General features: G+C 26.3%; 3 protein-coding genes across 6 annotated transcripts; 1 reads left to right on the plus strand and 2 right to left on the minus strand.

The window, feature by feature from the left end:
* Window positions 1-17,437: 17,437 nt before the first annotated feature.
* LOC145835573 (uncharacterized) lies at window positions 17,438-35,371 on the plus strand. Of its 4 annotated transcripts, none has more exons than XM_082943230.1 (16): window positions 17,438-17,555; window positions 17,776-17,925; window positions 19,921-20,085; window positions 22,189-22,248; window positions 22,827-22,857; window positions 23,047-23,107; window positions 25,044-25,127; window positions 25,795-25,899; window positions 26,030-26,202; window positions 26,398-26,425; window positions 28,268-28,739; window positions 29,190-29,226; window positions 30,341-30,486; window positions 30,708-30,782; window positions 31,126-31,187; window positions 32,920-35,371. In XM_082943230.1, the coding sequence occupies exons 1-16, from the start codon at window positions 17,463-17,465 to the stop codon at window positions 33,275-33,277; spliced, it is 2,100 nt and encodes a 699-aa protein (XP_082799356.1). In that variant the 5' UTR covers window positions 17,438-17,462; the 3' UTR covers window positions 33,278-35,371. The 4 variants fall into 4 exon arrangements, with proteins under 4 accessions (XP_082799356.1, XP_082799359.1, XP_082799357.1 ...); XM_082943233.1 differs by having other exon boundaries at window positions 35,061-35,371; XM_082943231.1 differs by having other exon boundaries at window positions 30,708-30,779.
* Window positions 35,372-53,702: 18,331 nt separating this feature from the next.
* LOC145835559 (peptidyl-prolyl cis-trans isomerase NIMA-interacting 4-like) lies at window positions 53,703-54,387 on the minus strand. The gene has a single exon (XM_082943210.1). The coding sequence runs from the start codon at window positions 54,372-54,374 to the stop codon at window positions 53,976-53,978; it is 399 nt and encodes a 132-aa protein (XP_082799336.1). The 5' UTR covers window positions 54,375-54,387; the 3' UTR covers window positions 53,703-53,975.
* Window positions 54,388-55,348: 961 nt separating this feature from the next.
* On the minus strand, window positions 55,349-57,374 carry LOC145835902 (mediator of RNA polymerase II transcription subunit 6-like). Its single transcript, XM_082943655.1, has 2 exons — window positions 56,954-57,374; window positions 55,349-55,727 (listed from the first exon to the last, which is right to left on the minus strand). The coding sequence occupies exons 1-2, from the start codon at window positions 57,361-57,363 to the stop codon at window positions 55,445-55,447; spliced, it is 693 nt and encodes a 230-aa protein (XP_082799781.1). The 5' UTR covers window positions 57,364-57,374; the 3' UTR covers window positions 55,349-55,444.
* Window positions 57,375-72,089: the final 14,715 nt, after the last annotated feature.

Here is a 72,089-nt window from a genome sequence, read left to right on the forward strand (position 1 = left end):
TTTGTCAAACTTGTTATATACTCATACTTTACTTTTCTGTACATTTGTGCGTACTAATCACAAATTTAAAAGCATGGTCTGAAAAAACATCAGACTGTATAAACTTTAATAAAAATTTAATAGCTAAAAAACAAATTTGAAATTTAGATTTACTCTTCTATTGACTATGTAACAATGTACTAAAAGATCATTTTAACTTAAAAGCAGTTTAAATAGCCGTTTCTCATATCTTTTTTTGCTATTTAGATTGTTAAAGTAGTTTTTAAAGTATTTTAAATTTAGTTTTAAATAATGGTAGAAAAGTTAATGTTTTTACTAATCTTTTGTTTTAATTTCAAAAGGATTAATTAAGTTAAAATTTTTAAACGGTTTTATTATAATTATCTTCAAAATAGGCTTAATTTTGTAAAAAATATACTAAAAGCTTGTTTTGTGGGATTTAAATTAAATTAGAATAGTTTTGATTAAAAAATGGTCTTTAAAAGTAGGATAAACGGTCGTCTAAAATAAAAAACAAAACTTAAGCCATCAGTTATCTAATTACTAAAACTAGTTTGAAACATTATTATTACATACATGTATCTTAAGTAATGTTTTATAGCTGTAGCAAATAATTAGTCTTAACGAAACCAAAAATTTTGGTTATACTTATTGTTAATCTATTTTAAGCAGTACGATTGTAAACTAAACTTAAATGTTAAATATAATGTTATATAAAAGCATTGTATTGCGGAAATGACTTAATTAAATCTTATGAATAGTACGTTTCTTGCAATGAACTTGTAGAAATAATTGTTAAAAATACAAACATAAGTTTGACTGAAGTTTATAATTAAAACCTATAACAAATATTTTTCTCTTAAAACTTTTTCAATAAATTCTATCAGGCTTTAGAATTTAAAAAATTTACATTAATTTGAACAGTACTTTTAACTTTCAAGTATTATACATACTCTATTTTAACCATGACAAAATCTTGTAGTAAAAGTAAACTTTTTTCATTACGACAATACCGTTTTACTTTATCAATGTATCAAAGTATAACGACTTATTATACTTATATTTTTTTAAGTCATTTATACAGACTTTTTTTCGCTCTTAAAAATAAATAAATAAAACAGTCAACTTAGAAGTTATTGGGCTTCGATTGTTAGATTTTAATTAACATAAATATTTAAGCTTTTTTTCACTATTAATTCTCTTATTTTTACAATTTTATAAGTATCCCTTAGTTTTTTAGTTACTTTTAAAATTAGGATACAACTGTATATAAATATTATCGTTAAATTTTTGCTGTGACATTCGAAATAAATAAAAAAAAGCTGATAGATAAAAGTTTATTTGGTACTTAATAAATTTTACTGAAAACAAACATTAAGAGTTTAAAAATAAGCTAGTAATTTATTTTAGTTTTTATCGAAATTTAAGTAGTTATTTTGTTTCTTAAACTGTATAATATATTGATATTAATACTTATAAAATTTTATCACAAATCTTTGTTTTTATTTGTAAACTGTTTACAACTCACTAAGAAATATTTAACTAACTATATATAAGTTATTCTAAGCATAAATTTTATCCATATTTAAATCGATACAAATAAGGCCCTGATTCAGCGCATCTTGTAAAACAGGGAGATTTTTAGCCGGAAACCTTTGAGAGGCGCGTTGTTATCGCTAACACCCTGAAGTACAAGCTTGTTTCATTAGACAGATTTGAGAGTGTGAAGGCAGTATGTTAGTAACTTTTGTGATATTTTATTTAAGTAAAGTAAACTTTTCACTTAAAATATTAAATCTAAGTATTGTTATGTGAGCAGTACAGTGTTTAATAAAAAAAAAAAGATCAACTGAGTGTTAAGTAAGATACTAAGCTAAACTTGGCTACAAGTTATTTTTTAAATAAATACAGCAATAATATTTAAAATTGTTTTTGTTAACCTTAAGGTAGACACTTGAAAATTTTATGTTTTCAAACATTAAAGAATAGTTTACTTGATATAATTTATACAAACAAAACAAACAAGCAACTAAGAGTCTAGTAATAATAAATAGAAAAAATTTGTAAATATTGTCAAACACAATTTAATTTTTATAACTAAAACTATTTTAGTGATTGGTTATCATTCATACTAAATAAATATTTATAAGTAGTCAAAAAATATAATTACACAAACAAAACAAAACTATTATGATCTGTTTCTTTTATCCTATAAAAAAAACTTTTATATAAAAGGTTTAATTTTGAAAAAAATTTAATTGTAAACCTACATCTGGAGACCTAAGATATACAACTAAGATAATATCTAGTTAATATGATAGGATCATTGTAGTAATTATGTTAACATTTTATAAAAGAAGCTCTATATATGGTAACAAAGAAAGTTAGGACTAATTTTAATTTACTTACTGGTCAAAAATTGAATTAATGGATATATCATTTAACTTAGGGAGGATAAATGTTTTAGTTTAATTTAGTGTTTTTGTTTGTTACTAAACTTCCTTGAAAGAAAATTTATCTGTTAAATTAAACTGTTTGTTCAGATAGAACTCGGATCATTAGCTTTTTATAAATAAAGGGCCAATGGTCTAATAGAAACTTGCTCGCGAAGAGAATTTTATAAAATCATGTCTTCCGCAGGTAGCAGTTACTTAAAACACTTTAAGTAGTCAATAAAATAAATACTGTTCCAAACCAAAAATACGGTAGAATAAGCAATAACAAAGCATTAAAATACCTGTTAAATTAATAGCCTAGTTATAAATTTTTATCACATAAACTTTATTGCTTTCAATGTATGTTTTTTAAAAACTATGTTTTTTAGCTGAAATGTACATCACAGGCCGCAAGTTTTTGCTTTTAGGGGTTCGCTGACCCCTGAGGTATAAAGACTTAAAAAAACTCTATCCAATAAGATTTTAATATTATAAATAAGTGTTCTTACAAGAAAACAAATAAATAACCAGTGAAATCAGATAAAAGTTTGAAGTTTTCAGCATTAGTTTAACTAAATAAGAATGAAATTTTTGTAAAAAAGCGTATCAGTATTGTAATCTACGAACATTACAAAGTACAAATACATTTTTTATTTTACTTAAACGAATTTTAACACTTTGTTACGGAAATAAATTATAAAAGCCGGTTTTGTTATATAATTTTTTATTTGATATATAATATACAAATACTTTGTTTTGAATGATCAAAAGTGCATTTTTTTATACTTTGAAAACCACTGGTCTAAATGCAGCTTATAAATACAAACCGCCGACATATTGGTTGAAGTAAAACATAAATAATTATATTTTAAAGTGTTTTAAGCCGTTTAAACTTAATATCACTAAGAAGAAGCTTATCTTAAAGGAATTACTTACCGTCACAGACTTAAGTTTTTACTAAATATATACTTAAAGAAACTTATAATTTAAAAAGTCAATAAAACTTTTTAATGTTACTGTTGGAGTAACTTAACTGTAAGTTAGTTAAAAATGTTCAATGTTGATACTGAAACGGTCACGGGTCACAAATGCACGAGCGTCGTTTTCGCAGAAGCGTCATTTTAGAATAAGAATAATTTCAAATTATAAATGTTTTGATTAACAATTTTTATTTTTTTTTTATGTAAAATTATATTTTCCAACAAAAAAAAAATCAATTTTTAAATTAAACTTTTTTGATTAAACTAGAATGCAAAAGTGTCGGTTCATAAAAAATTCCCGCACATTAGTTTCTGACACCTACCAAATGAGACTGCTGGTCGCTTTTAAGTTTATAATTTCGCTGAATTATATTTTATATTTAGTTACTGTAAAGAGCCATTAACTTTAAAAATATTGTACCTGTAATTGCGATTTTTAACGATTATAAATATATAATTTTTTATTTATTGAGTTCTTAGATGCTAACCAATCCAACCATTAAAACTGATAAATTAAAAATGTTCTAAAGTGAATACGTGTCTAAACTAAAGTATATTTTTAATAAATTATTCTTAGTGGGATAACTCCACAAGTAAACTACGTAGATATTTTGATATTTTTAAGTTTCTCCAAAACATATTTATCATATAAGTTTTGTTTAGATTGGTCGCCAGTACAGTAATACCTTAACAAATTCAAAAACATTGAAATTAATTTTAATATTACAATACCATCATAAACTTTTTATCTCGAACTTATCAAAAACTGGTTGTATCTTTTCTGATGGGTCAAAAAAAATCAATTATAAAACTTTTTATAGTTTACGTTAAGTTAAACATAAGACCATCAAACAATTTGTCAGACTGTAAAATTGTTCTTGTAATCATTTAATTGATTTCAAATGATACTTAATGTAAATAAAATTTAATTTTTTTTAGTTTTAGATAAGAATATATTAATTAGTTACTAGGTGTTTAAACTTTTCATATTATGCTTTGATCCAATTAAAAAAGACTTATATTTGTTTATTAGTAAAAATGCGATCGACTTTTACACCGCTAACTTTTAATGATAACAACATTAGTATTTACTACACTGTGCATCATAATTTTATCTGTTAGTTTTTCTATATTGTTAATCAATCCTAGCATTTATTTAAAATTTACTCTAGTAATGTTAAAACTGTAAAAGCCGCTGTTATTTTAATCAACTATTTAGATACTGTTGGCCTTAAAAAAACTTAACATTTATATAAAATTTTATTTGTTAATGATGAATAAACAAGTAAATGCTTTAAGTTTTAGATTCGTGTTTATTCTGATGTGTGCAAACTAAAAAAGAGTTTTTGGTGAAACAGTTAACAAAGTTCTCTCTTTCAACAACAACATACAAATAGAAGGCTAATAGTTTAACTTTTCGCCTGTCGTTGTAAATTCAATTTTTTCGTATCTGATGTCAAAATTATTTACTATTTTGTAATCTTGGCATTTTGGCAGGCGCCTGTAATCTACCTACCAGGAGGCATGGAATGGTGAACGTTTGCTGCCCTTATGCTTGTCGATCGGGTGCCCTAGGCAGTAAATACTGTTACTGATTACTTATCGGTGCCCTTTCCGACCAACAACATTTATGTAGCGAGGACAAAACTCGAAAAAATGCTGCAACTACTACCACACGTAATAAATTTCGTTTTTAAAATTATAAACTAAAAAATATTAAATTAAGGTATTTGAGTTATTTGTGTTTAGAAATGTTTAATCATCCTTTTTAATTTTAAAAGACTTGACTAAAAGGTTGTTGAAGCAAAAACACAGCTCTAAATAAACTTGTACTTTTATTGTAGTAAATAATCTTTTTTTAAATACCTTAATTTAGTAGTCTTACGTAAAACTTACATCTAGTTGAATCAGGAATCAGCAGCTTTTTATAAGTTGTAGATCAAATTTAATAAAAAATGTTCTTCGTGCGCAACACTTTATTGCAGTCGGCAGTAACTTAAAAATTGTAGTTATTAGCGAAAATATATTCTTTCAGGACAAAAGTATGAAATAGTACTCAATTACAGTATTGCCAAAAATCTATAGTCCTGAATAAAAAACTAGAATTTTACAAATAAGGCAAAAAAAAACCTGGAAGAAACTGTAGTTTTAGAAGTTTTGAAAAAGTATTAAAAGATCTGTAATTTTGAACAAAAATCTAAAAACCCTTGAAAAACGTAAATTTTAAACAACCTATGCATGCTAAATGTTAATATATTGTTAGGTAAAAAAACATGTCATGTACAATAATTTTTTTGTATAATTTAGAATTTTATTATTTATAAAACACATTTTAAGTAACATTTACAGTATCTTTCTAATTTACTTTTACTTTTTACTAAAAATTTTTGCCATAAAGTTAATTTTATACTAAAAACAAACCAAAAATTTTTGTGTTTTCAAAAACCTTTGCCAACCCTGCAAACATAATGCACTTCTAATTTCTAATTGATAAACACAGTCTAGTCGTAAGTTTTTACATCAAAGACGTTTTTTATGTTGTCAAAAAGTATGTTTTTAGCTAATAAGTAGAATGCAGGCCGAAGATTAAGTTTTGAGGGACACCCCGTAGACAGTATCCCTGAGTTAAAATTACCTTTTATTACGTAACGGGTTACAAATGGAGGGAATGCAACTTTTTCACTAGCTTTAAGTATATTCTAATAAAGAACTTTTATTCTTTAAAACTTATCCATTTAAAAAGCTCTTTCCAATAAATAGTTTCCTAATTCATTTTAAAACTTTAAATTTTTTGATTAAACTTTGATCAGTTCGTTCAAAAGTGACGCTACGTGCATTTCTGACGACTATTTATTTAATCAGCTATACCTTTAATTAATTACTACAATCACTTTTAATATTAAAAGAATAAAATTGTTGTACTAATATAACTGTTTACACAAAAGGTTTTTTCGTGCACCAGGTCTTAGAACTAAATATTTTGAGCAACGTTCAATAAGCAATATATACTAAAAAACTACTGATAACAAGCTTTCCAACTATGAAAAAATATTGAGAATTATTAATAAGTTCACTCAAGTTTATTATCAAATATTCAAATTGATTAAGAGATTATTTGCTACCATGATAGAGCGACACCACTACAAGATTTTTCTAACTTTTTATCCCAACTAAAATTTTAACTTTTAATTTGAAAACAATGTCTGAAATAATTCAATACTTATAATATAATATGGAATTTTTTTTAAATAAACATGCAAGAAGACATTAGGCTAAACTTGAAATGAAACTGGCTTTATGTGTAAAAAAAATAAAATAATACTTATAATATTAATTTACTAATTTAACACAACTATTATATTAACAGCTGAATTCATACCAAGGTTACAAAAATAAAAGCGATGTACTTAACAATTTTATAAATCAAAACAAATATAATACTTACATTTGTTAGTAAATTTAAATTATAAATTTTATTAAAACATTGCTTTGACAATAAGTTTAAAAATTTAAGTAGATTATTCTCTTTGCTATTAAGTCGAGAACTTTTATAGTGATCTCTAAAGTAAAAAGTATACAACTTTTTATACTTATGAATTTAAGAATAAAAACCATCAGACTAACATCTTTTTGTTAGTGCTTTCAATAAATTTGTTTGAGTATGGTTTTTGTTTGCTTTAAGCCATAGACATATTTATAATTTGTGATTGAAAAAAATTAAAAATGTTATAAAAAATTATGATATATGAATTTTTAAAATCAAATTAATTTCATTCAGTTTTTGAATTGTATTGATTTTTAGGAATGTAGCTATCAGCTATTTTCTAAAATTCTTACAACATATAATGGAAAACATCCTTTACTTAAAGAATAAATGAACAAATGTAACCTATCATTTGATTTTATGATAATAGTATTTTCCTTACAAACACTTATCGAGAAAAAGTATAAGTTTATTTTATAGCAGTATTTGAACTAAAGGTGGGCAACATATGACCCACTAGGTGAAATTTCTGACTCGCAATGTTCTTTTTAACTTGTAATTTGTCGTGGAAAGGACGTTAACAGGTATCCGCGACTAGATAACTGAAAGTTTCTTTGTGCACCAAGTCCCTAGATCAAACATTTTGAGTACTTTTTGTCATTCAACAACCTTTATTGTAAACAACTTCCACAAAATAAAAACAAGTTCAACCATTAAATAGTAAACAATATAACTATGTTGTTAACTTGATTTCAATACTTATTATTGCTCGGACAATTCAAATTCTTAAAAAAAAATTGAAAGGGTCACAACTAAAAAAGTAATGTATATTTGTCAAAAATAAAAAATCATATGTAGGTTCTATTAATATTTAAAAGCAGTTTTTTTCATTGTTCAAAATATTGAATATTTTTTGAGATATGGCTTAAATAAGTTAAAAAACATAGTTACTTTTAGTAATTTTAAAATAACTTAAAAAATATTTAAGATTTTGCAAAAAATAAAAAGTGGCTTGTAGATTTAAAAAAGATCTACATATGTATTTTTTATTTTTTTTAAACTTATAATACTTTTTGAGATATAGTGTATTGAATATCTTTTTAAGAATTTGATTTGTCGGAATTTTAATTGTCCAAGGATGAATTGTCATGTAACCTGCTTAATAAATTATTTATTTATTGCAAAATTAACTCAAAACATTTTTATTTAGTTTTTTTAAAGCAATTTAAAGAACAAGTTTATATAATAAAGCTGAATCGGATTTTTTTTTGGAAATTTGGCCATTCCACTAGAAAATTTTTCCATCCCTAGTTTTAACTGTACTTTATTGTTCTTTTAAAAACTTTAATTGGTCACTTTTATTTTAAGTCTAGTGAAAATGAGTATTCTTAATATTTGTTCTCTTTAATATTTCGATTTTTTTAAATAAAGAAATAAAACTTTAATAATTCTTTTGTTCTTTGTAAGAAAATAAAGTATCTCCGTTAAGTTTTTTATTAATTAAATATAACTTTTTAAAACACTTAGTGCACAGTTTGCGTGCTTTTTTAGCTTTGAAAATGGTTATTAGACTTGTTTATTTTTAAAAGGTACGCTAATAAACTTGTTATATATTTTAAAGGTTATATAACAGTTTAATTTATAATATAAAACAGTTAATGAAGACAAGAACTGAAGCAGGCTGAATACAACCTCAGGTCAAACTGTTTTTACCTACAAAGTTAACACGAAGACAATATCAAGCTAACTAAGGAAGTGCATATTAAACATGTAAGTAAGTTCTTGAAACATTTATAGTAATTAAATAAAATTTAAATAGACTTAACTATTAATTACCTAGTTGCTAATTAACAAATAACAAATTGATTAAAAAAAATGACTTTGCCTCGGAAACTAGATTTTTTCGATTTTGTCATTTTTAGTTTTTTGTTAAACTACATATTACTTAATATGTAGTTATTAAGTAACGTATAGTTGTATTTTTTCAGCAATTAGTTTATTTATTAGATAATTAGATTTTTTATATCTAGCTATTATCAAGAAAATTTTGTGTTCTACAACCGCAAGCAATATCTTCGTTTCATTAACAAAAACTGAGTTACATTTTAAAATTAGAGTATGTAAGTCTAGTTTTTTTTTAATTAATATAACTTTAAAAGTAGCTTAATTATCAGTTTTTTATACCTAAATATATCACAAAAAAAGTATTAAACAAAGCCATCTTGAAATAAACAAAAATGTTTAAAAACCTTTTAAACTTAAAACAAAATATAAATTAAATTAGGAGATGTATGTAAATCTGTATAAACAATATTTTTATTTTTTACAAATAAATTTATATATTTTAATATTTCAAAATTTTGAATTAAATTGATTTTAGTTAGTTAATAACGTTTTAATTGCGTAACAACTTTTCGTTTAGTGTTTTAAGTATAATTAGCTAATTGGTGTTGTATTAAGTAATACAAGTTAATTATGTTAAATGAGATTTCCTGTTTTAAGTTATTTTTGATAGAAAAGTATACCAAAAAAGAGAATCAAAGTAAAAAAAAGACAAGCTTTTTGTTTACCAATAGTTATTTTTGAGATTAAATATAAAACTAAGGTCGACAAAGGACTTATTTCTTTTTTGTTGTTGTATTTTTTCAAAGTTTTTGTTGTTTAAGTTCCTTGTATATTGAATAGGTTTTTTTGTGTATGTTTCTAATTAAGTAATTTGCTTTAAAATAATCTTATTTTTTATTGTTCATTTTAAAATTTCTTTATTGAGACAAGTATAGTATTCCTTAGATTAAAACGTTGTTGTAATGTTTTTTTAAGGTTAATTTTAGAATAGTGAAGTCAACATTTTTTTATTAAACTTTTTAGTTTACTTTAAAATGTCTTGAAAAAATTTTTGTAAAAAAACTTTAAGGTTTTATTTTAAAAACTAAATTAAACAAAATTAAAGCTATGAATTAGAATAAGTTATTAGGTATAACATTTTAGTTTGTTTATTTACGGTTTTACTTAAGTTTTGTTACAATTTTTACTTTTATGTTTCTTTATTTCACCTGATTATAAAAAAGAAAATATACTTGTTTGTCTTAAGTAAAAAACATTGCTCAATAAACTGTAAAGTTAAGAGCTTATTTAAGTACAACAACAAGTTAGCAAATTAACTTAATATCTATTACTCGTTTTTTTTTACATAAACAAAAATTGCTTAATGCAGTTTAATAATTTGTTATATTTTACATAGTAGAAATTTTTTCCCTATAAAACGAGTATTAAATAGTTTAGTTAGTTTGCAAATACATAATTATTTTAAAAATAATAATTCAAAATTAACTTAATAAAATACATTTGTGATAAAAATACTTTATTTCTAATTTTACCTCCTAATTTTTTTAAAGAAATCAGTGATAAAGTTATTTTAAACTTTAGACCAATAAATTTGTAGATATATATTTTTTAAACTAAAAGCTTCTTAAATTAAGTTTTAAAAGTATTTCTTGAAATAGTTTTCCTGATGAAAGGTAAACCATGTTTATAATTTGTTTTTAGATTAAAAACGATTTAAACTCAAAGATGTGTTATTTAAAAAAAAGTTTTTATGTTTAATTGTATACAAAAATAGTTTACTAAATACTAACATGTCCAAAAACTAATTTTATAAACGAATGCTAAGAACATCGAGCTTCTGTAAAAATTGGTAGTAATAAAATATAAAATTTACAATGAATATATATTTCCAATTCACCTAGCTTGAAATTAGCACTGAAATTGGGTATCAGTATTTCTGTAAATTTATGTGTAAGAATTAAAAAAAAATTTAGCTAACATAACTTTGGTCATGTTTTATATTTTTTCACCAAACTTTTTTTGTTATAACTGTTTAAATTAATATTAGGGTAAAAGTCAAAAAAACTCTCTCAGTTCTTTAAAAAATCTCTACTATACTACTTATTAAAGTATATACAGTTTATTGAACGACAAAAACAGACTCAAAATATTTGGTCATAGGATCTGATGCACAAAAAACATTTTGGTTATTAAGTAGAATAGAAATTGTTTAGTAGAATCTGTTTTTAATTACAAATATTTTATTAGAAGAAATATATCTTTTTATTTATTAAAACATATTTTTTCAAATTTTTTTTTAACCAATTTATTTTATATATTATTACAATTTTTTATATTTATAAATTATTTATGGTCAAAAAATACCAGTCTCAAACTCTACCCCTTGCATTGATAAATATTTTCTGGGGACAAGTGAATGTGTTACATCATATGTAATTTTACCTGCTCCATTAATAGTATTGTTTATTGAACAAAAAAAAAAAAAACAACAAAAAATACTCTCAAAAGTTTGGTTCGGTCCTGGTGTTCAAAAAAACCTTTTAGTTTTCAAGTTGTACACCAAAATAGTTTAATGTCATGTCCAGGACAGAGTATATAAAAGTCTATATAAAAAGTCTATATATCATCTAATTTAACGTTTATTTAACGTCAATAAAAATTAATTTGTCCTAACACCTGGTGCACAAAAAACCTTTTGGTTACCGTGCACATCTATATAAAATATTTAATTTTAACTATCTAAAAATAAAATAAACAAAACTATATAGTAAACAAACAAACTTTAAATCACAAAGTGTTGGATAATCATGAAGCTCAAATCCCAAAAAAATCACACCAACAATCCAACCATGTGATCACTGCCACCAGATGAAACTCACAATGAGTTTTTGAAAAACTACGTTAAACTAGTATTATAATGAATACATTACCATTAAATAACTATTTTAGAACCTATTAAGTAAATATTTTACTGAAATTTAACTCTGAAAAAAAAAAGATTATAGTTAAATTAATAATTATTAAGAAAAAATGTAGTTTCTGAAACATGTATTGGTAGAATTAATTTTAGTCTAATAGAAGTAAATAAAAAAACTATAGTTATGCAATAGTAACTGATATATTGCTAACAAATAAATATAACAAAACTGGAAAACAACAAATGAACAATCATGCACACCCATATAAATATCTTTCCCCATCAACAGACCAAAACCAGCTAACGATAATCAAAATAAACACACACTAAACTGACCATACATATAATAAGACAAACAGATAACAAGTACCAACTAAAGCAATACCTACATGTAACACAATTTGCTAAACCTAAGCACTCTAAACCTACTCAGTATACTAGCTCAACAAAAATTTTCTTTAATTGTATTTAAACTGATCCTTTTTTAGGCTTTAAAAAATTTTTGAAACACTAGACCACAAATTAGGACCCAAAAACTTGAAGGAGCTTAGGCCAAGCCCTGTTCTAGGTCTTTCAACTACAAAAATATTATTTTTTGAACTTCATTTATTGTGTGTATGAACCATACTTACTAGACTAAAACAACTGTGGTCAGCCTCAAATTCTCTCAAAGTATTCAGCTTCAACTTACCAACTTGCAAATTAAACACCTCATTAAAATTCTGAATAACACTTTTCACAAACAATGAATTTTTTGGAGTCAGTGCAGACACACAACAAACATATCTTAGAACTATTTTTTACATACTAACATTTAGCTTCAAATGACAACTAGCAGCACCACCCCAAGCAGATATACAATACTGGAAATGCCGATAGAACAAACTGTAATACACTAATTTTAAAGTACTTGTTTCCAAATAATATCTCAACTGTCCTATTCTTTTCTAAAAAAAGCTAACTACTTGCATATTATTCACCTTAAACATTTTAAAGTATTAAATTGCTTATAATCTTAAATTTTAGCACATTTTATGAGGAAATGTTTAATGATAAACCTTTAAGTTAACAAGTTGTTTTATTTTTACTTTAAAAAATATATTATAAATTATTGAACTTATCTTATCCTTTTTTTCAAGCTTATGGAGTTTGTAATGTAAAGTTAAGATATAATATCATGACTAGCATTTCATAGTCAAAATTGGGAAAATGCATGGTATTTTTTTTGAGGAACAGAAAAGTTTCAAGCATTTAAAAAAACCCTTAGTAAAATACTTAAAAAAAAACTTTTTTTGTAAGATAAAAGTTTAACAATTACATCAAACCATTTGTAAACAATTTTTATTTTATTTTAACAATAATTTTAACTGTTGTATAATAAGTTCTTCATGTTGAGCATCACCCCACACAACACCCATGGTCACAGTTGTACCAGGCGTTTTTCAAATTTTATGAAATTTTAGTTAACAAAGTTTGTGCCAAATAATACACCAAAAAACTTTGACTTTTAAAATATGTATTTTTTTAATTTTACGCTAGTTCAAATGTTTATGCTATGCAAAATAACATGCAATGAAAGTAAAGATTCTATTTATTATTCTTAAAATATATATTGTTGCAAAAATAAAGTATACTACTTCAAAAAGTTTTATCAAAAAGTTTTATAATGATACTAAAATAAAACTTTTAAGTTACTCAAAAGTAAATAGAATACCTATGCTTAATATATACAAGTTTTTTGAAATGAGTTTTTCTTAGTTTGTTTTGTTCACTATCCACTGGAGTACTGTTTGGAGGTTCTACTGCTAGCTGTTACCTCAAACCATTTTTTTATATACAAAGAAGATTAAAAATGTGTTTGTCATAAGGTGTATCTGAACCACAACTAATCCATTTTCGTTCAAAGTGTTTCGTTAAAATGAGGCAAAGTGCTTGGTTTTCTAATTTAGAATGTAAGCTTATGCAGGATAGTTTTATAGCATTTAGCAATGATCAAATAAGTTTTACTTCACACTAGTTTGTCTAAAACAAGATTTTTGAATATATTTAAAATTTACAACAAAACTTTGCCTGAACTGCCCCAGCTATTTGGTCCCAAGATTTAGTCTATATTAAAAAACCTAAATAAAAATATTTTCAAAAATTTAACTTAAAAAAAAGCTATTTACAATGAGTTATGAGTGCTATTGAATTTATGCTACGTTATATCCTTTGATTTTTACTGCATGTTGTTTGACCTTTTGTTTTGAATTTTTATGAGTTTGTGAAACAGTTAAATACTCAATTACTTTACAAATTTTAGTTTTTTAAGATTTTATAAAGTTTATTTTAAAAGATTGCTTATTAGATGTTTTTAGGTTAAGTATTAATTTTTTGTTTAGGTTATGCTTACTAAAATGTTTTTCTCAAAAATAAATCATATTTAGCAGTTTTGTTTACTTTTAATTAAGATTTTGGTTTGGTTATTTTTTTTTGCAGCAACTGATTTTGAGATTACTTTGGTGGCAGTAATCACAACGTTAGAATTTTGGTGTTAAATTTTAGTTGTAGCATCAGTTTACAATTACTTAAGGGTTTGAACTTAAAGATTTTTTCCTAAGTTGTGGCTTTTAATATCAAATTTAAAACCTTGTAAGTGTTTGCTTAATGGCATGCCACCAAGGGTTTTTCCAAACATAGAATTTAAATTACAAGAAGGCTATTTAACATTGAATCTTGGAAAAACCTGGAATTGAAAAACTCTATAAAAAAAAGGAGTTTGTTAATAAACAAAGCAGGAAAAATCTGGAATATTGAGCAAAATCATTAAAAAACTTAAGTTATGAAAATTTTTAGATGTAAAATAATGAGATTTGTACAAAATAGTTATTATATACAACAATTTTTTTGATGTTATTTAGAATTTATTTATTATTAAACCTGTTTAAAACAACATTGCAGTAACTTTTCAATATTTATATTCTTCAGAGATGCCATAAAATCTGGAATTTGTTTAAAAAACCCTAATTTTGATAGAAAGTTTGAAAATAAATCTAGAAACACTTTAAATGTTTACCAAAAATAATTTTAAACATTTATACATGTAAAATGATAAAATTTTGATTTGTACCAAAAATATATCATTTACAAAAAAAAATTGCTGTATTTAGCATTACAAAAATTGTTGATTATATAAAGAGATTTTTTACCTTGAAATTTTTCTTTTACTAGAAATAGACATAAAAACTAGTACTTTTAAAAACCTGGAAGGAAAATGAGAATACCTTGTAGAAACTTCTAAAAAACCAGTGGCAACCATTTGATTATTTCTAATTAATCTTATGTTAATTATTAAAGTGAAAGGTAAAATAGTTTTGAACTAGTTCATTGCCTTAACATCAGTGAAGTTTTTTTGTCATGAGGTAAGAGAGATATTTATGTGTTTTACTTAAAAAAAATATAAACTAGAATTTATTTAGTATTTATTTCAGTAACTATTTATTTAGTTAAAAATGTAATAGAATTTGTAAATCATTAAATATTGTATAAAATTACTGTATAAATTAAATGAATTTAACATAATTTTTTTTTTACATCTATAACTTTATGCTTTTTATCTGTGAAGTAAAATTTTAATAACAAAATTAAATATTTCTATACAGTTCATGAGCATATTATAAACAAAGAAAACAGGAGTTGCTACACACTCAGTACACTCAGGATATTTAGAAAAAATTGAAAATCCAAGGATATTTTATTATTTTTATTTTAAACTGAGATTGATTTAAGATAGTTTTTTTTTCATAAAAGACTCACATAGTTTAAGATAATTAAAAATCTAAGTACAGATTTTTTAATAGAGCTTGAATGAGATTTAGTTGATTTAGTTACAATATTTTGTTCTTTTATAACCAATTTTGCTGAAAAACTTGACTTATATTAATTTTTAAAACCCTGAGGAGATAAATGTTTTTTTAACTTCAAATGAAATTGAAATTTAAAAACAACTTTATATTTTTTACTTAACTTTTATTTTAAATGTTGAATCAATCATTTATTACAAAATTTATAATAATGTTATAAAATAAATTAATAAAGTATACTATAAGCAAAAATTTAGACACCTCAATTGAAGGTCATGGGGGTAAGGGATTTTTCTAACACTAAAGTTAAATTAGTTCTTATATTAAAGATAACTCTATAATTCAGATTTTACAAATAAAACTTATGAGATATAGTCATATTTGTTAAATTTTTCCATTACAAACTTTTCAACCACAATTTTTTCTATTTCAAATTACTTGCAATATTAAAAATTCACTAAAAATTTATCTTCTTCTTTTTTCATCCTATTTCAGATTTTCAGAAAATGTTCTTTATATTATAAGAAAAAGTTATAAGTTATTATCTAAAATAAAAGTATAAAATAAAAATTCTATGACTTAAGAAGAAAAGAACAAATCATTTTTTATTTTAACTAAGTAATGAAAAAGGTTTTACTCAAAATTTTAAAAGTTCCAACAATAAAATAGTTTTTTTTAAGTAAAAAATAAAATAAGAAAAGTTGAGAAAGATTGCTTAAAAACTTTAGGAGAAATAGATCTTTTATTTTGCTTTTTTAACTTTTACTTGTATTATTACCTTTTTAAACTCTACAATTTTGCCCTCTTATAACTCAAAAAATGATTTCAGTTATAAAATAAGTGTAATAAGCTATGTTTAGCTCAGTTGAAGACCTTTAACATATATTCTACACGTATAACAGCGCCTTTTAAAAGCATTTAAAAGGCCTTGGGTATCTTAACCTACAATATTGATATACTGTAAGTACTGCTACCTTTTTAAGTAGATACTGTGAACTGTATATAAAGTTCAAAATGAAGGTTTAAAAGCAAACTTATTTTTATAAAGATAAAAATATCTATGATAACAAAAATACTATATGATAAACTAATATATCACTATCAAAAGTAATTGAATAAATAAGTATTAATAGTAGCTTAAGCAAGTGGTTCTTAAAATTTTGTAGACACAGTAAATAGTTAAAGAAGAAGTTTTATGTATTCTAACTTATAATTGTGTTGCTTAAACAAAAACTACTTTTGTTAAGGTTTTTTTATATTTGTGAATAAAATAAGTTCAAAGATTAAAAAAGAGAAGGTTTTTCAAAATAAGTCTCAATATTAAACGTGCTCAATATTAAACAAGTAGTGAATAATGTGTTCCTACTACTCATTAAAACTTTTTTGAACACATGTTGCACACATTGATCAACACTTGCTTAAGCCATAACAAAAAAACTAACAAGCTTTTATTTAAGTTGTATTCATTTTACAACAGCTAAAGTTCTCTTCCTGGGGATAGTTATTACATTCTTTCTCAATTGACATTAAAAATGACTTATTTTTCAAACTTTAATGGGAACCCAGAACTTTTTTACAACATTCTACAACTGACACTAGAAAAGAGCAGGATAGTCTTTGAATAAATTCAAAAATTCATTAACTTTAGAAAATAGGATTAGTTATTATTTAGTCATGTAAAATAACTGTTGTATAAAACAAATAAATGGTTAAAATAACAAGATTTTATATTTATATGTTGCTAACTGGTGTATACTTTTGAGACTACAGTAAAACCTATTAAAAATATTGATTTTTTATACATCATTACATAATTTTGTATAAAAAAGTAGTTTTAAGACATAAGTGTTAGTATTATTTTTATGTATTTTGGAAATTAAACTTTGTTTTTAAGTTTTGTCTTTTAAGTTTAAGTTTTCTTTTATACTTTTTAGAAGCTCTTAATTTTTAAAATAATTGATGGAAGATGATGTCATTCGAGGTGCTCGCAGAAGTACCAAACAATTAATTGTTAGCAAAAAATTTGTAGAAAGAACAAAAAACATTTTTCATGTAAGCTTTTTTAATACTTCTATTTAAAAGTTGCTGACTTATTATGTAATACTAATTTATCCAACTAGCTCTTTCAAATTAGGTTAAATTTCTTAATAAAATTTTGGTTTAAAAATATTATTTTTCAAAATATAATTTGATATCATAACATTCTATTATTTTGTACTTTAAAATATTTCTAAATAATAATTCAATTACTCATCTTTCACTTGTTATTCAGATTAATCAAGAACACAGTAGTCTAATGGCTCTCCATTATTACTCTCAGTTTTTGGATGGAACAAATACTGATTTTGTCATTTCAGCAAATGGACAGGACCACAAATGCCATAGCTTCATTGTTGACTTTAACAGTGAAAGGATTAAAAAGGTTTTTATTTGATATTAGCTGTATATTTAGTTCTAGCAGAGATTAAAAGAGAAGTATATAAATATTGGTATACTTATAATTCTCACCCGTAATCATTTCCCACCCGCGCACAATTCCCATCTAAAAAACTTTATTTAATTTTTAGTTTTAATTTATAAATTTTAGTTATGTGTTATATATTTTTTTATTTGTTTCTTACTATCACTGTTACCCCTTACCTTTGATAGGTAAGCGATTCTTGGATTTGATTGGGTGGGATTTGATGGTGAGTTGGAACTGAGCAGTTCCCAAAATATCAGAAATGTTTGTTAAAGCTTATAATAAGGCAATTGTAGGGATTACATTTAAAATTTTATTGGCATATAAATTTAAACTGTTGTAAATTTTTATGAGAGAATACATCTCAAAAAACTGTTAATTAAAATTTTTTTTTATGTAGCTTTAATTTATACAATTATGGTGTGAAAATAAAAACTTTTTAGAGAAATAATTATAAAAAAGCTTAATTCATAGTTACTGAAAATAACCATATTTTAAGGCCATAGGGGGGGGGGGGGGTCCAACATTTTTTTTACTAAAATTAACTTTGGCTTTTATATGAAAGCTTTAAGTACAAACTACAAGCCAGTTTTTATAGAATTCAAAAATATCATTTAAATTTTGAGATATTTAATTTTTTGTAAAAATTTTCCAGTATAAACGTATGGACCACAAATTTTTTGGGGTCAATTTAATTGGAAATTTTTAAATTCACTAAAAATCTATCTTCTCTTTCATTTTTCAAGCAATCTTCTTTAACTTTTCAGGAAACGTTCCTTCTAATAAAAGAAAAAAACATTACTTTAGAAATTTAGTAATTGAAAAAAAAAAAATATCACAAATATTAAATAAAAAAAGTGTTTTTTTTTCAAAAAAAATATATTTTTACAATTTTTTTTTTAAATTCCAAAGTAAAGTTTCTTTTTTATTGTATAAAGATTAGACTGAAAGTTTAAAGAAGATTGCTTGAAAAATGTAGGAGGAGATAGATTTTAAATGAAATAGTCTTTTTTTGCTGTTTTAGTTTTCCCTTCCCATAGGGAACCTTATATGCGGCCCGACTTTGACTGGTCATATCTCATAAAATAATTCGAATTTTTTAAAACGATAATAAGCATCTTGAAGCTTATAAAAAACTCTATAAAAAAGATCAACTTGTAAAAAACATGGTTTACCCCCCCCCCCCCTATGGCCTTAATAAGTATTTTTAATACAGTATTTTTTAGTATTTTTTATATGAAAAATAAATTTTTTAAAATAATTTTTATTTAAGTCTTGTAAGTTTTCATGAGAGATAACATTTCAAAAAACTATTTAATAAAAAAAAAAAAATCTTTATGTATCTTTAATTTATACGATTATGGTGTTAAGAAACTTTGAGAGAAGTAGTTATAAAAAGTTTAATTCATAGTTACTATAAATAACCATAATATAATAAGAGTAATTTGTTTTTCCTGTATTTAAAAAAATTGTTTAATTTTTTAAAGTAAAAAATGTTTATCTATAGGTCTAATAAATAAGGTTATATTGATTAAAACAACTGAAAAAAAAGTAGTAAATGATATAATTTCAATAAATCATAACTGTTAGTGTTATAGTTTTTAAATTATCGTGCACCCATTTGCAGGATAACTTGAAAAGCCAATTTTTAACCAATTAACTGTTTTAACAAAGTTACTAGAAATTCTCACATACTATATTTAACTCTTGTCATTATTTTTTGTACTACATAAGACTTTAGACTGCAGCTAAGTTTTTAGTATATGTAATATCCTTTATTAAAAGAATTAGTGTATTTTTTAAATGTTTATAAAAATTAGATAATATTTTATTTCTTATCCAAAGTTTAATGAATTACCTGATTCACAAAATTAGGATCATGCTGAACCCTGCTATATCCATTAAAAGAATTAAGATCTGGATCTATATAAAAACTACTATTTTTATTTAATTCAGGTTAGCAAAAAAGTTAAGCGTTTCAACATCAACAATGTCTCAACGTTCGGAGTTAGAGCAGTTTTAGATTTTTTCTACCGAGGTCAAATAGTGGGCATTGACTACCTGCGGCATGACAAAGGAAAACAAATTCTTTACGTGGCAAAGGAGCTTCAAGCTGTCCAAGTTAGTTGATTTCTGTTTGATGCTTGTTATAAAAGATAAAATAAGTCATGCTAAATTTAAAATACGTTTTAGTCATTATTATAGTTTAAATCAGGGTTTCCTAACGTGGGTCATGAGCAGTAAAGGAGCCACAGGGGGCTATGAGGTCATGATTTGTAACTTACCTTAGATATTCTGGAGTTGTTGATGAAGATAAAAAAAAAAAGGTCTTAGGTGTTTTTTATGGTGTTTTTGAAATTTACTCTAGATATTCTAGAGTTGCTGATGAAGAGCAAAAAAAAAATAAAAGATCATTAGGTGTTTTTTATGATAGTTTTTGAGTAATCTTTGTACATGGATGCCATAGCTTTTATATTTTCTCTAAAGGGGGATATTTGAAAAAAAATTTAGGAAATCCTGGTTTAAATAGACAAAGGTAGTGATCTTATTGTGCAGTAATTGTTTATACTTATTTCAGTATCTTTTAGTGCTAAAAACTAAATATTTAACATAGGAACATAACATTATAAGAGTTTTTAAACTGATTGCAAAAATTCTGGCTTATTTTAAACCTTTGTCTTCTATAAATTTATGTTGAATGTATTTTTATAATAAAACCAAGTTTATTTTAAGTAGAAAAGCTCAAATTATATTTTTTGTCTAAAAGGTAGCTTCAATACTATTAAAAATTTAAAAAAAGGTTTTTGTTGCCTATGAAATTGTAAATTATTTTTTAACACAAAGTTTTTAAGTACAAAAAAAAGCAAGTTGTAAAAGTAACTTACACAACTAATAACTAAATAATAATACATTAATATTTTTTACAAGTAAATAATTTGAGAGCTCTAAACAAACTGCTATACACTTATGCTATACCAGATTTGTTTTCAAACTAAATGATACTTTAGCTCTTACTAGTTTATATTTAATATATAAGTTATTTTTTTTAAATATATTTTTTCTTTAAAACTTTCTTATCATGTTGAACTATTAATTTATTACTTACAGTTTTTTTTATAGTAGAAGCTAATCAGAAAGTTATATACCTTAAATGTATTTTTGTAAAGTACAGGGTTGCCAAAGAACCTGGAATCTTGGTAAAACCTGGAATTTCAGAAATTTTTAAAAAGAACCTGGAAAAATCTGGTATTTTGAATAAAAATCACTTAAAAACCTGGAATTTTAAACGGTTTTTACAAGTTAAGTAGTGAAATTTCAATTTGACACAAAAAAGCTATCATAAGATAATTTTTTTTGTCATCATTAAAGATTTTTTTAATCAGAAATCACATTTAAAGTAGCTTTATAATATCTTTTCAATGTTTTTATACTATTGAACACAGTTTTTTACCTTAAACAAGGTTCTAAACTAAAAATAGACCCAAAAACGTGTATAGTAACCTCTCGCATCTTTACGCACTTGTTACGTTACGCACTTTCGTTTAGTTACGCATTTTAGAATTCTAAAAATTCAAAATATAAAAATATTTTTTTTTTAAATACACAAGTTAGGTTTATTGTATATTTTTAATTTAAAGTATGTTTTTAAATGCTAACTCACGTCTCTATATCTTTAGACTTTGTAAACTTATGTTCCTTGACTAATTGATGAACATTTAGTTTTACCTCTGTATATCAAAATTTTCTTAACAATAAGAGATTAAATTTTAGTTTATCCTTATGTGGGCAAAGGTCAAATAAAAAAAAAACTGTATAACATAAACAATTTTTGTTAAACATTTTTCTTGTACCTTATATTTTTTGTTCAAAAGAAGAAATCCATTACAGCGATACATAATAAGAAAACTGTATTAAAGATAAAATCTACTTGTTATTAAAATTAGTAAAATGTTTTTATAAGTATTATTATTTTATGTAAATTTAAATCCTTTTTTTTAATAGATGTATAGTTTTATCTTTTGTTTTCATATTTGTATATAAAGTTTATTTTTTTTTAAACCAGACACTCCAGTTATTTTTTGAATTACTTTACACTTGATTAATCATAATATGTTTTATGATTTATTTTACGTTTATGTTTTTTATATTTCTAAATTATAAGTTTAAAAACAAATAAATAGTTCAATATAAAAAATTAAAAAAGTTCATTTAAGTTATTTTTAGGTGTACGTGGAGTTTAGAAATAAAAGGTCAGATATTTTCAGAACCTTTGCTCGAGAAAATGTAAGAATTTTTTATTTTATTTCTAGATTTATCTAAGTTAATTAGCATAGCAAATAAAGTTTAATTTTAAAATAAATTTAAAAAGATTGTTAATGATATATATACCATTTGCAACTTAATATCAATAGATTATTCATTTTGTTTTTTATGTTTTATTATACAAAGCTTTTCAAAATCATACAAGATTTCTTTGTCAAGTGATAAATTTTAAATGAAATTTGAAAGAATTTTGTTAAGTGAATAGCTTAAAAAATGACTTTAAATTATGACGTATGAATAATTGTTAATGATCTTATTATAAGTTGTAAAACACATTACACTATTTCTTTTAACATACATTTGTGTAAAAGTTAATATTTTTATTTTATAACTTTAAGTTAATAAGTAGTAGATATATTACTTAAATATGGTATTTATAAACAGTATCAAGTTTATAAAAATCACAACTTGAGTTAAAGTTAGCTATTCAACTTAACTTATTTACTTTCAGCAGATTTCATTATGTTGAAAATTTTGACTATTCAGCATGTTTATTATTTATTTAGTAAATCGAAATTAATTTATGTTTATTTCTACAGGGAATCGAGTTCGAAATTACTAAGTCTCCCAGTGAGTTTTAAACTTGAATTATTTTAAGTTCACCGTGGTAAATTAACTTAATTGTTTTCATATTTAACTTGTAATTTATCTACTTTTGTTTTTTTTTACATACTGAGAATTTATCTTGATTAATTACAGTTTATTTACACGTTATGTTGATTATTCTGTTGAGAGCCAATAGCAATATTAACTTTTCAGACATCAAAACAAACGCTAAAGCAATCGAGGAATTGACTAAATCAATTGAGGAAAGAAGGAGGTATAATTTGTTTGCTTACAATTGAAAAATTGATTAACTTACATATTTTTTAAAAATCTTACCTTTATGTTTTTTTTTTTCAAATAAAAACAGTATTCTATTAAAAGTAAATTTAAAAGTTAGTAATTTTTTAACTTTAAGTAGTAAAATAAATAAAGTTTTAAATAAGTTAGAAATATTTTGAACTATATAAAAAATAGTTTTTGTAGGGTATATGCAACAAAGTAGTTAAGTTTTTAGCTTTGTTTTTACTTTTTGAAAAGAAAATTCTAAAGCATACAAAGTAATTATGCGAAACATAGTTTTAGTTCTTAAATAATAATCCACGTGGGTGTAAATACAAAACAATGAAAACTTGCATACAATATTTCTCTCAAGCTAAATTTACTAATAAATCAATATTTGTTAAGTTCTCAACAAAAAAGTGTTATGCTATCGGCTTATATAGATAAAGTTTGAGTTTTATCTCGATATATATGAATTCTAGTTTATTGTTGATCTACAATATGCTATAAGTTTATAAAACTTGTTTAGTTGAACACCAAGTGGTTAAGTTTAGTTAAGCTTGATAAATCAATTCTATCGCTAGTCTTATAATTCTTGAGTATTCTATAGATAAACTGTATTTATGATATTTCTTTTATTGATTTTATTTTATTTTTTATTTACTACTTTTAAAGTTCTGTGGTAATTTCCATAAAAGCCTAAGCTTAATATTGATAAATGTTTCGTATAGTTAACATATGTTTCATTTTAGTATGGTCAAAATTATATTTATATATTTAATGTTTTTAAATAATTTAAAGCTAGCCAAATGTTTTTTAGTTTTTAAAAGTCCTTAAAAGTAGTTACTTAAATATTTTTTTTATAATTCAGTAAATTAAAGCTTTACTACAGAAAGAAACATTGTTCAATTAATTTTTAAAATGTTGTAAAGTGTTTTGTATTTAACACGTAATATAAATGTATAGTTTTTTTAAGCAGGTTGTTTTTTTTCACTAAATTTTTTTGTAAGTTTAAGTGAAGTAATTTAAGAATATAATATTTGCTATAAGCTAAAGCTTTTGTTACGAAATCATAGAAAGCAGACTTATTTTGTTCAAATTTTTATAAGAATAAGAAAGTTAATACGTAATATTGTGTTCGTGGTGCAGTATTTGTTAAATATGATACATTTATTTAGAAAAGTTTAAATGAGGAATGATTGTTTAAATTATTTTTTTAAAAGCACAATTAAATATTTTCACCAATTGAGTTGAAAGTAATTTAAAAAGTATTGTTCATAAAAATTATATCAAGTAAAACAATTTTATTGTTTGTTATAGATTTTAGATTAAAAAATGTTTATTTTTATTCGTGAAACGTTAGAAGTAAGCTAATTGTGAGTGTTTCCGCTTATCTTTTGATTTGCTTTCATATTTTATATTTTCATAAGAAATGGATTGTCTTTCGGCAAAAACAACTTACCTGAGTAATGTAGCTTTCTTTATTATGACTGTCAACACGTTTTAATACCAAAATAAATATATAAGTAAATCATGATAGCATATGAAATATGTTCTATATTTGTTTATTTCAAAACAATTAAACTTTTTATACACATATCGTAAATTATTAATAAAAAGGAAACATAAATTGGATAAAGTACTATTTAAAACTTGAATTGCTGTTTTACAAAAAGTCTTCTTTACAAACACTGTTTAAATTACTTTTTTATAACAAAATATGTTGTACTTTGTTTTGGTAAAACAGTAGTTTTTACTGCTCAAATCAAATGAACCTGAAATAAGCCAAACAAAAGTTTAAAGTTTGAATAATTTTATTATGTATGGTATTTATATAAACAACCTTAGTATAAGACCACTATCATAATATGTCTCGTAAAATATTTTTGCAAAGTTTTAAAATATTTTATGATGAATTTAATTTTTTACAGTGGCAGTTGTTTGTCAGCACAGTTTGGCTTGACACATTCAGATGTTAATCAAATACATGTGTTTACTGCTAGAAATTCAGTGAAGTAGGTTTTTGAGTTTTTATAGACCTGAATTTCAATTACTTCAACTATACTTGTGTTATAGCAGATTTTAATTGTTTTAGTTTTATTTTGTTTTGTTGTCAGTTCTTACTCAATTTTTTTTTATTAGTCAATAAATCTTTTATCTCTTTAATTGGTATACATCCCACAGTTATTTTTTTTTTGATGAACAATTGATATTTTTAGCAGCCATGAAATTATATTATGCTTCTTGATATTAATAATACTTAAAAAAAATAGTTTTGGCTAAAAGCAGAGTTTTTTTTTTTTTTAATTGTAATTATTTTTTACTTTTAGTATTTCTGTTTACTTTAAACTTTTTGAAAACTTTAAGTTATTTCTTGAAAATGTCATTACTACAAAAACTTCTTCGAATAACATTTCTTATATTTTAGTTAGATTTCTTTTAATTACTTCGTGTTGCATAAATTACATTAATTAATGAAGAAATATAACATTTGTATATAATGAAATTTATTTTTGCGTAGAGAAAATATTATTATTAAAATAAAATTTAGAAACCCGCCCGTTCAATTTACTCAGTTTTTTTTTCCTTGAAAGTTAAAATTTAAACCCATTAAACAACTTGTTACAACTATTTAAGTAAAACATATAAATTAAAAACATTAAAACGTATTCAAATTTAAAGAAGACAACTAGAAGAACCCAACAATGAATCTGCACCAAATACCAATGGAGTAAAGGAAAAATCAGTTGGTAAAGACAAAGAGACCAAGCCAGTGTCAACTGAGAAGTAAGAAATCTTCAAGTTATAAACATTAGTATCTGCATTAGTTAATATTATATCAAAAAATGATGTAATACTGATGTTAATGGTTGTGAAAGTTATTTTTTGAAGTACAAACATTTGTTATTATTAAAAGCACGCCGGAACTCAAGCAGTCGTTGGACGCGAAAGCTAACGGTGTGAACACTCCAGCGCCACAAAAAACCTCCCAAGTCCACAATTTCCACGTGAACCATCCCGCAGTTGCTGCATTTCCTTTTGTTGCACCCGGACTGCTAAAGAACTTACTGGTGGTGAACAATCATCAATGTTAGTTGTAGTTTTTATAAGTTTTTATTGTTATTTTAATCATATATAAACATAGGGATAAAACTGATATATTTTTACTGTCGAAACTTTAACTTAATACTTTTTTAAACCTAAAGTTCTAAAGTTTGAATCTTGATAGAATTTAATACAAATTATTCTTCAAACCGCAATAACTTTAAATATTATATTTTTCAGTGATATCTTCTGTGGTAGTGCCAACTAAGTAAGTTCCTTTATTTTATTTTTTTATTTCTTAAACTTTTATTTGATGAATAGTAATGATACGTTTTTATTTTAAAACACTGAGAAAGATTATGTTAAACAGTTTAAGTTGTACCTCTAATGTACGATTTAAAAATAAAAAAAGCTTGAAAATATTGTTAAAACTTTTTTTTGTAAAATAGTTTGTCCGTGTATTTAGATCCTGTAGACAGGGTTGCCACTTTACCTGTAAAAACCTGGAGTTTGACAACTTATGCAAAAAAAAAACTGGAAAAACCTGGAATTTTGAACAAAAAATCTGTAGTTTTAACGATTTCAACATCTTCAGTAGTAAAATTTCGATTTACTCAAAAAATATATCATATAAATAAAAAAAAATTTGTCATCATCAAAAATTTTTTTTATTAAAAAACACACTTGAAGTAGCTTTACAGTATCTTTTTAATGTTTTTATACTACTTGACACAGTTTCTTACCTTCAAATTAACTTTAAACTAAAAATAGACACAAAAGTGTGTACTTTTAAAAACCTGATTTTTTTTTGTAAAAACGGGTGGCAACCCTGTGTAGAGCAGAGCCTATTATAAGTCATTTTTACTTAAAAAAATCTTATGAACCTCAGTAATATTTAAAACTTTTATTAAAGTATTTATTATAAAAGTCATTTAAAATATTCATTTAATAACCACTTCTGCTTACTCACAATCAAATTATGATCTCACATGTAAACTTTTATCATAAAAACTATTAAATTTCCTAACTTGCACAAGTTGCTTTTAAGTTATAAAATATTGGTCGCGAGCCATCGAGTATTGCTTGGCAGGCCAAATTTTCGTACTTAACCAACCTTTGCTTTAAAGTCTTACGGTAGTGCTAAAAATGTTGAACATTATTATTTTTTAATTATTTCTAAAACTACAAGAAAGTTACTGTAGTAATAACTATTTAAATTTTTCATATTTTGTTTTTCAAATTAAATCTGTAACACATGTGTATAATTCTATGAAGTTAACAACAGTTTTAAGGTTATAACTCCTGTAATTTTAATATAAAAAATGATAATCATATTAAAGTAAGTTAGCAATTATTAACAACAAACACAACAAAACCTAAATTAAGAACTAATTATTTATATCATAGACTTTAAAATTAAAATAATTAGGTATATATTTTCACTTATTTGCTATCTAATTACAATTTTAAGAGTAGTTTATACTAAAAGTACGTGATGATATTTTTAAGCAATATTTTTTGCCATCCTTTGAAACAATGTCTTGTGATTTAATGCTTCCTGTTTAAACTACATTTGTTCTGTTTTGCTACTTTGAAGAAATCTCTTTTTTGAGGTTAATTGATTTTTATGAATTTTCGTTAGTATTGATTTGAATGACTGTTTAATCTCTATGAACTTTTTTGTTTAAAACTGCTTTATTTTAACGAAGTTATGCCTGCAGTTGATATTAAGTTATTTTAGATAAAAATTATTATATTCAATTTTTCTATGTCAACAAACGTTTCTAGTTCTCATTTAAATAAAAATATTTTTCAATAGTATATTTTGATTAAGTAAATATTTAAAAATTGAGAGATATGTATATAAAAACAAATTGTACAGTAATCTTCCTTTATTGTAATATAAAGGTAGATACAATAAAGGTACAATAAAGGAAGATTACTGTACAATTTGTTTTTATTTATATTCCATTGAAGTTATTTCACTAGGATCCTTTGTTAGCAAACGATTAAACCTATATTTTGAAGAGATATGTATATATCTAGTTTTTGTTAAACTTTTTAAACATCTCGTATATATTCATTTAAATATGTTTTAAAACCTTAACAGTTCTCCGGTGGTCGGAGGTTATGTGCAAACGAACTCGATGGTGAGCGGAATGAACAACAACGTCAACAACAACACCCTGCAAGTTTCAATCAACAACCTTCCTAATATGCCTGCCGATGTGCAAGCTACAATTGTGCCCGCTACAATTGTACCCGTTACTAGTATGCAAGCTACAAATGCTATCAATATATCAGCTTCTACCAGTATGCCAGTTATTGTTCCTGTTAAAAGTGTACAAGCTACCATTGTACCTTCACCCAATATATCTTCAACCGAAATACCTGCTATTAATGTATCAGCTACCAGTATAACTGCTACCAGTGTATCTACATCACCTGCTACCAATTCACCTGTGAGTATCACACCAACCAACATTGTTGTTTCTGATAATCAGCAGACGCCTTTGCAGAAACTGCTTTCAACGCAACAAGATGACAATAAAAATGGAGTCATTAAACCTCAACAGTCTGTAGTTAGTTTTTTTATAACTTTTAAGCTTTTTGTAACCATTTAGTTTTTTTGCTAAGTTTTAAGGATATATTTCCTAAATTCACTTAAAAATCAATTTCAAACCAATTTTAATTTTTTCAGATTAGTTGAAAGATTTTTCTTTTCAATATTAGTTTTCAACTTCTGTTGACTTTATTTTTCAAAGTAATTAATTATTATGGAAAGTTGTCAAATATATTTCAATTAATTTTGTATCCAATCTATTTTAGTGGATTAAATAAATAATTGTTAAGTCATTAATTGAATTTAAAGCAACTAAGATTAAATAGTTACTTTAATTTTGTCTTGATCACAAAAAATAAACTATTTACTTAGCCTTTACGATAACTTTCATTTACCATGATAATTATAATAGTTTTAAAAAAACTGGAAACATTTAAATTATAAATTAAAATAATTTTAACGTTTTCAGATCAAAACTGTAAAAGGAACAAAAAGGAAATACTCAGGTAATTTGTCGTTGCAATTATATATTTATTAGTTAAATTGATAATGCTATATTTGGCTAATTCTTATAATTTTACAAAAGTATAAATAGTAACGAACTATTTTTTTGTGTCTTTGGTTTAATTGCAAATGTTTGTTTTAAGCAAAAGTTGCGACATTTAATTAGTATACAAGTATACGAAGAAAAAAACATACAAACGAAGTTAGATTAACATTTTTGCATGTAAACTGTCATTGTATTTTTGAACATAAGTAGTGTTGTGCTAAACATGTTTTACATAGTTTCATTTATTATTGAGTGATTAATGTGAATAAATAGGAGGTTTTTTTGTGGCCTAAAAAACAAAATTTGATTGTTTCAATAGTTATTAACTTTTTTTTTATCCAGAAAATATAGATTTTGAAATAGAATAAAGTTAATATTATCAAATAAAAAATTTAAACACAATCTATGTACAAATTATAAAAATATTTCTAGTATTGTTTAATTAAATGATGTAATTTAAACCAATAGAAATTAAACCAATCGATGAATAAATTTAAAAGGTTATGTTGAAAGAAATGTTCTTCACTTCTTACACATGTTCAACTCATGCAGCTTATTATTACTAAACTATTAATTTGTTTGTTTTAATGGTACTGTTTTCACAAACTAAACTAATTCTATTTAAATGTGCATATTCTCATAATCTAGCTTAAGTTATTTATTTGCAGTAACTTCACGATATAAATAATGCGATTGCAATTGATAGCCTTTTAATAACTTCAATTTTATTTAGGTTTGTAGCTAAAAAAATTACTTTATAAAGCTGCAGTGTACAGTAAATTGTATTAAAAAAAGTAATTTACTGTGTTAAATATTTTATTTTATATTTTATTTTTTAGTGCTTAAAAAATGTATAAATAATAATATTAAAATATTTTTTTCAAGCGTTTTGTTTCTGGAAAAATATAAATAATATAGTAATACTTTTAATTTAATTATGTTTTCATTAAAAAAAAAAGTATTTATAAAAAATCGTAAAAAACAAAACTAAAGTGTAAACAAAGTTTTTTTATCATTAATAACTTTAAAGTTTTAGAAAATCGAAAGTGTAATTTTTTTTTACATTTTAGAAACAGAGGAAAAGTTCATTGAGGAGTTCAAGAAGTTGGAGAAGCGAGGCTTGAACGAGCAGGGGTTCATCATGTGCCCGTTCTGCGACAAAAAGTACAAAATAATTCACCCCCTCGTCAAACACATGGGCCTCGACCATTTCAAGGTTTGTCTAATAAAAAGTAGTAATAAAGTAAAACAAGTTGCGTTTCGTTAGACCTCATGGTTAGCTTTTCAATTGAAATTGAAAAATAAGTTTTTTTTTTCTTAATTTTGAAATTAATCATTTGTTAATGCTGGAACAAAGTATGTAGTACTTCGTCTTAAATTATTTTATATTTTTTAAAAGTTTGTATTTTCTGGTTTGTAAAAAAAATAATTGTTTAGATTGAAAATCCGATGGAGGTGTGGAAGAAGCGAGAAAAAAAGAAGAGAGCTAAAAGGTCGAGGAAGAGCAACGTTGTTAGTTTTTATTTTGATATTTGCAAAACAAAAGGCATGTTCAAATTATTTTTTATTTTAAATTATTAACGTTTACACTTAGTTCTAAATATATTTATTTACTAACTTAACGTAAAATAAAAAAATGTTAGTATGTTTGCAACTAAAGTATTAATAATTGGTTTTAAACTTCTTATACTTAAAACAGATAAACAAAATTTGTATTTAAAACAATTTAGTTTTTAAATTACAGTGTTTTGTATTGCGAATGATTTTATAGGGTTTTTATCCAAAGCAATAAATAAGTTTTGACATTTATTTATACATACAGAATTAAAAAATAATATACATAAATACTTAACAGACACACTTCAATGGTTCAAGCCTCATATTTTCTGGCAGCACTTTGAATTCATCTTTTGGAAAGTAATTATAGTTTATTGCTATAACTAAGATGTTATGGATTTTTTAGTTCAAAATATTTTTAAAATAAGATAACTGATGGTAAAGTAAAACAAAGTTTTTAAAGTTTGAGTTTATTCATCTCAAACTGTAGTATAGTATAAATATATATAATTTTAATGTTTCAAACATGAAAAAATCTTTTTAAAGTACAGAACACAAAAAACTCCAGCTCAATTATAATAAAAATATTTTTCTATATTATCAGCGGTATTTCCGTAGTAATAGGAAGCAAAGTTACATACTAAGAGAGCTAGCAAAATTTACTTAAAATCAATCAATAAATACATTCAATTAATAGAAAATAAAATGAAGTTAAACATAAACGAAACAATAAAAACAAATAAATTAAGTTTAGCATATTTGCACTTATGTGCGATAAACTATCATAAATATAAATGTTTAAGTTTTTTATCAAGCTATCAAAACATAGACTACCATAATAAAAAAAAACTAAAAATTTTTTCAAAGTAGTCACTTAGTACTTTATTTCTTATCTATATATATAGTTTTATTCTCAAAACTGTCTGAATCATAGGAAGTCACGACTTTTATAAAAATTCAAGTGTATCAGTGTTAATAAAAGGGTTATTCAAATATAGGTACTATATTGTGTTTTCAGAAAAAAAGCTTGTAAACAAGTTATCATTGATGTCTATATAATTGATCAAAAACGTTTTTTACCTAAATTTCATTTACATTATTCACATACAATCAAGTTTTATACTGAAAATCAAATAAGTACATAGTTTATAATTAGATAACTATTTATTTAAAATTTGTCGAAACTTGAAATTGATTACAACCTTTAGGTTTGACTGGACTTGTATTCCGTAAAACATTTGTCAGGATAACTTTAATTTATTACAAACATTTTATAGTGTTAATCTAAACAAATCTTCAGTAGTATTCTATAATATAAATCATATTATACTTCAGTTTGCAGGGTTCGTGCGCGTCAGGCTAAAACAGTATTCTTTTTGGAAAAAGTTGCAAAATGCCGGTTTTGTGAGTTCAAAGGCTTGAAATAAAAAACGTTGATTAGATTATAAAACTGTGATTTTCTTTCTAACCAATCATTTGGCTTTTAAATGCAAAATGTCAGTACAAATGCTTAAAAATTTCTGAGTTTCAAAAATAATTAAGATTTTTTTGTGTAGATTGTTGAAATATGAAACTATTTTTAAATAAACAATTGATTTTTGTAGCAATACTCTCTGTTATACAATTTTTAAAATATGGCTGCAGCAGTTACACTACAATTCAAGTTCCCAAAACTGAAACTTTTATGATACTTTTCAGGTACCATTTCTTTTTAAGTTATTTGAAGTTCAAAAATGAAAAATTTAATAAGCTCTATAACTATAAACTACCCAACTACAGCTTATCTAACAAATTAGGTCGTTTCATTTGGTTAAAATGGGTACCGACCAACAAAGTTTAGGACAGGGTTTCTTAAACGTATATTTATAAACGCCCAGTTGGCAAAAAAAAGTTTCATTACTATTTAATAACCGATTTTATTTCCACCTTACTAATTGATAAAACCGCCCCCTGATAATCGAAATCACCCCTGAATGGCGATATTGAAAAAAAAGTTTAAATTGAGAAATATCAGGCTAAATTTGAAAAATCTTCGCACGAACCCCGGATGCATGTGTTGATTTTAACAAAGTTTATTGAATATTTTCAACAGCCGCACCTTCACCGTCAAGGAGGAACCTCAAGAGCGTTTTCCGTGCAACTTTTGCGGCAGGGTGTTCGCCGGGTTGCGCAACATGAACGGCCATCTCAGCCACTGCCCCGTCAAGAAGAACATGGCCGAACAGGAACGAAACCCTGCTTCAACCACACAAGTGCAATATCAAGGCGGGGCCGAGGGAAGTGCGAACGGCTCTTTTGAAGTCGTCGAAGCTGCTGATACTATGGTGTCTTTGAGCGACTGTGTTGACAACCGCGCTAACAAGCTCGACCCGCTCTCCGCGGACGCGGGCCACCACAAGGAAGAAGGGAATATTTCAACCTCAGACGGGAAAGATGCAAGCAAACAGTAACGACCTCAACGTGCCTTATTACGTGCTTGCCAAATTACTTGCCACTCTGTCGCGATCGAATTTTACGCCGATATACAGCTTCCGTCTAGGTTTAGAGAGTAGTGCGCTTAACTCAATTATAACATTAGTAAATCATTCCAAATCGCGAAAAATTTGTGTTTACGATGTAAGAGCAATGTAGAAAATTGATGTCGTTCTCTTTAAGCTTAGGTATATTGCATTTCTCGTTGCTTTTTTTTCTCGATCGAATATATTATAAAATAACTAATGTTGAATTAAACAAATAACATCTAGGAAAAAGCTCTCAGACTTGAACATTCCTCGTACTAAAACAACGATACACATTTATAATACACAAGCAACTGCAAACTTGCAGTTTCTGATTTTTCTATTGCATAAACGACATTGTGGTGTTTTAGAACGCACATTTTACTATTATTTATACATACTTGTTATAAAGTCTGTTTTGATGTTTTAAGATTAGTTTAATCGAATTACGTTAGATCAATCGCCCCTAGTTACGATTTCGCCCGATCGGTCTTTAAATTATGTTGTTAGACAACGATGAAAAGTTATCATGTGAGAATGTTTCGTTTCATCATCAAGAGAGCTGTTTGGCATTTAAATTATCATGAATTTTAAGTTACGCACAATTAGGCCGGAACGAATGTAAATTAACGCCGTTAGTTCTTGATTTAGTTTCGTATTAGAAAGTTGTTTGGAAAACATTGGCTTTGTGGAAAATACATGTTTAATCGTTTATGATTTTCGCGTTTTGATGATATGTTTTGTCGAAAATTTATATACATATTTAAAGCATTTGTTCTCATATTTATTCTGAGAAGGTACTGGATTTTTATTTAAAGTAAATCGAAAATTTTTTCGAAGATTTTAGTTTAGAATTTTTATAAAACACATTTGTACAACATTGTGTTAGCAGTATTTGCAGGGTGGCCACTTTGTCTTTTAGAGTCAGTTTTATATATATTTTTGTTTTAACAAACAAAGTTTTTGTTATAAAGCATGTAGAAAAAGATTACTACCGATAGCTACTTTATAAACTTTCACAGTCATACTTTGGTCTTTTTACATATATTGAACTTAATTTTGAAAACTACATTTATTAATTTTAGTGTGGTAGTTAAAATGTAAAAATTTAACTAAGGTTGTGTTTTCTTAAAGTTATGGTTAACTCAGGGTTGCCACTTTACCTGGAAAAACCTTTAAAAACCTGAAATTTGACAATCTAGGCAAAAATAACCTGGAAAATTCTGGAATTTGAGAAATTTTGAAAAAAACCTTGAAAAACCTGGAATTAATAACAAAAATCGCTAAAAAAACATGGAAAAACCTGGAATTTTCACATGTTCAGTAGTAAAATTTCGATTTGACTCAAAAAATCTATCATATAAATAAAAAAAAATTGTCATCATCAAAAAATTTTTTATTAGAAAACATATTTACAGTAGCTTTACAGCATCTTTTTAATGTTTTTATACTACTTAACACAGTTTCTTACCTTAGACTTAACTTTAAACTAAAAATAGACCAAAAAGTGTATACTTTTAAAAACCTGGAAGAAGTTTGGAAAACCTGGAAAAAAAAAAAAAAAAACAAGTGGCAACCCTGTTAACTTTATTGAAAAATATCTGATGTTATAATTACAGTAGACAATTCGTCTCTCATTTATTTTAGAATAATTACAGCTGACCTACATTAAATGTAATTGTCGTAAAATACATAAAATTGTCTTAAAGTTTCAAATGTCTTTTAAACCTTTTAGGTATCAGAAAAAATATAAAAACATTTACGATGCACACAAACTGACTTATGCAACACACAAAGTACTAATATTCTAGTTGTCGTAGCTAATAAACTCATGAAATTTTGAATTTGATAAAAAGCTTAAAATATCACAACGATGTTTGATTAGATTTGTTTACCAAAACTTTTTTCTTCACTTGCTGCACGTGGCCACCCTGTTTGTTTCTTCAAAATTAAATTGCTGCTGTTTGATTGATGATGTGTTTTTATGCCTAAAAGATTAAAAATAGTGTAATTGGTTGTTTCGTTAATAAATTATTGATATCCTCACTGATAAGTTTGTTTTTTTATCTCATAATAAAAACTAAATAATAAGTAAAGTAAGTAATGAAGTAAAACGCTCTTTAAAACATCAACATAAAAGATCACATCGCATTTAAAAGTGAGTTTTATAGCTTCATAAACTTAACTATGAAGTAAATAATTTTTTTGATTGTAATTTTTACTTTGTTTAAATGACTAAGATTTAAGTCGAGTAAAAGTTTTTAGTTTTATAACTTCTGAAAGTGATATTTTTGTTTAAGTTACTTAAGTTGTTCACCAATTACATTGCGCATTTTTCAATAAGTGTAATGATTTTTATTATATTTGAATCCTGTCATGCTTCGATAAAATCTTAATTAAATATCTAGAATTTAAACGCAAAGAAACTTTTCAATTATTTCTGGTATTTAATTTTTCACCGTTTATTAGGTATGTGTTAGATTCTAATAATTAGAACAACACTTTTTCATAACTTAATGTCATCTTTTAATAAAATCTTAAATCTGGAATCCATCGTCTTTAATTTAAAAATGTTCACACATGGTTATGATCATATGTATCATTGTCAAATACAAAGTTGAAAGCCATATTATGAATATATAAAAATATAGGTTAAATGGTCATCGATTTGAATTTTTTTAATTCAGATTACTATTAGGTCATAAAAGAAAAACAGTAAGTTTTATTGTTTGGTAAAGTTGCAGCGTTTAAAGTTCAAAAGTTTTTATTGCAGCTAGTTACTGCTTTTATTAGATCGAAACTACTATATTTATTACTTATTTTTCAAACACTTATAACTTAAGAATATGTTTGTATATTGAAGACAAAAAAACGCTCAAAAAGTATTCTTAAAGGACCTGGTGTACAAAAAACGTTTCTGTTATCGAGTAATAAATAGTGATGTACCGGACTCACTATCCGGGTCCGGCCGGATATTGCCATTTTTGTCTGATATCCGGATCCGGCCGGACTCTAATTTGAAAAAAAAGTTCGGATCCGGTTCCGGCCGGATTCTAATTTGAAAAAAAAGTCCGGGTCCGGTTCCGGCCGGATTCTAATTTGAAAAAAAAGTCCGGATCCGGGTCCGGCCGGATCCTAACAAAGATCCGGCCGGACCCGGATCTAGTTAGTAAAAAAGAGCATACTGAAAAGTATTTTTTCAAAAACAAACCCTGTGAAAATTAATAAGAATCATTTTCATCAGTTAAAATTAAACACCTACCGTGATTGGCTCATTTTGTACACGTGTCTAATTTACATTTGTTTACATTTAAACTATAAATACACATTTCATGAAATGTAACTCTTTACATATGTTGTAAAATTGAAAACTTTGGAATGAATACTTGCATTATTTATTGTTTAAAGTCGAGCTCAGAGAATATTTAGAGTTAATACGGTTGAATGTACGAGTCAATGAGAATCATATGACGAAATGTTTCAAACTAAATACTGATGCAGCAAAACATCAAAACATGACAGGCAGTTTATATGTAAGCAGTTAGTTAGTTTGGTGTGTAGCTTGAAGCAACAAAATATCTTAAAATTTTTGTGAATGCTTATTGTAAGTAGTGTTTTGTTTTAAAAATGAATATTTCAACTGGTGTTTAATTGTTTAAATATTTAAGCCAGGTTTATAGATTAATTGTTTATTAAAAATTTTACAGTTATTTGTTTACTTAAAGTTTTATTTAATTTTTAGTTTTTTGTTTTAAGTCTTTTGATATAGATTTAAATAGCTTCCAGTTTTTAAAGTGTTACCAAAGTAATTAATAGTTTTGTATATGCTAGTATTTCTTGTTGTGTTTTATATAAAAGATTCATCACTCAAAACTGTCGTGTCTGATTATAGAAAGCAGTCTCAGTTAGAATTTAGTATTTGTTAGATATTAATTAAATAAGGTAGGATTTATTATGATGGGTAGTACTAATAAGTTAAGTGTACCACAATCAGTCCACAACTTTACTACCAAATTGTCAACCTTTGCTAGCTGTTCTACTGAATATTAGAATAAAGTAATTTTTCAGTTTTTAAAAACCTCATTCTGACTCAGGCTTGTTTATACTCACTCTAGCTAGTTTTATTGACTTAAACAGTGGCAACCCTGCTAGTTTGAAATTTTTTGGGAATTTTAGAAAATCTTTGACTGCCTCAGGCTAGTTTAGTTTTTTATAAAAACTCAGGCTAGTTTTCTTTTAGATTTTGAATTAGTTTGAGCTGATCCAGTTTTCAATATTTTGTAATTTTCTAGTGCATTTTGTTCATGAACATGATTTCAGATTTTAAATTGTAAATAACATCTAAATTTGTAAACCTTGTGGCTAGCTGTTCTACTTATTATTAGATTAAAGTTCTTTTCTTCAGTTTTTAAAAACCTCATTCTGTTTCAGGCTAGTTTATTCTAGTGATGTACCGGACTCACTATCCGGGTCCGGGTCCGGCCGGATATTGCCATTTTTGTCTGATATCCGGATCCGGCCGGATTCTAATTTGAAAAAAAAGTCCGGATCCGGTTCCGGCCGGATTCTAATTTGAAAAAAAAGTCCGGGTCCGGTTCCGGCCGGATTTTAATTTGAAAAAAAAGTCCGGATCCGGTTCCGGCCGGATTCTAGTTTGAAAAAAAAGTCCGGATCCGGGTCCGGCCGGACCCGAAATTGTGGGTCCGGTACATCACTAGTAATAAACTACTTTAATACAGTTTAACGCAGCGATTCTTAACCTGGGGTAAAAATACCCCTGAGGGTAAATTCCCTTGTTTTTAGGGGGTAATTTTTTTATAACAGCTTATTATAGTTTATTAGTTTTGTTTATATTTTTAGGTAGGTGTAAACTATAGTATTTAAAAGTTAAATTAACTATTTAAATTTTAGTACTTTTTACATTTAATAAGCTTAAATTTGAAAAAAAATCCTTTTTTTTCTCAAAATTAAACAACATTTTGTATATATGGGGTAAATTTGTAATTCCCTTCCAAAAAAAATAAATTTGTTAATAAGTTTTTAAAATAAGAAAAAAGGTTAAAAACCACTGGTTTAATGTCTTATTTAATAATAAAAGCTGTTTAAACTGTCATGATTCTTAATTTTAGATATTTACTTTAAACTGTCTTAGATTGAATTGTGATAATCTAAGTTATCATAGTTTAAAGTGTTTAATTTTTTGTTGAGTTTTTATTTTTTACCATGTATCTAAAAAAAATCATGTTTAAAGATTATGTTACTGATCAAATAAACTTTAATGGATATTGACTAAAGCTTCAAAAAAATTACGTTTGTTAAAATTTTATTAACTTGATAAAGATTTAGTCTGATTGACTTTTGTGATAAATTATCTAATTCAAATTTCCTAACAGTCGTAAATTCGAATATCTCATACGAGTATAGACCACTGCTTTAATATTTTTAACAAACAATGAAATTCACCACACGACCACACCATCCGAGACAACCTACGAACGGTTGATGATGGCCGAAATAAATACTGGTGATTATAATTTTTAAATAAAAAACACAAATTTATAAAAAAAATACAAAACGATTAAACAAACTTTTATTTTATACAGTTTATATATTTTCAATATTTGTTTTAATACATCCCATTGAAAATAGATAAATTAACTTAAGTGATTTATGAAAAGTGTTGGCATAATTTCTAACTCGTTGTTTTACAATGTTTGTTTAAAGCTACTATATAAAAAGTAAACTTAACATTGCTTGAATGAATAACTTACTGGTATTAGAAATTTTTTTTTACAATACCCTACATATAAGCAAAAACATTTTGTTTTAATTTTTTCTGCGTAATGCTTAATATTCTCTTATTTTAACTCATTTCTATTAAATGAAATTATATTAAATCTAACGCTGACGCTTGCATGGATAACTTGTTTTAAAATGCATTTTTTTAATTGTCAGGAAAGATCCCATAAAAAGTCCTTTAGAGCCAGATTATTTTAAAAAGTGTCTTAGTAGGCCTTTTCTAAGGTTAATTATCTATTATCATTTATTACAGTAGAGGTGGGCAACTTTTTTTTTGGCGGGCCAGTTATAAAAAGTATTTTCTTTGGCGGGCCGTAGTATTTTAATTTCATTTAATCCACGAAAATTACTCAGTTATCCAAAACATAAGTTTCGACAAAATGTTAATTGTTTATAAGCTATTTTCTATACTAGTGTAAATAGAAATTTGCCTTAAAATTAATCTTAGAATTTTTTTGCACTTTTTCTAAATTCCAGAAAATCTACTGTAAGTAAAAAAAAATTGTCTTAGCGGGTCTGACTTACATGCTTGCGGGCCGCAGTTTTACCTTACAGGGATTTCACTTTAAGTTTTGAAAAAATTAGCAGGCAAGATCTCGTACGCTGCCCACCTCTACGTTAAAGCATATTGAAGTAATGTGGAAAATCTCTTAAAACAAGTAACTTTTACTTTATTACAATGATTATGTGCACAAATATCTCATTATATGAATCTAACAGACGTAATCATTTTCTTGTGAACAGAATTAAATATATGATTTTTTTTACAGTAGGTAATAAAAAAGTTGTAATAAAAAATAAACTCGTATTTGCGACACTTTTCTTTAAGCTCTTTAGTGTTTAATGGTATAGTTTTAATGTAAAGCTAGACACATTTAGTATAATTTTCAACAACTTTGCAAACAAAACGTGTTCTTTATTACTAAGTCATCACTTTTCTTTACACAAAACTAGTGTTAAGATTAAGATTAAGATTAAACAATTAAGCAATTAATCAAAAAAAAAAACTGATTTACTCAAAAGTTTATTGCTTGCTTAATTAATTAAAGTTGTCATCTTTCACACAGTATACACACAAACACAGTTTTCCAGTTAAACCTCGTCGCAAAGCGCCTGCAAGTTTTCAGCCGTCCCGTTCTCGTCCGCCGCTTCAACCCGGTCCGAGCAGCCCCATATCCAGTTGCGGCGAGCCTCGTCGATCAGGTAGTACTCTCCGTCGGCGTGGCTGACGTGATGGGAGTAGTACTGTATGGCCAGAATCCTGTGGCTTCCGTCGGCGAAGAAGGTGGTGATGCCCGAGTGGTGAGTGAACCCCTTGTCCACTTTGATCGCGATCCTACGTCGCGGTTCTAAGTCGAATTCTGACAAATGCCTGGCGTTCATCGACACGACGTTGCCCCGCCAAAGGTCTCTCTCGCGCTTGAAGTTTTGCGCCACTAGCGGGTTGAAGTAGCTCAGACGCAAGGAAAACTGCTTGATCGTTGCAAGGTGGTTCGGTCTCGGCCGCCCGACGAAGCGGACGTTTCTGAAACGCTGCCGGAAGTACACGAGGCCCACGTCGTCATTGTAGTACCACGAGCTGGCGTACTTCCTCTCCTGAAAGTCACTCTCGAAAGGAAAGCTGGTGGCCTGGACCGACTCGATTTCCTCCCACAGGCAATCTTCGGAGGTGATGATGAACCTGCCCGTCAGAAAAACCCCGTTGCACCTCACAGACTTTTTTTCGTCGTTCTCTCGCCACCTGGACACGACGGCGGCCACGAAGCCGGGGTTATCGTGGTCGCTGCGCTGGTGCACCGTCTGCGTGTTCGTTTGTCTTTTTATCGTCTCTTCGATGAAGTTGTCCATGTAGTAAATGATTCTGGTCGCCTGGGCCATACTGAACTCGCAGTTATAGTCAATCTCGTTCGCCCCCACAAGCACGCCGTGCACGCAGGTTTCATCGCCTCGGTCCTGCCAGCTCAAGGTGAGCGGCCCGCCGCTGTCGCCCGCCGTCGGCAGGTTGTACAGCCAGTTGTTGTTTTCGTTGGCTTCCTTGGAGCCTTTCAACAGCATCAGCCCGTCGACGACCGGTTCGAAGTCCTTTAACAGCTGTTCCCGGTCCTCCCACACCACCAAGCCCGTGCGCAGCCTCGCTTCTTCATAGGTTTGTTTGTGCTTGCAACGTGGGGACCCCCACCCGTAAATCTTGAAGTATTTCTCTAACAGCACGTTCTCGTCGTCCTCCCTGTTGGCGAGGGTGGCCGGGCCCACGAAGTCGGTGAAGCGGAACCTCTTTTCAGCCAGCACCAGCGCGATATCGTTGATCTGATTTTGTCCCATTGCATCGAATAACGAGTCCTCGTACTCCTCTATCCTGTAGTCTTTGTGCACGAACCACCGTCTGGACTCCCTGACTTGCCTCGTTCCTGCAACGTTCCTCTTTCCCTGGCTGTAGTCGTACGGCCTCAGCTCTCCGGCGATGATCTCAACCAATTTGCCGTAGCCCTTTACTTCGTTCACGCAATGCGCGGCCGTCAGCACCCAGTACTCGTTGAGTATCGTGCCGCCGCAGGAGGAAACTTTAAAGAGCGTGTGACAGCGCAGGTAGACCAAGTGCTTTGGCTGGTGCCGCTGGTGCTTGACCTCCCTCCCGTTTAAGACCTGACCCGCCACTTCAAGTTTCAGCGAGAAGAGCGCGCACAGTAGCACGCAGTACCAACTTACTTTTCCTTGCATGTTCAAAAAAATTACTCTAGAGCAGTTCAGAAGCGTTTTAAAGCTTCAAAGTTTGTGCGATTATGATGTATGAATGACAAGCAAAAAAAAAGTTGTTGAATAACTTTAATAGAGGTCACAAGCTAATTTTTATTTGCACTATTTAACACATTTTTGCAAAACTTTTGCTTTAGTTTTTGCTCTCTTTAAACTATGCTAACAGCTGGTAATACTTTTGTTCTGTAATATGTTATTGGTAAATCTTTAAAACTTTATTTATGTATTGTAAGCGATTTGGTGCTCTTGGTTGTATAAAAGGGATTTTTAGAGTTATAACAACTGATTTATTAATGTAAATTCCAAGTAAAATTAAATAATTTAATTAAGGACAACTGATTTATGGTAAATCAGATAAACTTCGTGTTTATCTTTAAACTACTGTATCTCAAAAAAAAGAGTATTTAAGAGATTTTAGAAACTATTAAGTTCTATTTTCGTTTTACTACCTTGCACATTAATATTTTTAATAAATAGCGCAAAGTTCATAAAAATAAACTGTTACAATTTTAGTTTAAACTTTGATAAATAAAATGACATTGATAAATCTTTTTGTTTTAATTTCTTACTTAACCTTTTCGTATATACTTTTTTGTTGTTCAGTTTAATCTCTTTAAGTTCTAAAAGTTTCTACAGATGTTAAATCAGAATCAAACAATGGAAAAAGCTAGGTTAAATTAAATAAGAGAAATTGTTCTAAATAAGTACCTGAGAAATAATTTAAAGTTAATTTGACGCAAAAACAAATACACTAGTAAGTAACGTTGTTATTTGCAAAAAACTAGTACTCATAAAGTAAATAAAACCGTTGTAAACTTTTTCTTATTGAATGTTCTAAAATTAGCATTATATTTTCAAAGTGTAAAAGTAGTTTTTTAATTTGCTTGAGCTAATAATTTTTTTATATACAAAATTTATTTACTTATAGTGGTTTTGAACTCTACTGCTATCACAACAATCAGGCTACATGTCACTTTAAGTTTCTTAAAAATATGTTTAAAGAGTCACAACTAAAAAAGTAATAAATATTTGAAAAAAATAAAACGTTTGTATTTCTAATTAGATAGATTATGAAAAAAAAAGCATTTAAAATAAAATTTTGAATATTATATAAATTTACTATATTTTTAAACAAATTTAGCCATATCTCAAAAAGTACTTATAGTTTTGCAAAACTAAAGGATTTGTAAGTATTAATTATATCTACAAGCAATTTCTTTACTTTGCAAAATATTTAGTACTTTTTGATATGTGGCCCTTTAAACATTTTTTTATAATTTAAAATTTCATAATTTGAGTAGTCGTGCACTCACTTTAAAACTAGTAGTTTCAAAATTTTTTACAATAGTTTTTATCGATAGTCCTTTACTCATTTACTTTAAGTCATTTGTAGGTACTTTTTCACTTATTTTTAATTTGTAGATTTATAAAGTTACTAAAATAAAAATACTAGTAACTTAAAAATCAAAGGACAAACAGATTTAAAACTTCATGATTTTCATAAGGCTTTTGAAGCTCTTATCTAAATATGTTTAATAAAAAAACACACTTTTTAAATAAAAAAGTATGACAAAAACATTCTGCCTTTAATTAAAAGTTACTTTTAAACTTTTTACGAAAAACAAGGACATTTTATGAAATTAAACAAGGGGTAAGTAAAAACAACTGTTACTAAGCTATGCTGCAAACTTTCCTATCATTTCGACATCATTTTGTTAACAAACGCAAATTCTAGTATAAAGTTAAGCTAGCTAAAGTTTCATTGATATAAAAAATCATTGAAGCGCTCAGTTTTAACCCGCGATCATTTCCCATCCGGTCAAATCCCATTCAAATCAACTTCTTAATCAATAAATAAAATAAAATTTTTAGGAGTAGATGTCAAAAGTACACGAATAAAGAGATTAAAATCTCACAATATGCTGACAATGTCTGAGACGTTGAGCTGTGAATGATTTTGCTGTGTAAATTTTTTGGACATTACCCACAAACGCTTCAGTGCTTTGTACTTAAGTCCACTTGGTAAGATCACAATAGCGATTTCTTGCGACTATGCCAGACTGATGAGTCCTAACAAGGACGAAACCAGTCGTAGGTAGTCTCGGATGCTTTTGTTGTTGGTCGTGCGGTTAAGTTCATTGTTTAAAACTACACGAAGAAAGACTTATGCACTGTACGAGTTTTATGAAACTATATTTAAACTAAGCATAAAAATTAATTAAGTTTAGTTGTAATATGATCAACCTTATAATAAACAAATGTAATATTAACACTTAGACCGTACAGATATTGAAATATATTTATGACTGACCTTAAATAAATTAAAGCAAAAAATAAAGGTAAAAATTTACATTAAACTTTATAAGAAAAATTAATAAGCTTTTCAATATAATTTTTCTTCGTTTCTTGTTTGAATTTGGTGTTAGCTGAAATGATTTTTTTTATTGTTTTAAACTAAATTCAGATATATTTAAGTAGCATTTTACATAATTTTTACTAATGTTTATTTGTTAAACACTTAGTTTAACTAAAAAATATTTAAAAAAGTCGAGACTTTTTTCAAATATGTTAACTTAAGGCACTAGAAAATAAGAAATATTTTACTAGCTTGTTATAAAATTATTACACAGTTTTCTTTTAAAGTGTTTCAGATAAATAGTTTTAAGAGTTCTTCAGAAATAGTGTAAAAAACTATTTTATAGTCAGGAGCACATAAATTGTTTTTATAAAAGTAAATATGTACTGTAGAAGTCAACATGAGTAGTATTGTATAGTCTGTATGTAATTTACAAAAGTAATAATAAAGTCTGAATTTCAATCAAGTTTTGTTGAAGTCTTATTTAACAAAGTTAAAAATAAATTAAATATTTAAGTTTGAACTACCTAACATTTCCTGTATGTAACAAATTCTATACTCAACATAACAATTTATCATGCCCGTTATTGTTTTGATTAGTTTTTCTATAAACACACATACTTTAATCTTTTTTACATTAAAATTTTGAAGTTTAACGTGTTACTTAGCATAGAACTACTTTTAGTTTTCTCAAAAACTTGTTCAAGAACTGTTCGAATATCTGAAGATTTTTTTAGTACAGTTCTCTCTCGCTTATCCGGCAATCACTAATCAATTGTCCTTCACTTCACAATACGACTGCAAATTTCTTCGGTTGCGGCTGACTGACGAGTTTCAATAAAAACGAAACCCGGTTTTCAGTTTACCGAAAACTTGTGTTCTGATAACCCTAGTGGTACGACTAAAATTTATCTTAATTTTAGAGTAATAATTTACTTGATAATTTAACTGATATTTAAAGGTTTCGTTACGTTTTTTTATTCATGCTAAGATCTTTAATACGACTTTTTCTAAACCAAAAAAATATTAACACTTAAAATGTATTGGTTAAATATATTTTCTTCAGATAACGACAGTGTTTGTATATATAAAACTTTAAACAGTTATTATATTTCTAACTTTATATATATAGTAAAGCAATAACTTAAACTTAATTTTTTGTCTGTATTTATTATTCAATTTTGAATATTTGCATTAAGTTGTTATTTTGCTTCAAACTACTTAGTTAGAAAAACTTAGCTGACAGTACTTCCAGATAGTTTAAAATGCCAATAAGTTTTAGCTCTACTTAAGGTTAAACAACTAGTTAATTCTGAGAATAATAAAAAGCGTGCATGTATGGGTAACAAATAACTTTGTCAGCTGTTATGGATTATATAGTTTTAAAAGATACTAAATATTGAAACTTGACAATACTAAAATACCAAAACTAATAGAATATCTAGTTAAATTTAACTTTAAAATTGCAATTTTTTAAAAGCAATTTTTTACAAATAAATTAAATTTCTAATTATATAAAAACTCAATACAATCAACTTATTTTTTTTCACCAGGACATTGACATTTTTATAAACAAGAACAGACCGATTATTTAGTCGCAAGGTACTTTTTTAACCACTGTTGAAGATGTTGTATTTACAGAAGAGCGTTTGGAGTCAAATCAGTCAGAGAGTACTTTGTGCTGTTACGTCTTTTTATCTTGCACTACATATTTTACCTGTTAAATATGTTCTTTTCTGCTAAAACCTTGATAACTTAAACAAGAAAGCCAAAACTATCTTGTACTAGTTATGTCTTTTTGTTTTATTCATAATGGAAAGCATATATTTTTTTTATGCATATAAGTAGAAAAAACTAACAGAGCTTCATCTCTGACTATTTATAAGTTTTACAAGTAATTACTTTTATTACTTTCGCTTTTAAATCAGACCAATCTTTAGTTTCCAAATTTACAAAAATGTTTCCTACCACAGTTAATTATTATACTTTATAAAAAAAACACTGAAAATACTTGTCCTAAGGCCTGGTGCACGATAAAACCTTTCGGTTATAGAGTCGCACACCACGAATACCTTTTAACGTATTTTAAACAAAACAATATCTAAAGTTTATTTAAAACTTGTGTTAATTTCAAAAACTAGAATTAAATAGTGTTTTCAAGTCAATTTAACTAATTTTTTTTACTGATTTACAACGGTTTATAAAATTTACATTTTAAGCTGAATGGTTTTTATTTGCAGTGCAAAATATTTTGTGCGAAGACTATGTTTTAATAAAGCTTAAAAAATTATACAAATAAACGCTTTTTATACGAACAGTTTTTAACTACATAATCATTTATCAATCTCAAAGTCTTGCTCCATAAATAAAAGTATTTAAATATGAAATACTTGGTTAGAAATATGGTTTTTAATTAACTATGAACAGTATGACATATTTCGTAGGTTTTTACAGATGTGAAACAACACATACACTTTTTTTTTCCAACTTTAACTTATTTAAAAACTGGTATAACAATTTATCAGTAATAAATTGCTTAAATAGTAATCTTATTACTACTACAAATGGTGTGAGAAAAGTTTTAAGTTAGCATATAAAATTAGTTCATAAAAGTTATTGTAAAAAACAAATACACCACTTTAACGACAAACTCTTAAATTTTAATGTTCTACCGTATGCACAGATTATTAACTGAATATTCTTTAAAATCAAGACTCGGATAATTTAAAACAAAAGGTTAATAACATATGCACTTTTATATATTTTACAGTTATTACTCTTCTAACTAGGAGTTTGTTTGTGCTAGTGTTTTTTTTAAATTCTTGTATCTAATAAAGGACTTTTTGGTTAACTTTTTTAACCATAGATTTTTTGTTTTAAAAATAGACTTTTATTCGCTCTAAATAATTTTTCAGGATCTTAGAAAAAAAAGGCTGGATAACTCCACCGTTTGATCGTACTTTTTAAGAAAAAAACTTTTTAAAATTAAGATTGTTAAAAACTGTAGCTGCAATAAATTTAAAATTGTTATACTTATGTTTTTAGACAATGATTCTGTTAAAAACCATTAAAAAGACTAAACCTTTATTTCAGTTACTTCTGTATAAGTTTTTTCTTGGGTAATAAAAATTAAACTAAGACACTTAGAACTTTTAAAGTAAATAATCTGTTTTTCCACACTTCCACTAAAAAATTTGTCGCTCAAAAAGTCTGGTCCAAGGACCTGGTACACGAAAAAACTTTTTAGTTATCTAGTCGTACACGAGAACAGTTTAATATCATGTCCAGGACAGAGTGTACCATTATAATGTGCTTTTAATAAAATTTCACTTACAATAAAACTTGTTTAAGTATTAGTTTTTAGTAATATCAACACTTTCGATTGAATAAACTAAACAAACTTAAATAATTACAAAAACTAAAAAAAAAATCTTAAAATTTATTAAATCAAATTGATTATTTATATATAATAATATCAAACAACTGTAAGTTTCACATATTGTCCTGTTAAAGTTAAAATAAGTTCGTACTGTTATATTTATTCAGCTCCTTTATCTTAAATTCCAAATGATTTAAAACAATTTAAATTGTGTAAAAAATATTTTATCACTTTGATTACTTTACAGAAAAAAAAAAAAGTATTGAACTTTTTTCAAAGAAAACAAAATGTTTTAGTTCAGTTTTTTGGTCGAACGTCGATTCATTTTAAATGCTAATTTATATTCTACTAATGAATATAACTATTTTTACTTTGACTACATAACTTTCTTAAAAAGATGTGTTTATCATTGAAAGTTATTTCATTTAGAAAAAGTATCTTTTTTAGACAAATCCGCTAGAATTTTCTTATTAAGTTTTTCACATTCTTGAAAAATAAAAATAGTTTTTACAAACATTTTCTTTTTTTACACAGCAAACTTTTTATTGCCAGTTTTTTAGTAAAAAATGTAAAATACTGTACTGTTTTAAACTAAGTTTAGTTCTAATATAGGGGTGGACAACGTACGGCCCGCAGAGTGAAAATGACCGGCCCCCAACCATTTCATAAACTTTAATGGGATTCGGCCTACAAATGAAAATCACCGGCCCGCAAGCGAAGTGACAGGCCCGCGAAGGTTCAATATTACAAAGTTCTTATAAAACTTTGCATCATATTTTTACAAATTAAAACTGTAAGAATTTGACTTTAATAACATGTTAAAAAATAACTTTGTAAATTTATGTGTACTAATAAATATACCATTTTGTCCAAATATTTTGTGTTGTTCTAAGTTAGTTGGAATATCGTTTTGTCAAATTATCCCAAGCAAAGTGTTTTTATATGTACGATATTTTACATACGTACCTTCGTCAATTACAATGTCAATTATATTTAAAGACATTGTTTTAACATCTGACATGTCTCAATATATATCTTAAGTTGTCCGACTTGAGAAAGATTTGTGAATTTTAAGAATTCAAAAAAGTGATTCACTGTATCAGTAAAACTAGATTCCAGCAGGATCCAAAACTTATATTTTAATTAGAATCTGACCGGATCTGGATCTCGACTTAAAATTAGTATCCAGTCGGATTCGGATCTAAACAATCATTATTCGACTGGATCCGAACACTGGATCTTGTAAATAACTAATTCAAATGCATTGGCCCGCAAAAGACTAAATATTTCCGGATTCGGCCCGTTGATTGAAAAAAGTTGCCCACTCCTATTCTAATAGTAGAAGCTTCACTAAAACTACTCAAGTTTGTTTTTTATATTCGTAAGCATCCTTGATAAGATTTGTCACTGGTGCACAGTTCTTGAAACATTTTAAACCACTTAAGTAATACACGAACTTTTTAAAGTTTAACTAAAATTTTTAGAACTGGGAGTTTAAAATCTTAGACTTGGAAGTATAACGTGTTTATATTAAACAGAAAATAACTCGACTAAAACCTACTGTCTAAAGGTAAGAAGTAGTGATCTACCGAATCCAAGATTCAGATTCGGTAGACCACTTTAATCTTTTTGAACTTTATTCAATCGTTTATCAAAAGTTAAATAAAATGTAAAACTAACTAATGATTTCACTCTTGATAGGATAAAACAGTGTTTTTTTACACCTATAAAAGCCCTCTCAACTTTGATTAAAAGTTTTGCATACAGTATAAAAACTATGATAAGTTATTTTTGTTAAACTCTCAAATGAAATTATGTACTTAGTTAAGGCGTTTAATCTCAGCTTTTTGGATAACTGCTCTTACTTATTCATCATATTTATAGGTTTTTATGTTTGCTGGTGAACCTATTTCGGTTCACATAACGTTTTGGCTTTTCTCTTTAGAGAGTATAAAAATAAATATACTTGTAGGTAATTTAATCTATTTCATTTAAGTAAGGTTTTCCTCAGGTCACCTCAACTCAGTGAAATCTTATCTGCACAGCAAAGGCCTTAACATGATTTTTTTTTCTAAAAATCTCTAGTAAGGTTATTTTGAAAACTTATGACATATGTTTCATGGGTAAATCTATGGAGTTTTTATTAGGGAGGTCTAGTTTACGAAGACCATGTAATTATTTAAAGTATATTTTGTTTGGTTAATATGGTATTCAGTCTCCAATTAGATGTTGTTGATTATTTATTTAATTGTGGCATATATGACTTGTGACAAGGATTGTTAGATTTATATGTTTTATTTAACTTTTTTCCCAATATTAAAAAAAATATGTTGTGGTCTTTTTTGGAGAGCCTGTTAGTTAAAATAAAAAAATCTCAGTTATAATATGGTAGTTTTTTTTTTTTTTTTGAGATTTTTCATATAAAAGTCAGTTATTTATACAGAGAAAAATCCAACTTAAATATGTAAAATTAAAGCATATGCTTGCATACTTTTATCTATATACTTTTATTTACTTCTTTGATAAATTTAATTTATGACATATATAATTTAACTTCAAACGTTTTAATATTATATTTTTAAAACAATATTCTAAAAATAAAAAAATCAGTTCATTTTAAAATCCTAAGTAATTTTTATTTTATTTGATATTGTATTTTTTTGAGTGAAAGATTGCTATGAAAACAAAATCTTAAAATAGTTAAAGTTTTATCATTTTCTTTAGCAATAAGTGGATACCTTTAATTGTTATTTATCTTTAAATTATATATTTTTTTAACCGTGAATTAGTTGAATAAAAATTTTGAGTTTAAACATCGTGTTTGGCATTGCCAGGAAATGGAGGGTGAGCACACTAGCCAAAACATTTGTAATTGCATTCAGGATATGCTTAGTGATTGGAATATTACCTTGGATCATGTTCACGTTTTTTAACATTAAAAAGCACAAACAAAAAGTCTTCCTTCTGGTTCAAGATGTAGATACAAGGTGGAACTTAACATATCTTATGCTAGGGAGACTGATAAGGTAAAATCAGGTGTCCGGTACTATGTGGTAACTATAAAAACAATCAATATTCGACTATTACAGCTAAAGAATGGCAACTGTTTATCACATTCTACTGCTCGAACCTATTTTTTTTTGTAACAAAGGTGTGTAGTAAAAACAATGCATTGCTCTCAAGCGGATGCCGCATGCAAGATCACTGACAAAATTTGTTAACACTAATGAAAATTAAAAAAAACTATCAAATGTTTGTAAAACTTTAGCCAAAAATATAGGAAAGGCTTGCAAAATAAGGTTCTATACTAGGCGTGGACAACGTTTTTAATCGGGCTAAAGACGGAAAATTTTTGTCTTTTGCAGACCGGAGCATTTCTAATTAGTGGTTTACCAGATCCGGTATCCAAATAATGCCTTTCAAAATCCGGATCCGGCCAGATCCTAGTTTGAAAACATTATCCGGATCTGATTGGAAACTAATTTTAAATCGAGATCCGTATCAGGTCGGATTTTAACTTAAATAAAAGATTCGGATTTGGCCGGAATCTAATTTTATAGATACGGTTGATCATTTTTATGAACCCTCTAATTCACAATAATTTCTAAAACGTGACAATTTAAGATGTAGATTGATACATTTCAGATGTTTATGTAATTTCTACAAGTAGAATTGACATGGTAATTTACAAAGGTAGGTTTGTAAAATAACAGATTTAACCAAGCAATTTACTTTGGGTAACTTGACAAAAATATATTCCAACTAAGTTAAAACAACAAAGAATATTAGAACAAAATAGTTTTTCATCAGTAGACATTAACTTGATAAGCCATTTTAAAACATGTTTTTATGTCAAAATCTTACAGTTGTGTTTTGTAAAAGATACAAAGTTTTATAAAAGTTTTATAATATTGAACTTTGCGGGCCGGACACTTCTATCGCGGACTGGTCATTTTCATCTACTGGCCGGATTCAATTGTAATTCAAAAAACGGTCGGGGACGGGTCATTTTAACTTCGCGGGCCATACATTGCCCACCCCTATCCTAAACCAATAACAACAACATAAACATGAATGACAACAAATTACTACTAGTTACAACAGCTGTTGATCCACGATATCGACTTTCCCTTCTTACCTCAAAAATAATGTTATATAGCAACCAAATTTTAATCTTAAAAAGCATATCTCGTTCTAGGCATATCAAAAGGTGATTCTTATATATTGCCACCAGAGAAACCAAAACCCTCTGTAAATCACACATAATCAAATACTAGTACACAGGAGGATTAGCAACAGGAACCTATTGATGAAGAAATTAAAGCAGAAATAAAGGGCTATTTTGCGAGTGCACGACTATTCAAATTCTGAAAAAAAATTGAAACAGCCACAAATAAAAAAGTAATGTATATTTGTCAAATATAAAAAATACATATGTAGGTCATATTAAAATCTACAAGCCATTTTTTTCTTTTTGCAAAAACTTAAATATTTTTTGAGATATGATTTAAATAAAGTAGAAACCATAGTTATTTTTAGTAATTTTAAGATATTTGTAAAATATTTTAGATTTTGAAAAATAGAAAAAAGTGGCTTGTCGATATTAATAAGATCCATATATGTTTTCTTAATTTTTCAAATTTATATTACTTATTGGGATATAGTTTTTTAAATATTTTTTTTAAGAATTTGAATTACCGGAATTTGAGTTGTCCGAATTTGAATTGTCATGTAACCCTATTTTGCTACAGAGAATTTGAATGCAGAAACTGAAGAGGATAAATTTTTAAACTGGTAAAACTTAAACAAGACAAAATACCCACATCTTGCCAGTTTACAAGGAAATATTTTGCTGCACTATCATTTTCTGTGTGTTCTGAAAGATTATTTTCTGAAGATGGTAATTTGTACGAGGAAAAGCGTAATTGATTGCTTCCAAAGAATATAAGGTTAAAAAATATATTTCTCCACCACAACTTCAAAAAACAAGAATAGTTTTTTGTAATATAAAAAAGATATCTTTTGCTATGGTAGTTCGTTCAATATTTCTAAACAGTTGCTTAAATTAATTTATATTTCTTTTTTGTAATGGTAAAAGTGTAATCATAAGTGGAACTTAAAAACTTTTTATTACAATAGTAATTTCTATTCTTTTTTAGGCCTTTACTATTGTTGGTAATATATTTCAATTTATTATGGCTTCATGTTATTTTCAATTGCACTTTGTTTTATAAATGTGAACATTTGCAAAAGATTATGTTTTAATTCACTTATGGTCACAATAAAAACAAACTCTTTAAGTTAAGTGTAAAATTTTTAACTTTGTTTGTGATTTGTTTTCTCCTTTAAGCATTTATTAAATACGATGATTTATTTATTCTTCAAAAAAAAATACAGGTTAATTGTTAATGTTGCTAGCATGGATATCAAAATATTGAAACTAAGCTCTTGTGTATGTAGCTTAATTTTTTTTCAGCAAGACATTTGTTTTTTTGTTCGCTTTTAAAATATATTAATCTTAAATAAACATGCATCTATTTATTAACACGTTAAAATTATTGTTCAAACTTAATTTACTATATAAGTAATAAAGTAATAAGTATTTATTATTTTTAAACTTGTATTGTGTTTACATTACAAGCAGCTTAAATCTTTAGGATTCCAATTATTAAAGTATTCGGATTAGGACTCAGATTCGGCAGAATCCTAATTTAAAAATTGAGATACGAGTACTGATTTAAAAATAAGACTCGGATTCGGCCGAATTTAAAATTTTTAGATTCGGTAGACCACTATTAACAAGCTAAAGCAAGCAGGATTTTACAAGAAAAAGTTGCTTTTATAAATAGTCTTATAGTTTCAAAAATACACTGTTGAACACTTGGATAAAAACATTGTTCATTAATTTTTTGCTAATTAGTTTGACAAACAGTTTTAACAGTTTATATTCGAATTCGTAGAGGTCTACTATTTTAAAAAGGCTAGGTTTTTTGAGACGGGAGTTCTAAAAATATGGATTTCCACCATTCCAATACAACAAAAATTATTTCAAACATAACTGAGTATCAAAATATAAAAAAACTAAGACATCACCTGAAATTATTTAATGGTAGAAGTATGCAAAATATTAAAATAGATTTACACAAAACTTTCTTAACTTAGAAAAAATAAAACCAGCAAGACATTTATGCAATTTAAAATAAAACAGTAAAAAAATTTCACTGAAAAATAAAAAGCTTTTGAACAATTTGGACTTTGTTTAACGCTAATAAAAACTATAAGTGCAACTTTAAAAGTTTAGCACGTATATTTATAATCATAAAACTTTACTTGAGTATTATACCACCAAACGAAAATTCCCCTCACTTCTTGCCTTCGATCATGATGATGTGGTACCCGAACTTGGTCTTCACCGGCGGGTCGGTGTAGTGGGGACTGGCCAGGCTGCTCACGGGGAGCGCGAACGCCGCGTCCTGGAACGGACCGACCATGGAGCCCCTGGTCATCCAGCCCAGATCCCCGCCGCTCCTCGCCTTGTCCTCGCTCATCTGCGCAGCCACCTCGTTGAACTTGACGCCGCTCTTCAGTTTGGCCATCGCCTCCATGCACTTTCCGTGCTTCTCGCACAGTATGTGCCTCACCTTCACCTGCGAGGTGCCCCCCTTCTTCTCCCCCTTTCCTGACGCTTTGTCGTCTCCTTTTCCTCCTTTCGATCCCGCGGATTTGCCGCCCGCCGATTTTCCGCCGCCTTTTTTGCCCATTTTTAAAAAAATTGTTGCTGTGGGAAAATTGGTTGTGAAAGTTTTGAGTTGAATTATTTTTATCCTTTAAACTAAAAATAAGGAATGTTTTTGTATGTTGCTTAACTCAGGGTTGCCACAAATTTTTTTGTTTTTTTTTTCTAGCTTTTCTAAACTTTTTACAGAATTTTTAAAGAACAAGCTTGTTGGTAAACTTTAAGTAAAATTAAAATTAAAGTAGAAACCGTTGTAAATAGTTTAAACAACCGAGAAAAGATACTGTAAAGCTACTTCAAAATCAAATGTGTTTATATTTAAAATAAAATTAATAAAAATATATTTAATGATATTTTTCTTTCTATATGATAGAATTTTCGTATCTAATCGGAATTTCATTTCTTTAACTGTGAAATCTTTTAAAAAATATAGGTTTTTCTAACCAAAATTTCAAATGAAAGGTTTTTATAAAATACCAGGTTTTTTGGCAACCCTGTTGACTATTTTTTTTAACTTGTAGTAAAAACTTTGAAACATTTTTAAATTATAAAATGGTATGCAACAATTCAGTTAGCAGAAAAGTATTAAACTATTGCTGTATAAGTTTTTACATTATCTTAAGAAGTACGCTAAAATATACTTGGTGTATTTACAAAAATTAAAAAAAAATTCAAAATATTATTAGCAGCTGTAATACTATTACTAACTAATTAAATTAATAACTTTCAAATAAATATTGTAACATATTTCTACATTAATATGGTATAAAATTGGTTCGAATTCTGTTATAGAACTTAGCACAAAAAGTATCTATAATGTGTAAAGCACAAATTGAATAAAAAATGTTTATATCAACTTGTTTAAACTCCAAAGAAAAGCACACTAAAAGCCTTTTTAAGCTAAATCAAAAAAATATTTTCAAAATATGTAAATAATAAAAAAGTATAACTTTTTATATGAAATATTTAGCTTTTACTAATCGAACAGTTCAATAAACAAATACAATTACATATATATTGTTTTGAAAAAAAAACTGATAACATGCACCTAAGCATCCCAATAAAGTTTTAAGTAAAGTCTAAAAATAAGTTTTCTCAGCTTTCATTTTTTATTTCGTTGCTGGTCTTTTCAACTTTAACGTTAGTTTTAACGGCGTTTCCGCTGCTGTCTTCAGTTTTTGAATTTTTCCCGCCTTCGGAGGGCGCAACTAAGGGCGGAAACTTCTTCTCCAGCATCCCGATGAGGTTCTGCGTCTGCATCATCTGGAACATGGTGCACCCCAGCTGGGTGTCGCTCTCTTCGTCTTTTTCCTTGGACGAGACGGTGGATTGGTACAAGTCGTCCATCTGCCACGAGTATCCTTTCGCGGGGTGGTACCTGATTGAAGATTTAAAAGCTTTAGAAAAAATTAGAATTTGCTAAACGGTATTTGGAAAATTTTGGATTTAAAAACGTATCAAGGTAGAAGGTACATCTAACATAAATTTAATCTTTGTTAAATTTGTACAGTTAAAATTAAGTAATTCTTAAAATCTAGAACTTATTTTAAGTTTGATGGTCAACGATTGCCAGTACACTTTTAAAGTTGTACTTGTTATTTTTTCAAGTGACATCATAAGTCAATAGTTATAACTAATAGATTTTAAAAAGACATAAAAATTTATTATTTCTTAATCTAAACTAAGAATTTTACAAAATAGAATAAAAAAGTTAAATTTAGAGTAGGTCTACTTAGGGTTGCCACTCTTTGAGTCAAAAATCTTCCCTGAGTTTTTTTCAAAACCTTTAAAATTTTACTATTATTTATTAAAAAATTACAATTTTAATTCTAAGAATATTGAAGACATAGCCGCAAGTCTAAAGAATTTCTAAATAAACACAAAAATTATATAAAATTAACTTTTTTGAACAAAATATTGAAACTGGATTAACTACATTTCATTCTAGATCTAGAAAAATTATCCCTGAGATTATTTTTAAACTCTTATACTTCCCTGAAATTTTTAGAAAAAACCAAAACTGCCTTAAGTTAAAAAAAAGAACCAAATTTCCCTAAGATTTTTTATGACTTAAAAATTCCCTGAGTTTCCCTGAGTGTGTGGCAACCCTGCAGTACTATTTTTTTTTCATTTATTGTTAACAGATAATTCATAAACACAAATAAATTATTTTCACTGACATAAAATGCTAACTAAAACGGTTTATAAACTTTGAATAGACTTGACAATTTAGAAATTAATTACTAGCGAAGTGAAAATATAATTTTATAACCTGCCTGATATTTTAGTAAAAAGTACATTGATTTGTAGTTAGATAAAAATATGAGAATCATTTATTTGAACAAAAGTAAAGTTTTAGTTTAAAAACAACAACAAAGCAAGTTTATAAAAGTACTCAGCAAACAAAAGTTTGTCTGCAATTTTTACAATATAAATTCGAACGACTTATTTTTCACATGTGAATCATATCACATATTAATCTTAATCAAACTAAGTACTTAAAAACCATTAGTATTGAAAAAATGTTTTTTACAAACTTTCTGTAAAACATCACTAAGTATAACAACAAAAAAACCTAAGTATTTCAAAAAAAAACCTAGCTACCTTGCATTTACTAGAGCCTCTTTGAAAGCAGCGTCCAAATGGTACAAGCTGGACATCATTCTGGAGTTGATAATCGAGCCCAAATCTGGAGACTGGTAAACCACGCCCGCCACAATGTAGTAATCAGCAACAGTTTCAACCTTTGATGGCGACAACCTCTTCTGCTTCCTGATGACAAACATGATGGGGTCCTGGTGGTGCACTAATGCGTACTCCACCCCCCGCATGGCAGTCAGGTGGTGCAGGGGCCGGTTCTGCATGCGCAGCGTCTCGTTGTTGCACGAAGTGTCATAGAAGCTGTTGCTGCGTTGCGAGAAGTAGTCTAGCACGTTGTCCTTGTTTAAGTGGTGGCAGCGTATTGGGTCGGTCCAAGACAGCGAGAGAAGGTTGTTTTTGTTAATGGTGGTCATATTTCATTAAAAAGTCTGTGAAATTTGATTTTTTTTGAAGCAAAAACAAACTTGAAGTGAAATTTGTAAACTGATATAAAATTTAATATTTAATTTAAAATACTATAGTTCATATAAAATAGGGTTTTACTAAAGAAAAGCCATACAATAATAAAATACCCTTAAATGTAACTTATTAGATTAGTTGTAACTGCGTAACCTACTAATAATAGAACTTTTCAGTATACATTTTATCAATTTCAAATTCTTTAACTAGATATGGACCCATGGAAATCATAAATTTTTTAGCTTTTGGAACTTAAAATGCTATGAAATTTGCTACAGATGTATTTAACATTTATTTTAAGAATTTTAGTTCACTTGTTCTAAATTTTAAAAACTATTTCTACTACATTAACAGTGATAACTTCATAAACTCCTCTCTCATTAACAAACATAATCATCTCTTTGCGAATAATCCTTTAATGGGTTTTAATTGAAAAGTACATTACCAGTAAGGTAGTTAATAATATTGACTTTAAACAAAAAGAGAAATTCTTAAATATGTTATAAAAGTTCAGAAATTTTCAAGCACTTATACTCAACTAATAGCATAAAATCAAATGCTTATTTATAAAGAAATTACAGTTAAAAATAATAAAACAATACATAATCACTTTTCACCAAAATTTTTGAGTGATCTTTTACATTAAAAACTTTTTGAATTTCAAACTAAACACTGTTTATTACAATAAATAAATAAAAAAAATCTAGAAACAGGTATTAATAAGTAAATTGAGTAAAAAATTAAATATTGAATCAATATTAAAACATTAAAGCTTAAATCTTTAATTTTTTGAAACTTGAGAAAATTGATAATAGTTAAACCAAAGTTATTACAGTTATAAGTGTTTAAGGCAAAATAAAGCATACTAATCACAAATTTGAAAAAGGAAATAAATAATTGTATAAACAAGTTAATATTTTTTAAATAGGTGAGGTTTGAAACTTAGAATATGAACAACTATATACATTTTTAAATAGAAATCATTACTACTATTTACTACTATCAGAAATGTTGGTGGAAGTTGCTGTGAAACTAGTGCAATTCATTTACTGTTAAAAATGATTTGCTGCACACCAAGATGCCAAACAAAGTTCTTTTTTCTTAATAGAATTGTTACAAATTCTAGAGTATTTAAAATGGGTAGATGTCAAATTTGTACAAGCTGACAAAATTGCACAATGACTTTTTTGCACGAGAGGACTAAATTGCACAAAGACACTTTTGCACAAGCAGACAATTTTGCTTGGAGACACTACTACACAAAGACATTTTTGCAATTTTTTTTAGTTTTTTTAACTAATTTCAATTTTTTATTTAAATTTATCATTAGTTATTTTTTTTTACTTTTACTGTTACCACTGACGTTTACCCTTGGCCTGCAACTTATTTTTTTTACTTACATTTTTATTAACTAACTTTTTTTTATTAGTAATTTTTATTAGTTATTATTGGTTTTATTCTATTTTTTCTATCTTTCTTACATCTAACCCTAAACCTTGGTCAGTAGTTTTTTTATTGGTTTATTTTTATTTAATCTGGTTGTTTTTTTAGTAAGTTATTTTATTTTATTTTTATTTAAACTATTACACTTAACCCTTACCCTCGGCCTGTAACTTTTTTTTGAAATAAATTAAACTTTTAATTTTTTTTTCTGTATTTTTTTAATAATTTTATTTTTTTATTCTTGTGCAAAATTGACCCTCTACAAAAAAAAGTTGCTTGTGCAAAAGTATCTTGTGCAAATTTGTCTTTGTGCAACTTAGTCCCGTTCCCATTTAAAAAAGCTACTACTCGAATTTTTTCTTTAAGAAATTAAAATCCTTTAATAAAAGTATTTGCTGTTTTATGTTCCTACTAAACTGAAATAGCCTAAAAAAGCTCCTTTAAAAATAAAAAAACTTCTAAAGATTTGGATATGGTGAAGAAATAACAGACAAATTTGTTTGTATAACAACTTAGTTTAGTTGATATATTTTGTGTGTGTTAAATGTTTAAAGGTGAATTATTCTTGAAGTTGTAGTGAAAAATTCAGGTTATAATGGATGCTTTTTAAATATTGTGCTAGTTGTAATGACTTTTTAATCATTTCATTCGTAACATTTCAGAGTTTTTTTTGTTTATGATTTGTTCAGTGTTGAAGTTTTATTAATAATACTAACGGAATTTTATTCATTTTGTTATTAAGTACATAATTTTGAAAAAAGGTTGTCACAGACTTTTTTTCTTAAAATTGTTTTGTATTTTATAAAAAATTAAAAATATACTATAAAAATATCAAGTATTATTAGGTTCATAAAACTATTCATATATAAAAACTAATTAAAGTTAAAAGTAAAACATATTGCACATAAAAAGAGTTAAATTTTCTAATCAATTTCCTTGTTTGAAAAAACTGAAATATTAATGTTATAAGTTTAAAATGGGTTTAGTGTGTAAGTATTTGAAGTTTTATTATATGAACTGATACACCATTTTTAGTTTTTGTTTTTCATACTTTATTCTATTTATTTTATACTTCATGATATCTTCGTTCAAACTTTTTATACTTAATAGTTCGTTTTTTGCTTTTATAAATTTGAAGGACTATTTATAACAACTTATGTGTGGAGTTAGCTCAATTCAGAGCCTAAGAATTTTAGTGAAGCACATCATTTCTTAGGCTTGTTTGCAGTTTTTTAAAAAACTCCAGTTTTTTTGTATATTTTTCAACAATCATAAGTCAGTTTTAATTAAAATAATAAAAGTATTTTTTTTGTCATAGTATTTTTATTTTTTAAAATTTTGTTCAGACAAAATTTCTCACTATTGCAAGGAACAATTTCTGAAAGTTTGAAGTAATTACCTGACAAAACGTAAGAGAAGATAGATTTTTAGTGATTTCTAGTTATTTTCTTAAATTGTGCTTCTCATAAGGAACCTATTGTAGTCTCTGACTTTAACCTGCTATATTTCAAAAATTATTTTTAGTTTTAAAAAACTGTAAAAGCAACTTGTAGCTTAGTTAAAACTAAATAAAATAAGACTAAGTTGCAAAACAAAAGACTTACTTTCCACCCATGCCCTTAAGATATATTAAAGCTTTTATAAATACATTGGGCATAAAACTTTGCATCAGATTTAGATATTTTTATTTAGCTCTGCTCTAATTTTTTTCTTGCTTTTAATTTTCTCTCCCTCTAAAGTAGGGGTGGGCAACGTACGGCCCGCGGGCCGGATCCGGCCTGCAGAGTGAAAATGACCGGCCCCCAAACCTTTTTCAAATTTAAATGGAATCCGGCCCGCGGACAAAATTGATCCGGCCCTCGAGTAGATGATCCGGCCCGCTAAGCATTTTTCAAAATTTGTATGAAATCCGGCCAGCCAATGTAAATATTGAAAAACTTGTACAAAACCTTTTAAGAATTATTTTCATAAAACTAAAATGTAAGACTTTGACCCTGAAAAAGTTTGTAAATTTGGGTTTTTATTTTTGTGGTGATAAAAAAACTCTTTTGTTAAAGTATCTTTTTCTATTTTGAATCAGTTGAAGTAATCCTTTCTCAAATTATCCAAAAACAGTTGTTTGCTAAATTAATTTTGATGATCTTACCTACCATAATGACTTTCATAAAAAAGGACGTGTTAAAAATTGCTCTCTTTCCCAGATGTGTAGATAGTTGTTTTTATACTTGTTTAGTAAAATAGAAAATAATCTTTTCAAACATTGACAATTATTTCAATTCAAACTGCTCAACATTAAATTTTAGTAAAGTCTTTCAAGTTAAGACTACAATTTGCACTCTTTTCTGCTATTGATTTTTGTATTAATTTCTTTTTGATTAATTATATGGTTAAGTTTAGTAGTAACCAATTGATGACAACAGTTTCACTTGATAATCAGTTTGGTCGTCGTTTTGGAGACTTTAAACAACTAATAAAAGAATTTGATATTTTATCATCATAGTTTACGTTTGACACCGAAAATGCACTTAGTAATATACAGTTAGAACTGTTAAACTTTAATGTGACAGTACACTAAAAGAAAAGTTCTAAATTTAAAAATTTGACAGATTTTATGCCCTAAATAACAAGTCAAAGTTTGTTAATTTAAAAAAGATGGCAATGAAGTTACTTGTTCCTTTTAGGTCTACATATATTTTCGAACAAACATTCTCAACCATGTATATAAAAAAAAGTAAACTGCGTTCAAACCTTACTGATACCAATCTGCAGTCATTACTGAGAATATCTACTTCAAATATACTTCCAGATTTCAAACAGTTTGTTAAAAACTTTAATGATCCAAAAATGTCTTATTGACTTATTTTTAGTGTAATTATTCATGCTAAACTCTAAAATCTTTATATTTAAAATAAAATATGACAGTTTGTATGTAATTTTTTCGTTCAGTAATATTTTTATTAGTGAAATTTATCTTAATCTAACAGTTTATTAAATTAATATGGTTATCATGTTTAAATATAAACTAATCTCTGTTTTATTTTAGTATTTCGTTATTTTTTGTTTGTACTTTTATAAAAGTATTTTAAATGAATTGTTTGATAATATAGTATTTAAGTACTATAACTTACTTAAAGTACTATTTAAGTACATAACTTAGTTAAGTTTCATAAGTTGATCATTACTGTTTGATATTTTGAAAATAAAAATATTAAAATATTTATCCAAATTAATTTCTTATCTAGGTTTAACTATTTTTTATTTATGTTGATATGAAAATTTAAATCTTACATATAATTTTCGTTGATTTAAGTAGATTTTTAGATAGATTTTAAGTATGATTGAACGAGCCAAAGTTTCTCAACTTCAAAATATGATCATGAAACTAGTTGTTTTGTTCGAGACTTCATACATTTGAAAACAAACATTTCCGACTATTAACATCAACAAAAATAAGCTAGTTTCAAACCTAATCAATACTCCAGTGAACTTGCAGATTTTCCCAAACCGTCATGCAAATAGATTTAAACAACTGTAATATATGATTAACCTTAAGTGTTTCATCGAGATATTTTAATTTTTTTTCCGCTTTTATGGTAAATTATTTATTATTTCAGAATTATTTGTTGTTTTGTTTCTTTTATACGTGCAAAAATATGTAATGAATCTTTATTAATTTTTTTAAATTAAAAGGTAGTAGTTTTATATTGTAATGTTAATTAACTTCTGAATAATATTATTAATGAAAACTCCAGCCAAGGATTGCCAAAGTTAAATAATTTCGAACATTTAACAATTATTTGATGTTTTAGCTTTAAGTATAATGCGCGAGTAACTTTTATTAAGTAAATTATTGTTTTTATACGACAAACTAGTATTAATTTGGTCAAGAGTCAAAAAAATATAGAGTTATGAATACTTAATAAAAATCAATATAACTTACATACTGAAAAACCTTGGTAATTAATAAATTGATTCAAAATTCTGAAATACCCGATCAATAAGCATCCAGCAGGATCTAAATCTTTTTCAAATTAGCTTCCATTCGGATCCGGATCTTTGTCTAAAGTTAGTATTTAGCCGGATCAGGTTAATATTTTGAAATTAGGATCCGGATCTTAAAAAGGATCCAGTTGAATCCGGTAGATCACTAATCGAGATGCTCCGGCCCGCATAGGTCTAATTTTTTTTTGGATCCGGCCCTTTAACTATTTACGTTGCCCACCCCTACTCTAAAGTTTACTCTTAATCTTAACTATAATAAGTTGCATCAGTCAGAAATAGATTCTTTTTGACTGTCTCTACATGGCGTTTTAATGGAAACGAAAGTAAAAAGTAGTTTCTTAAATAAAGTAATACTTTAACTTATAATCTATCAATTACTAATCAAAAACTTGTATAAACATTTTCTAAGTTAAAAATGATAAATTTACAATTTTCATTATAACAAAGTTCTTGAGACTAAAAAATTTAAAAATCTAAGTTCTTTCACAACTTTTTACAAAATTATAGTTTTTTCATAATTTTTTAGCAAAATTTCAGATTTTTTCAGGTCTTCCAGGTTTTTTGGCCACCCTGTTAATAATATTAGTAAGTGACTTTAACTACTTATAAGACCTAACTAGAAGTCTAATCAGAAATATTCTGCGAATGAAATAGTATTTTACAAAAAGGTATTCAGAAAAATAACTTATTGCTTAGAAAGCTAGAAGTAGCAGTTTAGGATGTATAACTCAGGGTTGCCAAATACTTTTGAAAAATTCCTTTCAGGTTTGTAAATTACAAGCTTTTGGGTCTATTTTTAGTATAAATTAAGTTTAAATAAAAAAACATGTAGTATAACAACATTGATTAGAAACTGTAACACTATTTTAAACATGTTTTCTAATAAAAAAAAAAATTATGATAACAAATAAATTCATCTGCTTTATAGATTTCAGTGTCATATCAAAATCCCATTACTTTACATGCAAGAATTAATCAAAATTCTGGATTTGTCAAAGACTTTTAGTTATTTTTGGTTAAAGATTCATATTTTTTAAGTTTCTCAAATCCCAGGTTTTTTAGCTAATATTGTCAAACTCAAGGATCCCAGGTTTTTTGGCAACACTGATCACTATTAAATAGAAAAATATACAACTCAAACATGGCTCAAGTTAATAAACAAGCTGTTCTGGTAAACATGAAAACTATGACGAGTGTGCAAATATGTTAAACTAATCTTAGTGTTGATTTCAGTTGCAAATCATTAGTACGCCTAACTTTACAATATCACTATGCTATTTAAGAGTTAGTTTATTTAATCATTTTAAACAACAAAAACAAAATGAAAATCTACAAATGAATTTAAACTAGAGATGAAATGACCTCTGACACTTACACAATCACGTTGCTGATCCACCCTGCCTCATGAAGGTCACTATTGTTCTTGCTACCAAGAGTATTGTTGTCATCCAATTACAAGGATCAAAAGCTTGAGCTGAAGAAGCCCCAGCAAAATTAGAAGAGCAAGGATTACCCACAGACAATTGACACTGTATTCAATCAACCAGAGCATTTTAATCTAATAGATTCAAAGCTTAAATGAAGAGTCTCATGAAAGAGTTCTCGGAGAAACTTGAACAGAAAACGTTGCTGAGTTCAAAGAAAACGCTGCATTTGCATTGAAAAACATTTGAAGATTTTGAACTTTACTCTGATGAATCCATGAACCCAGATAGATTTGTTGGATATCTAAACTACAAAGAAGATGGTGTGACTCCAAACATGCTTTTCTGTAACCACTCCCTTGTTCAAGAGAAATGTTAATTTAATACTAGAATATTTTTAATTGGTGTTAGTCCAAATTTAAATTTTTTGTTAGTTGTATTGCCTTCAGATTACTTTATTGTAATAAACTCTAGACTAATTGAAAACTACTTAATACTTTTATATACTATTTAACAACCTAGTTAAAACTAAATAATAGAATTAGAGTTTAAAGTTAAAAAAAATATATATCGCACCAAATTTAATAAACAGTTGGATTTTTGGCCGTGGTAATTTTTTTTTTCAGATAATGATTTTTTCTGCACATATGTATAGTAATTTTAATTTGTGTGTTTTAAATCTTCAACAGGGTTGCTAAATGTTTTCTTTAATTTATTCAAGTTTTTCTAATCAAGTTTTTTGGTCCATTTTCACAAAATTTAAACTCAGGTCAAAAAAGATATAAACTTAAATAGTATAACAACATTGAAATTATACTGTAAAGCTACTTAAAATGTGTTTTACTTTAATGTAAAAAATATTGGATTTAAATTTTTGTTAGTACTTTCAACCAATAAAAAAATATTTTGGTAATAATAGATATTTTTAATAGATTTTTTGCATTTAGTTGAAACTTTGTTACTTTACATGTATAAATAATTTAACTCCATATATAGATTTTTTAGTACTTTTTTATTCTAAATTCAAGTTTTTAAAAATTTCTCAAATTCAATTATTTTTTTGTCTTAATTCTCGAGTTCCAGGTTTTCCAGGTTTTTTTGCAACCCTGTTATAACTAGTAAAGTTGCCTACCTCTGATAAAACAAATTCTAGTAGAGCTTTCCAGCTTACATCACAATTTAAAAAAAATAGTTAAAAATGTATGTCAGATTTATGATTTTCCAACATAAAATTCTAAAAATACTATTTACGTCGTGATAAATATAATTCAATTAATATTAAATAATAATATTAATGAAAATAATGTAGAATATTAATTAACCTTAAACCTTTTTATTCAGTAATAAAATGAAAATATGAACAGCAATGTATATTTTTTTATATATAAATCAATTTAAACATTTGACACTATCAGGGTTGCAACCCTATCAGCTAAAACATCTTAATGACCAAAAATTAGCCTTAGTCAATAAGAATCAATCAAAATAATATTTTTTCTTTTGGCTCAATTGTATGAGTTGCCAAAGGTCTATTTTTAGTATAAAACAAAATTTAAGGTTAAAAATTGTCTTTATTAACATTACAACATTTATAAGATATTGTAAAACTACTTAAAATGTAATTTAAGAAACAACCAAATAATAATATTAGAATATTTTATCTTTAAGACAGATTTTTAGTGTCAAATAAAAACTTGATTATTTTACATGAAAAATTGTTTAAAAATCTAGGTCCTTCGAGGTGTTTTAGTGATTTTTTTTCAAAACTCAAAGTTTTTTTTTTCAAAATTTCTCAAATTCATGGTTTTTAAAAAATTCCATGTTTTTTCTGCAACCGTGTATAAGGCAAATATGTATTCAGTACTATTATTAGTTAATAAGCAACTAAATTAAATATTAAAAAAAACATTATGGAAAGGGTAAGTTTAAACACTTCATATCATATACTTTTAATTGAACAGCTAAATCTTTATTGTTTTAAAATTATGTTAAAATATATGTATAAAAAGTCTTGTTTTATTTCTGAAATCTATTTTCATATGTGCTAACAAACTTTTATACCTGATGTAATCAAAAAGGCACTAAACTTTAAACATTTTTTACATTAGATTAAATTGTACCTTATTTTAAAGTTTAGTAATTATATAATAAAATATGTTAATATTACTATAAGTAACTATTAAAAGAGAGTAAACATCTTAACTAACTGTTAAACCATTGTCAATTTTGTAATTAGTTTCCAATACAAACCTGTAGACCAAATTTTATTTATTGCAAATTTTGGCCAGAAAATTAAAAACTTATTAAACTTATACACTTTTTAAAAATCTTTGAGTTAGTGAATTTAAACTTTCAAGAAACATTCCTTTGAAACTCAAAAATAATTTGACATGTTGTAATTTCAAAATAGATAAATAATATTTTTGGTTCAAAAAAAACAAAAATAAATCTCCATTTTTGCAAAAAGGGACTTTTACTGCACATTATTTTTAATTAGTTTAAAAAAACTGTAAAAACTTGACAAAAACACAATAATTTGTTTTTAGCAAAGAGACTTATTTTTAACAAAATTACTGCACATATTAAAATCATAGAAGTTTTCCATGGGCCTCGGTTACTTTAAATATGTTTAGTAATCTTTTAAAAAATATTACTTTAAAACAAAAATGCAATAACAAACCTATGGTAATTACTAGTTAACTAAATTAGTCTCTTTAGTTAACAACTAGTAATTTTAAGCTAATTATAAGTTTTTATCCTAAAGATATATTTTTTATTTTATAAAAGAAACGTATGTTTGAAGCTAAAAAGTTCGGGTGCACGACTATTGAACTTGGAACATTTCAAATTAAGACAATTCAAAATCTTTAAAAAAAAATGAAACAGCCACAAATAAAAAAGTAATGTATATTTGTCATATATAAAAATTACAAAAGTAGGTCATATTAATATCTACAAACCATTATTTTCTTTTTGCAAATGATTAAATATTTTTTAAGATATTGCTTAAATAAAGTTAAAAAAAGTTACTTTTAGTAATTCTAAAATATCTTGAAAAGTTTTTTAACCTTTAAAAAAATAAAAAAGTGGTTTGTAGATATCAATAAGATCTACAAATGTACTTTTTATTTTATTTAAATTTATATTACTTTTTGAGATATAGTCTTTTAAACATTTTTAAAAAATTTTAATTTTTTGAATTTGAGTTGCCCAAAATTGAATTGTCTTGTAACCATTTGAAGCTAAAAAGTTCATTGATGTTGCAGATCTTTGTTTTGCAGGCCATTAGCGCCTTTTTGAATAATGTTTTTTATATGAACTTGTTTAATAAATATTAATTAAAACCATTTTATTTTTATGATTTATTTGTTATATATCTTGGAAAAGTGAGTTAGGGATAAGGGTATAGAATAGACTAATAACAAAATTGGCTTTTAACAAAATTAAAACCAACTAAATATTAAAACAAAGTAAAATTGAAGCGGCAAACACAAGTATTTTATAACATTTTTCCAACAGTCTAAAAATTTTTTCTAATACCTTAAAACATTTTTCCAAAATAACCTTTCTAAACTTTCCTAAAAAATCATAAATTAACAATCACAGCGTGTTATTTCAAATTCAGCTAATTGTACAATAAACTGTACAATTACTACGTCACAATTATTATAAAAATTTTGAAATCTAAATTTCTGTTTAGTATTATAATAAACTGTAACTTACTGAGGATCACATGAAATTTTACATTTCATGTGTCAAAACAGCTGTATAAATTATAGTTTTTATATAAATGGAAAAAACTTTTTGAGACTCCGTAGATCTGTTCTTAAATTTATTTGAGAGCAGTGAAACGCCGTTAGTTGAAATAAAGTTTTAGCACAAGAACATCTGTGGTAAATAAATAAATATATATGTGTTTGTTAAAAAAGATCTAGCAAAACAAGTTCACTGGAATATATGAAAATAACAGATTTAAACAGTACTCTTTCTTTGTTAAACTAATAATCCATAGTATTTATTTTTATTTTTTTTAAACACATATGTACACCTATTTAAACTTCTATTCTTTTATTACATTATTAATTTTTTACAGGGCTCCGTTGAAGTGTGTTAACTTGTTAACACACAGAAACATGTGTTACTATAATAAAAAAAAATATTTTTAAGTGCATTTTTATTGTATATATGTATATACATTTTTTTAATAAATTTTGTTTGAAAATATACATAAAAGTTAATCTCGTAAAAAACTATCAAAAACGACATAGGTTTTGAAATTTCTACTAGGTTTTCAAAAGTATAAGGTTTTGGGTCTATTTTTAGTATAAAATTAAGTTTAAAGTAAAAACCTGTCTTAACTAATATATTTAAGGGCATAAGGGGTAATTCACCTTTTTTATAATATAGTCTTATTTTATATGGCTTTTACTAAGCTACAAGTTGCTTTTTATAGATTTTAAAAATTCAAAATAATTTTTGTGTTATAGCAAGTTAAAGTCGGAGGCAACAATAGGTTCCTTATGGGAGTCGCAAACTAAAACTGCAAAAATATACTATTTCACTAAAAACTTATCTTCTCCTGTGTTTTTTGAGATAATTACCTCAAACTTTCAGGAAATGTTTCTTGAAATATTTAGAAAATTCTGTTGCAGAGAATTTTTTAAAATTAGAAAATATAAATTTTTTTATAAAAATTAAACAAAAAGTACAGTTTTTTTTTTTTTTTTTTTTTTATAACATTTTTATTTGTTTAAATTTAGTTCGACAGAATTTTATAAATATTGCAAGTAACAATTCTTGAAATTTAGAGGTAGTTATCTCAAAAAACGTAGGAGGAGTAGATTTTTAGTGATTTCTAGTTATTTGCCTCATAAGTAACCTTTAAGTTTGACCATCTATATCTCAAAAAAGTTTTTAAGTTTTAAAAATCTGTAAAATAAAAAGCAACTTGTAGCTTAGTTAATAAACAATTAAATAAGACTGTATTATGAAAAAGGTGATTTACCCCCCTATGCCCTAAACCATAAAAAAATATTGAAAAGCTATTTTAAATGTGTGATTAATAAAAAACAACAATTACAAATTCTTTTTATACATATGACAGATTTTTAGTGTAAAATCAAAATTTAATTACGTACATAATATGAAAAACTTGTTTAAAATTCTAGTAATTTTAGTTATTTTTGTTCAAATTTCCATTTTATTCAAATTTCTTAACTTCCAGTTTTTTTGCTCAAACAGCCAAACTTTGATATTTCCAGGATTCAAGTTTTTGGCAACCCTGAAGTAAGGGTGGACAACTTTTTATTATGCTGGTCAAATTTAAAAACAACTTTTTACTTTTTCTTGTTTCAGCAGGAACTGCAAATAATGTTGAATATGGTGTGCCTCAAGTCCTGCATATAACCAAATACTTTTGTTCATTTACTTAAACATTTTCCTAAGATCTATTAAGTCTACATAAACATAAATCAGCAGAAGATCACTTTCAACAAACTTACACTAAAACACATGCATTAAACAGATTAATGGATTTTTTTTTATAAGCCCCCTGTTAATTTTTTACTGTTAGAAACTAACTTTTACTATTTCAATGAACATTTGAATTTCAATGAAGCTACTTGTAGGCAGAGTGCATTGCATGACTGTTGAGATATGCAGCTTGTTGTAAAAAGAATTAAATGCTCATATTTCAAAATAATCGAAAGTTACCAGTTAGAAGTAAAGCTTTCATTACAAAATAAATGTAAGTAAAACAAAAAACGAACAAAACATACAGTTTGTAATTTTTTTCGTTATAATAAAAAATTAAGTTTAATTACAATCAGTTATTAGTTTGAGCTAAGGGCTTTTTATTGGTGGTAAAGTGAGAGAGGTTCCGGCCGTGAGCAAAATATTTGATTTCAGAATTCAGAAAGCACGATTCAATTTTTGGTCCTATGACATCACTTAAGATGAATAGTCGGAGCGGAGTCGCCAACTTTTTCAAAGACAAATTTTGTGTCAAGTTACCGCAATTAAAGCTCTAATAAGAAAATAATGAATGTATGTTGTTTAATTTCTTACTGATGGGCTGACTAAAAGAATAAATTCAGATTATTTAATAAAACAGTTAGTTTTTTTTTAATTTTATGTACGTTTTTAGCAAATTAGAAGCTTTTAGCTTGAAATTTTTTAATTATTTCAAAATAATAAAAGTAGTCTTAGATTCTTAAGAAAATACTAAATATGACTATTTTTTACTTAGTTTAGTTTGAGTGTTTGAAAAAAAACGAAGGCGATAATGGTTTGGATTTGTACTTTATCTATTAAATTTATCGATTGAAAAAAAATATATATATGTATATTCAATTTAAAAGTATCCAACTTATGTTTGAATGAATATTTAACATTTATACTTTTAAGATATTTAGAAAATATGTAATTTTGAAAAATAATTTTCTTAGTGAATTCATTAACTGAATTTACAAAGATTTTTATTATTAGAAGAAAAAATTTGTAAAAAGCAACAAAATATAGTAGCTCATTACAGTTAGTATTTAATATTGAAATTGCACTTAATTTTTTTTATAATTCTTTTACTTTAATAAACTACGCCACTTAAAGACTGCGACTTCATGTTATCTTCACTTTACTGATGCGAATTATAAATAAAGATGAAATTTTAACTAAAACTAAAACCGGAGCAGTTTGGTAGTCACATAAAGATTTATTTTTAATATGGGAAATCCCCAATAATGATCTTCAAGCATTTTAGATTTCATTCATGTCCAATATTATTTGAAAATATAAAAACATTTAAATAAATGTTTACAGTTTGATGAACTTGTATAAATAAGGACTTTTTCTTTCATTTTAACTACACAAGACTGAAATTAAACTTTTTTTTTTTAATTTAATTAATTATTGTATCACAACTTTTATAATTTAAATAATTCAATTAAAACAATCAATTAAGTTTTGTGGCCAGATGGAGTAAGGGTCCTAATAACAGCTTTAAAAACTCTCTGAGTTGAACGTTGCAAAATCAAAACCCAGTTTTTGACACAAATCAGTATAACTATCATAAAACTATGTTAGATTAAAAGAAGAAATAGCTGTAACTAAAGTGATCACAATCTTAATTTAAATTTTTATATAGTTCAAAGCGAGTTCCAATTTAGCCAATTTTGTATATAAATAATTTATTTATACAAGACACGAGCTTTACTTACTTTTGATCACAAGACACAAGATTTACTTACCTTTTATATAACTACATCATAATAAAGTTTTTGATAGTTTTATTCATAATGGCCTTAAGCTCCTTAGCAAACATGTTATCAGTTTTCATTAGTTTTTTGTTTTGAGTTTAAATATAGTTTGTAAACTTAAGCTAGGCCTAAATGTCTCCATAAATGTTTATTTAGATTTTCATATACTTGTTATAACTAACAATCTCATTAGTTTTATTAGTTTAATGAATCATTGTTTTTTAGATACATTTTAGAATCAATAAATACACTAACTTTAAAACACTAAATAGTTAACACTTCTTTTTGGAGAACAATTTATCAATTTATAGTTAATAACCTTAAGTTAACTTTAAAAAAAAACATAAATTTAGTTTAAAATATTCTATACTTAATATTGAAAGTTTTTACAAAATCACAATTCAGTTTTAATATTTTTTTTTAGTAATTTTGACATAATTAAAAAATATCAATTTTCAAAAAAGAACTAAGACTTTAAGCTAAAATCAACTTTTTGATTCATAATAACTATATTGTTTTACTTATAATTAGGAAATTGTTTTTAGAAATATTCGAATA

This window comes from Thalia democratica, chromosome 5, assembly GCF_965202585.1.
Source record: "Thalia democratica chromosome 5, ktThaDemo2.hap1.1, whole genome shotgun sequence".
NCBI classification, from domain to species: Eukaryota; Metazoa; Chordata; class Thaliacea; order Salpida; family Salpidae; genus Thalia; species Thalia democratica.

Bases quoted from the DNA above. Each gene is read 5' to 3' on its own strand.
- LOC145835573 (XM_082943230.1), top strand. From the start codon at position 17,463: ATGGAAGATGATGTCATTCGAGGTGCTCGCAGAAGTACCAAACAATTA. The intron at 25,128-25,794 runs GTAGGTTTTTGA...TCAAATTTAAAG, and splicing joins ACTGCTAGAAATTCAGTGAA to AAGACAACTAGAAGAACCCA. The intron at 30,783-31,125 runs GTTAGTTTTTAT...AATACTTAACAG, and splicing joins GGTCGAGGAAGAGCAACGTT to ACACACTTCAATGGTTCAAG.
- LOC145835559 (XM_082943210.1), bottom strand. From the start codon at position 54,374: ATGGGCAAAAAAGGCGGCGGAAAATCGGCGGGCGGCAAATCCGCGGGA.
- LOC145835902 (XM_082943655.1), bottom strand. From the start codon at position 57,363: ATGACCACCATTAACAAAAACAACCTTCTCTCGCTGTCTTGGACCGAC. The intron at 55,728-56,953 runs GTAGCTAGGTTT...ATCTTCAATCAG, and splicing joins GAGGCTCTAGTAAATGCAAG to GTACCACCCCGCGAAAGGAT.